General features: G+C 33.9%; 1 protein-coding gene across 1 annotated transcript; it reads right to left on the reverse strand.

Annotated features, from left to right (window-relative positions):
- Positions 1-18,521: 18,521 nt before the first annotated feature.
- LOC130897380 (uncharacterized) lies at positions 18,522-39,677 on the reverse strand. The gene is made up of 6 exons (XM_057806208.1): positions 39,672-39,677; positions 32,586-33,317; positions 27,234-27,574; positions 22,768-22,923; positions 21,562-21,678; positions 18,522-20,116 (listed from the first exon to the last, which is right to left on the reverse strand). The coding sequence occupies exons 2-5, from the start codon at positions 33,310-33,312 to the stop codon at positions 21,616-21,618; spliced, it is 1,287 nt and encodes a 428-aa protein (XP_057662191.1). The 5' UTR covers positions 33,313-33,317; positions 39,672-39,677; the 3' UTR covers positions 18,522-20,116; positions 21,562-21,615.
- Between the last annotated feature and the right edge of the window lie 32,412 nt (positions 39,678-72,089).

Here is a 72,089-nt window from a genome sequence, read left to right on the forward strand (position 1 = left end):
AGGCATTATTAACAGCTAATTGACATTATTTTTAAGACAAACAGTTTTTCTAATGGCAGCATTTTAGTTATAACTATCATTTATCATACTCATAGATAAGTTTAGTTTGTTTCGGAAAACTATGTATTGTAGTGTTTTGTAGTTGTAGTATTTTGTAGTGAAATAAAACAAAATTGCAAAATAAGGTTTCGTGTTTTTCCATAAATCATAAATTCATAATGTTTTAAGCAGAATATCCTGTATCTGAAGCTGTAATCTTAATAAGTTGTGTAAACCACTTTTTTATCATGAATTATGACAAATCTTAATTCTTCTTTAATATCAAATAAAAAAAAATGTATAATTACTCATTATTTCAACTGTTTTTTGTTTCCCCTGTAAAGTTGGATTTTTTCAAATACGGGGTATTGCAGCTAGGCCATCGACGTACTGTTACAAGAAGCGTGCAAATATCGTATAAACGCTTCCAATAACCGTTTCAAGGACTGTCCAGATTAGTAAGTCGGAAAAAACCTTATAATTTTGATCAATTGGAGCTAAAAATCTTTGAATGGAAGAAGTGGCTCAAAGAGAGACTTGACTCCGTGATCCATGTGAACCGTCATTAAGATTTTACAAAAGATTCAAGCGAACAATTTCATCCAATTTAATACTAAAATAAATTTGCGTGAATCATAGTCTCGTAAACATGGTTAGTAGCTAGTTTAAATGGGCCAGGCATGTCCGACATAGATATATACATACACAGATAGTGACTTGACTCTTCTAAATAATCGTCCTGGACCGTATACCGTATGAGGACATAGTTTCCCATTTTCGAACCTAAACCTAACTCACCAAGACAAGCTGGATCTTTCCCTATGGGAATGTTTATTCCTCATCGAAATTGGAAAAGTTTTTGACAGAAAGTAATTCCAAACTCCACTCTATAATCCCGATTTTGCATTTTGTAACTTTTTCTAATTATCAAAGATGAAGTTACACCTTGAAGAAAGTCATCATAATGAGAAACCGGGTAGTAAAAGATGTATAACCGTAGTTCTAGGCGGGATAAAATCAGACGATTAACAAGAATGCTTAAAATCATGAAAGTACGATAGAATCTTCGTTTCGAGTTTGCGAGATCTGAAGAGGACCTACAACATAATCTGGAATAATAAGTAGGAAATTTAACACAAATTAAACAAACAGAAGTACATAATATTCAAATAAAGGGAAAACAAATTGAACAAGAGCAAAAATATAAATATTTATGTGCAATAATAGAAAGTAATGAAACAGTAGAACAGAAACAAAAAAATATAAAATTAGAAATTTTGCAAAAAGTAGTACAGCTGTGAGACAAAGACATTAAACCAAAATCAAGTAAACTCCTAAAAATGATAAGGAAATGAGATTCTTCAGAAAAACAGAAGATAAAACAGAAAAAAGTAGAATAGAAATATAAAGAAATACTAAAGATAAAACCGGTTAGAGATGAGATATAAGAAGCACAATTAAGTTGGTGAACATGCCGTAAGCACAGAAACAAAATACAAAAAAACCTTCGAATCCATGTCATCAATATTCTTCGCTTATTCTGTGGTGGTTGCTGAAGCCAAAACAAAACTTCTTTCAATTTATTTGTCCTCGCTTCTTGACTCTATAATTCTGATCCTGATCAAAGAAAATAATTTTCTTTCCGTTTTCATTGTGGGCACTGGATCGCTGCAGATCGTGTGTTCGCTAAAATTGGAATGAATTACATAGACGAGAAAGCTTAACACAGATTACTACCAGATAATTTTCATAGAATTCGGGATTAATTTGTGAATATTACTCTTTAAGAATCAGGGGGAGAAGTATATTTATTTCGGGCTTCACTTTTTTTCAATCAATCAAGTTCTTAAAATTGTGTATGGTAATATACACAGGTCCACTTCACGCAAAGCTCTTGTAATGGGGCCTCGCGAAAGGAGGGCATCCTTTCTCGTGCAAAAAATAGATGAGTGGTCAGAATAAGTCTGTGTATATAAGCCTGTCTTGTTTAGGTCAAGCCGTCAACGATCAGATGCCACAGGGTTGGGGACAAAGATCGGCAAATTTCAAGATATGCCACCAGACTCACTTTTCCACTGCCCAGTGTACTCTCTATCCTTTTCACTAGATGGTGTAGTGCCAGATCGGTAGGTTTGCCAGTCTGGTGGGCAAAATTTTGGTCATGTATTGGCCTTTTGGATAACATGTTTCCTTCTAAATACCGATCCAACAATTTCTCCATTGTTTTAAGTAACATCTGAAGATTTTTACCAAATGAGGAGAAAATATTTTCAAAGCCTGTTAATCTAGGCATGCATATATGCCATCCCTGTAGAGGCCTTAACAGTCCAAATCATATACTCATAATTTATTATTCTTATGGTCGTGTCATATTCCATATGAATCTAAGCTTAAAAACTAATTAAGTGATTGTTATTTTAGCTGGAACCCGGGAATTGTGTTTGAAGCATTACCTCTAGGTATTTTTTTTGTTTTTTTCTTTAGTCGCTATCCCGAAGGGATATTGAGCTTAATTTTCTGTTAGGGTTATCGGCTAGAGCCTTGCAGAGGTACGACATCAGGGACATCCTTGTGATACCGATCTCCTCTAGCTCTGTCTTAGAGTACCGTGGAATGCCTTCCAATCAGTATCGAATGCAAGGTCTTACGCAAAAGTGTGTGTTCCTTCCTAGAGTGATTTCACCAGGCCTCTGAGCATTATTTATGCCTTTTTTATAAATTTTGAGTACTTTCCCGTATGATCTGCTTATTGTTGCCATTACTACATTTCTCATGAATTGGGTTAAGGTACAGGACTTGTCCTTGTCGATTTTGCCAGTATTGGTGCACATGCAAAGTAATTTTACTTGGCTTTTGTATCAGTTCAGCCGAATGCTTTTTTATTTCTAAATCATCGCTTGAGCATTTTACTTTCTTTGCAGATATTTTAAAGAGTGAGGCTGAAACAACTATGTTATTTATGAATTTGGACTCTTAAAATTTTTATCGGTCTTTTTGCAGTAGTTCTTCAAAGTATTTATCCAATTTTGACACGACTCGACGTCCTTTATGTGTAGGTAACCGCTGTTCGAGCTTTGTAGATTCCTTTTCAGAATAGCTTCGTTCTTCATCTTCTTACATATTCACCTTGTTCACCAGCTATTTCCATTTTTATCTATTCTTAGCCATTTTTTCCAATTTATTTCTCGCTCCCAATTTTTCCAAACCATTTCGACTTGATCCAATCATCTCGACCTCGATCTTCCCTTTCTTATTCCTTCGTTTTGAAGTAGTGATCTTAGTAATTCCCTATTTTCTGTACTTTCTCTCCACTCACTTTGAAATGCACTTTCTATCACCGTTTGGAGCAATGACGTAATCTATGATTTTAAGAGATCGCTTTCAATATAGCCACGGGTGTTATGTAGAATAGATTTGTGGGCTTTCAGTGAAATGCTATCAAGGGTTGATGGATTCAATGTACTCATTGTGTTCTCGTCACCTCCCCAAGTTATAAAACAAATTTCAAAAGTTTTTAGTTCATCTCATTTTATTGCTATTTAATACAAGTTAATGAATTCTTCTTCGATAATATATTTGTTAGTTCTTATTTTACTAGAAAGTAATTTAAATTAATGCAATATCTCCGTTAATATTCTAATAAATGCCTCCAGTCTTTGAAACTATTCATCATTGATATTAAAAATCTTACAGTGAAAATACTTTAATAGATATTGAGTATACAGAGAGAATCTATAATTTGAAATGAAATCAAAAGTCTCCATTTAAAAATGCAAGAATATGTACGGATCACCTAGGTATTTTAGGTCGCGTTTTTTTCGATACAATGCGGTCCATATGTTAGGAATAAATTCAACTTTAGCATTATTATGTACTATAAGAAAAAAACCTGAAACGCACTGTTAATTTGCTGTACAATTATGAAATATCAAATTTCTATTGCTCACTAATTACAAGGTATTGAAGAGTATTCTTTATCTACATACTCCTATTTTAAGGACTATAGAAAAATAGAGATTTCCGACCGCTTCACTGACATACCGGAGCGAGTTTTAAAGAAGTATTGTAACATCTATTCGCAAGATAAAAGTAGTGAATTCAACTATTTTATTTATTCTCAGTAGACTTGGTGAGAAATGAAAGTGTCGCCAAAGAACACGTGCTTTTGGTATAGGTAAAAAAAGTGATTATTTTAAATGAGCCTTTATTTCGACCGAATAAAATATTTAGATTGTGTGAACTGCCACTATCGATAGGGACAGTTCACAGTATTGAATTTAGTGTATGTTACAATTATTCCAAGTTCTTTTCTGGATCTTAGTTTAGTTTGCGATTTTTGTATGTAATTTTATTCTGTTTTTATCCTTATCAACTATTTATATTCATTGCCGAAGATGCCTTTTTGGCGACAATTTAGGGTAGACGATGCAGTGTCGAATAATTAAAAAGGGTAGGTAATCCAGTTTTTACTGTCTAATGTCATTTGAGTGCTTAAGACGAAAGCTTGGAGGTCAGAAAATGCTACCATTAGTCCATTAGTATTTCACATATAATCACCATTAATCGCTGGGGCAATTTTATAGATCATACACTAAAAATCAAAAATCAAAAAAAATTGATGAAAATCAACCAAAGATGTTATTCGACAAATAGTCTATGATTCATCTTCTTCGCCACAATTTTTCATGACCTTTCGAGCGTTAGATTATTGGGGTTTCAGTTTTGATTCTCCGTTTATCCATTTTTCTATTTTTTTCGATCCTTTGAAATTCCATTAATTTTTTTTAGTATTTCTCTTTCCTTCCTCCTTCCCGAGCTACTCGTTGTAGCCAAGTTTTCCTGAGTCTTCTTTTCTTTCTCTCCTTATGTCTTTTCGTATCTTAGTTAGTTCCTGTCTGAGTTTTTCTATAATCAACTTATTTTTTGTCTTGTTCATTCTTGTTTTTCCTGTTGTTTTCCATAGTTGTTTGATCTATGCAGCTATTATGCTATTGCGTGTCTTTTTGTTCATTAAACTAACCTAATCTAACCCCACGTAACTCAAGTTTCACTTTCATATATTAACGTAGATCCTGTTATTGAGTTGTTCACTTCCTTTTATATATTTTCAGCTGTTTTTTACGAATATTGTATTAATTAGTGTGTAGTATGATTGAGTGGCCTTTCTTGTACTGTTCCCTATCTATATGTCTATTTTCCCATCTTCTAAAAAAAGACTCCTAGGTATTTAACTGTAATAAGTCTATCTTATCTATGGATTATCATCATACAATTTTTTTTTGGTCCACCACCTGCCTTATATATTTTTTGAGATTCTCCCAATCTCAGGTCTATTGTTTCCATCCATGTGTTTACTTTTTCTTCCTTCTTCTGTCTATATTCTTCGGCTCTAAGTTTCGTTATCCTCTTTCAAGTCAATAAATACTTTTGTTTTTGGCCTTTTTCTTTTCTGGGAGTTATAGTAGATAAATTGATGAGATCTATTGTCAACATTCCTGCTGTGAATCCTGCCTGTCCTGTCCCCTATCAACCGTTTGCTATCCCCTTTTTTGAAAAGTAATGTCATGTATCCTTATTGCCATTTTCTCGGTATGTTTTCTCCGTTTATTACACTCTAGAACAAATGTCGTAGTATTCATAGTAGTTTTTCGATTCCGTATCTGGTACGATTAATTCTGGTCTGGTCGCTTTCCCATTTTTAAGTCTTGAGACTACTTTACGGACTCAATTTTTCATTCTATATTTTAGTTGATCCTCCCGTGTTTGTAAGTTCAAACGGTGTATGGTTACCATATGAGAAGATATCATTTTATTAGTTCATTGACTTCGGAATCCAAAGAGTTGACAGAATTCTAGAGAAACTAGAAAATAAAATTAAGAGAAAAACTCAAGAGCGAAGGAAAAATCTTGAACGAGTTAAGTAGAGTGAAGAACCGGTTGTGAGAAGAGTATCAAATTATTTTTATCAGAAAACCCGGCGTAAATGGTCAAAAAATGCTCCAATGCCAGGTCGCACTCGTGTGATAAATCTAGCTTCTCATTTACCTGGATTGAAAGGAGAATCTGAACCAATAGTAGCTTGGAAATGTTTCATCGATGATCAAATATTGGAGAAGCTATTAAATGAGACAAATACCCATACTACAGATATGGCCGACAGTTACAATCTTGCAATTTGTTCCTGCCAGCTTACTAGTTATCTTGATAAAGTGGAGCTAAGTGTATTTTTGGATTTTTATATTTAGCTGGCGCCTTCAAATCCCATAATGAAGACCTTCAATCGTTATTCGCAACAGATGGAACTGGTCGTGATATTTTTACACTGTCAATGTCTTTGAAGTGTTTTCATGTTTTTCTCACGGCTTTGCGATTCGATGATAGATCCACAAGAGAAAAGAGAATTAATAATGGGGGCCCTTTGCCACATATTTCTAAAGTTTATGGATTATTCATTGATACTCGTATTTTTTCAACAGTGTCATCCGGAACGTACGTGAAAAGATAAATCATACTCACGCAGAGTGAAAAAATTTTGGAACCAGTTTTAGATTACCAAATAATTCCAAAAATGTAGTATCTACGTAGTAGTTGGATTTATGTGAGAAAATATTTTTTCCAAGAATCTATATCAGTTCAATTTGAGAGATCTTAATGAGAAATTTAAAAATCATCGGCATTTTCTAGATAATTTTTGCTGAGCAAGTAAAAATAACGTTGATATCGCCCACTTCACGTTATACTCAGATATCTTTTTTGGGCTTTGTAGGATTTAGCGGCAATTCAATTGGATAGATCAGAAAACAATTCTGTTTGGTGCCGTTGAATTAATACATTATATGAATTGTGTTCATTCTTCTCGGACAGTTTTCTTTGCCTGACATAGATTTCCTTTCACTTCTGTGTTTAGCATATATAATATTGCTGGCCTTCCGAATCGAGTTAGAGAGATCAAAATTACCAGATAGGAACGTAGAAAATCATCTTTGACATTTACGAATGTCTAATGAAAGAAACTGACAAACATGCAATACCCAATATACCCTACTGGTATTTGAATGGCCAATAGCAAAAAAATCAAATATTTAATTATTTAGAACTAAACAAATCAGTACAACCACGGCATGACTTCGAAGTACGCAATCAGATGAAAAGTGTACATAGAAACGAAATTAGTTTCTAAAATGCTGTTATTTTTAATAATAACCGCACGCCTATGACTCGTCGATTTCATTTGCTACCAGAACCGCAAAGGTCTATGTTGAAATGATGAATCACTCTGTGGTATTTAACTATAAATGTGTGCAAATTAAACAAAAAAATAGCCAAAGTCAAATAAGTTGTCTGTTTTCTATCGAGAATAAATAGCTTAGCTCCAGTTTACTTGCCAAATAATATATTTTTTCTAATTAACCATCTGTTATGTTCATTTAAATTTTCAAATAATGTAATTATGTGTGTATTGGTTCATATTTCCTTTTATACGTTCGAGTTATTTTCTAGATTCAAAATAAAACAATGCAATTCAAAATTTTATTGAGATATAATATAATACTACAATATATCTTGCCAAGCAAACATATTTTCATTCATAATTGAATCTTCTTTTGCCATCAAATCTAAAACCGTACGCTGCAGAATTTTTCGCATCTACCAGTGCTGGATTGCGATGTTTATAAAAGGAACCATGAGAATGAGCAGCTCTAGAAGATCCCGTCTCTTCATTTCTTAGGTAAAATGCTTCGAATGTACCATTAGGCAATAGAACAGTCTTCAAATTAGTATCAGTGGGATCGTAGGTAACCGTCATGAATATAAATGAGCAGAAAATCATTAATTTCAAATTTACATACATGATCATTAATCGCTTTGTATGAACTTTTTAACAAAAATAAAACAACCAACAGATTGTATATACGACAGAAGTAGAATTACTTTCTCTTTATATTGTTGGTATCGATACAAATGCCTTGTTATTAGTACAAGAGCTAACCATACTATTACGTCTGGTAAGGTAACGATAAGCGAGCCGAAGAAAAAATTGTGGTTAGAAATACTCACGATAATACTTTTCGATACCAATTTAAAATGTAATTAGCATTTTCAAATATAATTTTTAGGGCCGCCCTCGAACGAAAAGATGTCCACCGAAATTGTGAGAATCGAAAAATTGGAGTATCGAGCCAACATCAAGTACCTGTATTTAAAAGGGTTAAGAGGTAAGTAGATTTACGAAGATATGCTGCAAACTTCAAAAGAGGTAAATTTCCCATTGAAGATGATGACCGATCGGGAAGGCCGGTTTCTGTGTTATTCCCCGAAAATATCGATGCAGTTCATGGTATGATTTTATCAGACCGTCGATTTGGACTAAAACGGAAAATTTTCTGCAAAATGGATCACCAAATGTTTGAATGTTATACAAAAGCGTGCAAGGGCAGAAGCATTGCGTTCGATCTGTGCTCGATTTGACAAAGATGTAGACTTCTTAAACCGAATTGTTACTATGAATGAGACTTGGGTACATTTCTACGACCCAGAAACAAAGCAACAATCGATGGAATGGCGACAATCTGGTTCTCCAAGACCTGAGAAGTTTCGTGTCCAAAAATCTTCTGGAGAAGTAAGATACTAGAAAACAACGTGAACACCGTGGGAAAAAATCAGTTGTATCATAAATACTAAAAAACTAGGATACTCCTATACTTAGAAATGACATTCAAGGACCACGTAGACTAATCTAGAGGACAAGACAATGAAAGTGAGAAGGCAACTATCAGGATACATCAAAAGAAAATCCAAGCTGGAACTTAAGGCTGAGCTCCATCTCATCTCATGTTGCTGTACGCGTATATAGCATGGAAATACTCTGCTGTAAGTCATAGGAAGAAGCTTGAAGTCCAGCCTCTTGGCACATCTACTGAGAGTTGGACGAAAAGAATATAGGAGAAATGAAACCGTCAGAAGATTTCGAAAACCTTAGGGAGCTGATTGACTACAACAGGCGTCCAAGGGCGACTTATTAGATATCCTACCCATCTAACGATTGCATTTTTAGCAAGTGAATCTTTTCTTTACGTTGAGAATTTATTTCTTATAGAGGCTGCGAAAAATACACACCAAACAGGGAAAAAATGGAGTAATATGCACGGTACTAATCTGAAGAGAAGAAGGAGATAGACTAGACTAGACATTTTGAGAAATCTATTGAAGTAGTGCATAGTTATTTGAAAAATGTAATTTTTAGGTTTATACTGTTTTTTGTTATTGATAACGACGGATACCTATCTCTACGAGAAATCTTGGACGCACATATGTTGGATATCAGTGATAAAATTTTTCTTATTTGTAGGAAGCTATACAAGGAGAAATAACAAAATGTGTAGGTTGTTTCTATAACAAATAAGTTAGTCATGTTGGCATAGAAGTATATTCTTATTAATTATAAATTGCTAGCGAGTTCTACTCTCGATTATCTCTCTTTGCTGAAGAAAAATCTTTGAAGATGTTTTTGAAAATTGGAAACATTGAGTATCGAGCTGTCATTTATTATTTGTTCATGTCTAGGCGTTTGAAAATGAAGTCTTATGACAAATTTCTATTGATGAAATCTACTAATTAATGTACATATAAATATTAGTTAAATATTTATGCATAAAAGGATTTTATTCATAAAAAATTATTACTTTTAATGTTAAGATATCTAATATGGATAAGATATTAGAACAAAACTTTATATAGTATTGAGACTTCTACCAAACCAGGCTTGGGTGGTTATGGTATCAAAATTGAAGCTTAAAAAAACAAAGAAATTAGTCAGTTTCAATTGAATTTTTTAAATAATATTCAGCAACTTATGAGTCACTGAAAAACAATTTTTTTCTTTTTTTGTAAATTTATGCTGAGGTTTGAGCTCAAATAACAGAAAAACCATCAATTTTTCATAAAAAATTGTAATTAACATTTTTAAAGTACTTTTTGAGACCCTTAAAATGAGCTTCCTTAAAACCGTCTAGCATAAAAATTAAGAGAGTTATGACGAAAATAAGTTAAGCAACTCGAATTTGAAAAAAAAATGTCGGTAAATTTGACACCATGTGCGGCAAAATTAAAATTAATCGTAGCCAGTGTAAAATTATCTTTGTTTAAGCCCTAAAAACACTTTCCAAAAGTTTGAATGATTTGGAACACGTATATTTTGAAAAAAGTTGTTTAATGTAAACAACAAAAAAGTATCGATTTAAAAAAAAATATTTTTTCAAAATAACTCAAAAACTATTGAATCAACGAAAAAACTTTTTGGAACTAAAATTTAGCTTTTATTTCACTGAACATTTTGCTTTTTTATCTCACGTAGCTTGAAATATAAACGTTTAAAGTATTAATTTCAATGCTAAGGAAGAGTGTCAGCCGGAAAAGTGACAAGAAGCATTTTTTGGATAGACATTGGATTGTGTTCATCGACTATATTCAAAAATGTAAACCAGTAACAGAAGATTAAGGGTGTGGGGACAAAAATCCGCACATTTTTAGACAGCTTAGTAAGTAAAGTAGGCGTTGACTGAGAATATTATTAATCGTTTCTCGTAATTTTGCAGTTATTAGACGTCCCAAATATAAACATCTTCGTTGGAAGTTCAGTTTCAAGTATTGAAAATCTAAAAGAACAATGTTTTATGAAAAAAATCAAGATTTTAAGAAATTGTTTATGTTTAATCACTTTGGTTGAAGGCGACCCAAATATTCTAAGAAGGAACAAATAGAACAAAAATAAAAAGTTAGAGATCTTAGTGACAATGAATCACGCTATAGTCGACGACGAGTGATATTGTAATGTTTTTCTTCTTTTTTATACGATTTTTATTCGTGGGGTGACTTAATAAACACTGTCACTTCCGTTCTTAATTTATTCAAATACTTTACTCTTCACTAGCTTATAATATAATTCTTTTATCACTACCTCTTAACTAACTCAAATAATTTATTTAAATGCTTCGATTACTTTCCATTTCGGTCTGTTCACTACGACAATTTATTGTAAAATAATCGGCACCTCACAAACATATCCCAAAAGAATTCTAAAAACTTCTAGAAAATAGAGATACAGAACAAATAAATAAATAGACCTTCCTAGAAATTATTCAAATGAAATAATGTAAATAAACCATCAGCAACAATAAAAAGTTGTATAAAAACAAACATCTTCGGAATTTTAGAATTCCAGTAAATCTCAGCTCCAAAATGGGGACGCGTTTGTAACAATATTTTACTTTTGACAGGAGTGAAACGACGAATAATAAGACTTATCAAGGTCAAAAAGGCGAGGAAGTAAATTTATAAGTGTATTTCAAAAGACACAAAACGTTCAACTCGAAAGTATTGGTATCGTTTTTAGCATAAATTTGTTCTTTTGGAAATTCTGTAACCCTCAAAATATATGGGGGCTTATGCAGAATTGAAATGAGACGAACTGATCATTTTTGGCGAAATTTGCGACAGAACTTATATTTTGAAGGCTGAAAAGCAACCACACACGAGGAACCAGAAAAAAGAATTTTGAGCAAACTCATGGTGTAAATAAATAGATTAAAACAAACAGTTTGTATGGATTTTTGTCCCCACATCCTCATTTCGAATTATGTCTGGATAAGGTGAAAGGAAGAAAGTATTTTTCCATCAGGACTACTTCTCACGTTTCGATAACCGCCATGGATTAATTAAATAAATTGAACTCAGAATTTGTTGAAGTTTAGATTGTAAGAGAGATTTTTATCAAACGAAGACGTTATAGCATTAGAGAACGCATGTTTTGAGGAAAAGGATGGTAACTCATAAGTGGAAAGATTAAAAAGGTTAGAGCATCGCTGGAAGAAACTATGTTGAAAAATTGAAATTATTATGAAGAGAAATATCTAGGTTCTTAGTTAGGTGGTAAAATTTTCAGACAGCCATCGTAGTTTTAGTAGTTTCGGCTGCTATGAAGAATTATTCAGTAAGGACATGTCTTTTAACTTGTTCACATATAACGATATTTATGAAATCCAGTTCAATAATATAAGGTGATTATGTCAAATAAAACCATTTGTTATGCGAATTTCCAAACATCATCGACTTAATTAGCTTGTACAGCTTTTGAAAGTTTACAATCCTATAATTACTTTTCATAATTATCGCTGCTGCGTCCTAGTTATTTGTTATTCTAAAATGTTTCTCATTTAACGTTTTTTAGAATTAAGTGATACTGAATACATTTAAAAATATTAACGGTGATAATTGACCGTTATTAATTATCTTGAATTTAAGGCACCTGTAATTGTTTTTATTAAATATTGAAAGAAACACGCAAACAATGGTCCTGTTCTATCCATTCTAGTTAGGTATTAATTAGAAATGAAATAACTATCTTGTGGCCAAGAATATCAATAATCTAAGAAGTAACAAGAGAAATCGGAATTAATAAAAAGGGAAGTGAATTTGGCAATAAATGCAATAACCAAAAAATGGTCAAGCAAACATAATTGAGAATAAATGAGTTTGTGTTTGTTTGAATTTCTATCAGAGATTAGAAATTATTTCTTTGAAAATGAATGAAAAGTTTATGAATTATAAGAATTTCTCGGTAGTAAAATTGAAAATATCATCTGCTCCGAAAACATTTCTGGATTGAAATAATATGTCAAGTGTTTACGACAGGATAATTTTTCAGTCGTCATCAAACCGCTCATATGCATAATGGATATGTGTTTGTTAGAGGTTTTGTAGCCCGATAGGGAGCAAATATCCATTTCACGTAATAGAAACTATGAATAGAGATTATTGAATACAATAATAGGGATTTGTCTACAAATATCACATAATCTATGGATTACGAAGAGAATATTGTTGAATAATAACATTTCTCACACCACAAAATATTAAAAGTAGTGCTCATAATGGGCTGTCCACTCGATGCTCCTGTAGGAGGGGAAATACACCCGGCGTCGTTGTCGGGTAATGTTGGACTCTCACCGACCGTAACCCCCCTGAGCTCCCGTACTTTGCAATGGTACCAGCTCTGGAATTGCTTTGTTCCAAATGTAGACTTTAGTTATATCCAGTTTCTATTCTTTTTCTCTTTGGTTTCTACAGGTATTATAACACGTATCGATTCATTGGTGTACTTCCAGGACTCTTCTGATTCTAATAAGCATTCCACCACTTTGGCAATATTGAAACTTCCACACAATTTCCACTTTTTTGGGTATACAAGTTCCTACTTCTTCATATGGAGAAGTGGGAGGGTTCATGCTCGGCGTCTGTTTTCTCAATGCAGTAGGTGCATATGGGAGTGTTTGATATAAAGGTACCTGCGAAAGCATCCATGACCTGTGAGTGCTTGTGTTAAGAAGTAGTCAGACTGGCCATTTTCCACTCGATGCTGAGTATCCTGAATATTCATTTCACATCAAGCTCATAAAGATTAAATAAATAAATTGGCTGCTATGGGCAAGCAAACTTGAAAGTAATTATCAAGAATAAATGTATCATACTAGTGGAAAAATTTCAAAGTAGATAACAAGTAATACTTAGTGTTAGCATTATTAAGAAGACTACTATAGTAGTACGACTTGACGGGTACAGATAACTCCTCTGTAAAACTATAGTGGTATTATAATCTATTTGTATGTCTTATAACCTGAGCACGGCTAAGCCGATTTGGCTGAAAATTAGTGAGGAGGTTCTTTAGAACCAGGAAACCAGGATAAAGACATAGGTTACTTTTTATACCAGTCAAAATTTTACTCTAGCAGTTCATCTAAACGTATTGTCTATGGTGAGTATGATTGAAAATTTGACAATTAGAAGTTTTGAATTTGACCGGTTGTTATCGTGCTGATATTATCATTAACATTGCTGCGACCAAGACAATCGAATCTTTCCCATTTAAGTCGTAATACAACTTCTTCTCTTCTTCTACTGCCTTGCACCTACGTGCGTTGGTGATTATCTTATAGTCAGACATCTATTTATAGCGGCACGATACAACTTACCGATGTTATTTATGTCAGTCCAGTGTTTTATATTGAGTAGCCATGACATTGGTTTTCGGCCTACGCCTCTCTTTCCTTCGATCTTTACTTGTATGATCAATTGGAGTATTGTATATCTTTCTCCTCTAAGAACGTAACCCAAGTATCCAACCTTTCGCACCTTGATCAAGTTGAACAACTCTCTCTCAGTCCCCGCTCTTCTTAGTACATCCGCGTTCCTCACTGTCCATGGTATACGCAATATTCTTCAAAGGGTCCACATTTGGCTTCTAATTTATTGATAGACATATCTTTAATGTCCGTGATTCTATGCCGTACAGTAAAATTGACCACACATAACATTTGACTATTCTATACCGAAGGTCAAAGGAGAGATTACGGTTACACAACAATCGGTTTAAATTTAATGAATGCTTGTCTTGCGTGTTCAATACGCCATTTAATTTCCTGCTGAAGGTCCCATTTCTTATTTATAGTTATCCCTAGATATTTAAATGTCTTCACTTGCTCGATAGGCGTGTTATTTATATGCAGTTGGGCACTTAAAATTGCATTTCTACTTATTGTCATGCACTCGGTTTTTTTTCAACATAGAGGCTGAACGCTTAGGAGACAAAATACACCCCTGTCGTACTCCTCTTAAAACTTTGAAGTCTTCTGGGTTGATTGTCTGATTTAGCCTAGCCCGTGCTTTCTGGTTTCGGTAGAGGTTTTGAATAATTCTTATATCCCTGTTGTCGATGTTGGCGCTCTGCAGCGTTTTTATCTTAGTGTCATGCTTGACGGTATCAAACGCCTTCTCGTAGTCGATGAATGTAATGTAAACGTCTTTTCGTTGCTCAATGCAGTTTTTAACGAGGGTATTTAGGCAGAAAACTACTTCGCGTGTACCCATACCGCTTTTGAAACCAAACTGAGTCACTCCTTGTGTAAAGGATACGGAGGAATAGCTTGAGTATATGACACATTAAACTAATCAGTCGATGATCATTGCATTTTCCCGCTTTTGTTGTCTTAGTAATCATGTAAGAGTTGAGTAGAGCCAATCGTTTGGAATGTGACCTATCGTTGAAAAGGTTTACCAACATGTCAATGTTATCGTCTTCAAACAGCTTTATAGCCTCGGTGAGAATGTCATCTGGTTCAGTAGCTTTACCCAGCTTTGCTACTTTTATGACCTTACTTCGGATAATGGGAGGGCCGGATAAGTTTTCAGTGGGTAGGCTTATGCCAGGATGTTTTGGTCTGTCATCACTGAATAGAGATGAAGCGCAATCCCTCTATATCTTAGCCAGTTCCTCCTTCATTTGTAAGAATTCTACTTCTTCGGAACGCTCTTTTATCCAGTTTTCCTTTGCTATCTTAATTTTTGTTCTTATCATTTGTTGGGTTTCTTTGCATTTCTGTTGGTTTTGTTGGGTTTTGTATAGTCTACGTTGTTCCATTAAATCAAGAATTCCGTCCGTCATCCACTCGTTTTTATTGGTTCTTTTTATCTTATTTGCGACTTCAGCGTAATGCAACTAGAATTCAAAATATTGCGAATGAAAGAACTGAAGAAGAACAAGACATTGTAATCAAGCGGTCATTAGAGATCTAAACTCCAATATAAAATCCAAACTCGTTTGGGATTGCCTAAAAAATTAAACGAGCTAGACAAGAAAAATAAAGTTATCCTACAATAGATTCAGGGACACACCAGAGCGAAGGAGATTGAAATAGCTGAGAAGCTCGATAAAGCAATGACTGATAAACCCTTCATGGGATCCGAACCCTTCTGTGGTATCAGCCATAGAACAATGGAAAAAGTACTGGAAAAGCAGGTAGATAGAAGCAAAACCGATTATTGGTACAACCTACAGGGGCAAATACTCTTCTGGGAAACTATAACCAGAGTAGATCTGCTGAATGTATCAACCTAAGTAAGAACAATCTATGAATACTAACAGGAGTTCTATCAGGGCACAGTCACCTCAAAAAACACCTGAAGACGCTAGTCCTAGCAGATAATGCGCTGGGCAGATTTTGTTGCACAGAGGACGAAACCTGTATCTACATTCTCTCGAAGTGTGAAACACTAAGGAACTCCAGAGCACTACACTTGGGTGCGAATGAAATAGATGACGAAGAAATCCATCCCACATTGTAGACTTTATGAAAGGAGTGGGATTAATGATTAGCTGTGAACACTGGGTTCTCCAGTATCGCAGAAAGTAAGGAGGAAACAATAGATCCTTTGGGCCGCAGTGTATACGAGACCCCAAATTCATACATACATACCACTCATCCAGTTGGTGGTTCGCTTCTTGTCTTATCACTTGGCCAATGTAAATACATTGTAGTGTGTGTCTTCTATTGCAATCATGCATTTATTTTTCCCATTTCCTCCAATTCGTTTTTAGAATGTGCAAATAGTTAAGCGAACCCATAATAAAGTCTTTTTAGAATGTAATGATTATTTGTGGGATTTCAAATCAGTGTCTTATAGAGAGAAAAACCGGCGGGATGCTCGAAGACTATAATAAGTATTTTGCTCCAACCGCAAAACTGATATGATTGAGTTGGTTCACAATGTTATATGTACGTTATTAGTGTTTCAATTCGTTGTATGGATCTACATTTTGAATAACAAATGGATATATTGAATATGTTTGAGTGCCATAGACTTGATCAAGGAAGCTAGAAATATGAAAAAAATAACCGGAAACCGGATACATATTGGCCATGTAACCAAAAATAATAATTGGCACGTAGTGTGTGACTGTTATAAAGCCCACTTAGTACTAGCATTGAATATGATTCAGAGCAAACTGCGTATGTATCTTGTTTAGGACCATAAATTTCAATGACAAATGACAATTCGGTGTATTTCGAAAGAGTGTTGTTTTGAATATACAAACAAGACCTTAATGCATGCCAGCGATGTGTATTTGAAGCAGTGGAATAGTCTCCAGTTGATTTATTTATTGGATGCAATTAGTTAAATTAAATGTGCATGTGAATAATTTGAATCCTTCATTTCCTTTCTATAGCCTATTTTTATGAATGAGAGAGTGTTAAAATAATAAAGCATTCGAAATCCATGGGCCTATCGTGCTGTTGCAACTCACCACCTTGTAATTCTTTTTTAACAACTCTGTAAATAATTTTCACTTAAATTATTGTCTTTTAATCATTAGAAACCATTAAATAATAATTTTTTTCATTGAATATTATTCTTGGAATCAAAATAAAATGAAATTTCTAAACTTGATTGGCAAATAGATACTTATCGAGAAAAATCTTATGACACGACTTTGTAATTTTTAATACATAGGGCTTTTAGCCTCTCCAAGCCTTTTTTTTGTTCTGTACATTTTATGGTGATAAAACACCAATAAAATATCGAAAACTTATATTAGCTCAGGTACATTTATGGAAATTTTTTGGAAATATTTTGTTTATTCTGTAATAATATTTAATACGACCGTACTGAGCTTTCCATTAGAAATTAGGTTGTATTACTCACTAGTACATAGAAATGGACTATAACAAAGGTTGTCAATGTCAAGCAAAACATTTCAATCCAAGTATCCAATAAAAGCTCTATGATGGAATGATATCTTTCCACTATCAAACTACTTTTCACGTTTAACGTATTTTTTGGTACTTTTAATAAAAGGGCGTGCGCCAACTGGTGATTTTAATACCCGTCAAAAAATTTTAACTGTAGAATGTTTCAATTCTTGATCGTGATTGTCATGAAAATTAGACAACCCGTGAGGGAAGATTATGCACCTCGGGATTTCAATTATGAAATGAAAAATAAAAATGAAATATATATCAACAGTGTGTTTCACCTAACCTAACCTAACCTTACCTTGCCACTTTTCTGTAATCTCTGTTTTTTAAATTTAAAATCATTAATTACAAGCAGTTTGTGTCCACGCTTACTTTGCATAAAATCTACTACTGTTGAAATACAGTTTGAATTACATAAAAATTCTATGTTATGATTTTTGAATCTTTACAATGTGGATTAGGTACTAAATTCCTGGTACCTTTTCATTTACCTGTAATATTCCCGTCCCGAGTTGACGCATCCTTATCTCAACAGATTAAGAGCCGTCACGAGTTGTAGTGCACCCAAATAAAAATATATAGTTACTATATAATTATACAAGTTTTTTTTTCAATTTTAGTCTTACTATACCTATATGAAAGCGTATTTTAGTATTACTGTCATATCTCATAAGCCATATTGTTTTGTTTTGTTGAAGCAAATATATGGCGGTTAGCTCTCGAACTATTAATTATGAAAGAAACAGCAACCGGACACTTATTTACAAAATACCTTGGAAAAGCCACGCCTCAATTCTACTTTTAAATAGAAGATGAACAGAGCAGTAGACAATTTAATCTCCATTAGTTCTTGATTAGATGTTCCAGTAATGTGAAAGGTAATAAAACGACAGCTTAAATTCATATTTTTTAATCACACGGGGCTATTCGAAAAAATGGTATTATAATAATACGCATACATGATATTCACACACATGAAAGTGAACAGAATAATTAATAACTAGAAAGTGAAATAGACAATATAATGGTTAGTTATTACTAGAGATAATGACAAATACATAAAAAAGATAAGGGATAAACTTCAAACCGCTCTAACACTATATATAGGTATGAGCCCTATACCTCGACCGAAGTTACCAAAACTAAAATATGAGGTTTATTCCAGCAGACTCTCTGTATAGTTCTTCCATAATCAATTGCAGATTATAAAAACTTACATGAAAACCCTTGCCGACAATTTTGTGGTTGTTTGATCTACCATATGTATATAATATGTATATCTCATGGGAAAAAGTATTTTTTAAAAAGCAATCATTATAAATTGGACGGCATTATACGCCGTCATTTAGGCAGATGCACATAATTGTAGTCCTACTTGGACCTCGTTAACATGTTACAACTGAATATTAAATTTTAAAATGGGAATAGACGAATAAAATGTACCTGCCTGTTAGGGAGTTTTGTTGAAACAGGATACCAGACGTGAACTGAGCCCTTTTTGTACCCCATTCGTCTATTAGAACTTCGGTAGACTTTTATCTGACGCAAATAATCTTGTTGCCATCAAACTATCCTTGACGATTCGTTTATTCAGTTTTATTGTTTAAAATCACATGAAGACAAAACTTGACTCAATGTTTCTAAACTGGTATAATTGTATTTTAGATAATTCGCTGTCTTTTCCTGTATAACTTCTAGGGTGGTCACCCTGTTCTCCTTATATAAACTAAAATTGTCCTACGTATAAAATCTTGAGTAGCTTTGTCAACTGATTTCAGTTATTCTTTACATGTTTTTCGGTTATTTTTTTTACTCTAGTTAATTCAGCAATTTATATTATGATTGCATTATCAGATTGCTGAATATTATCCTTTTTTAAACATTCGAATATATTTAAAATAACTTGCTGTGTTCTCACTACAATGTGAAATTTCATTATCTTCATTCGCCCATGGTCTAAAGATCGTCATATTTTTATTTATTTAAAGAGAACTATGAATCAAATAAATTTCACCAAGGCACGCAACTGCTTATCGAGGACTGTTATGTTCACGATTCGATGTTTTCATTGGTAAACAGTGGTATGTGTGCCTTGAGTATTTATGAAATGTTGATTGTTCGTCGCATTACTGTCTTCTGCAATTGGTATTGGAAGAACTAAAGCTCTGTAACTATTTCATGGGCGATATGAAAATTATGTTCCAACAGTATCAAGTTCAAGCTAGGCTAAAAAGTTTTACGTTCCAGCAATCAACTGATTTTATTCAGTATTAAGATCAATTTTACGCTCGCGCCCGCGTTATCGTTTAACATAAATTCAACAGATTACGAAACGGTATAAAAATAAAAATGATGATTTTCTTCTTTTTTCTACCTGTGTTAAAGATGGTGTTCCAGGAGCAATTATTGGGTCCAGGTTCATAATAGATTATAGACATTCGTGGTGCACTATAGTTCGAAAAATGATTAGGGCATACTGCTGGAACAAACTAACAGAACAGAATCATTTGAGCGAGTTGACAATTCCAACACTGGTATTTGAAGAAAATACAAAATATACAATTAATTTACGAAAAAAACATAAACTAATATACTGCACAAAAACCTCAAAGGAACTCAGGCAATAACACAAGGAATCGTCATGTATAGACATGTATAATAATTGATAGATATCGAAGAGCACAATAGAGTATAGCATCGGAATAAAAAAAACATAAAGAAGTGATATCACAAAAGACTGACAATGTTATTGTTAAGCTTTTATAAAAGTAATCAATTATTCAAAATGTTTGAAGAACTGTTATCCTCGTCCCAGTTCGATTGTTTGGGGACGTGTACAGATTAGAGAAGCTCTATTATCGATCCAGATGTTGTTTTATAATTACAATGATACTGTGATATTTATGCATGATTCTAGTTTTTGGATCGGCGAGACACATCAAAATGATGAGGGTTCAGCGAAAAGTTGCGCCAAATAGAAAATTTTCTGACAACGAAAAAAAGTAAAAAAAAAGACAGGAAGCTAGACACTGCATACCGATACTTTGGACCATCATTTACGATCGTATAAGTTTAGCAACTAAAGTCAAACGTGGCAGCTTAACTGACGAAAAGCATTCGGGATGACCAAAAGTTGCGATAATCAGGGATATCATCGAAAAATTCACCAAATGGTATTGAACAGCCATCGGATTAAGATTACAGAAATATCGGTATATCAGTAGAACGTATTTACCATATTCTGACTGGGGAATTATACATGCCCGTTAGGTGTCGCGATTCTCCCTTTGGATCAGAAGCGCTGGAATAAACAATTTTCAGGCATTATTTACGCGGTTTAAGCAATATGATGTTTTGCGACAATTAATAACTCTATATGAAATATGTATACATCGCTATAGTATTGAAACGAAAAAACAGTCAAGACTGCAGAAGGTGAAGACAAAGACGATTTCATTGACTACTTTCAATATTTCTTGAAAAGGTCTAGGGAGAAACTGCAGAAAAGCGACCGCGTTTGAGGAAAAAGAAAGTGCTTTTCCATCAGGACAACGCACCTTTTCACACAGTTTGGTGATCGTCACCGCTAAAATTCTAATAGATTGACCACCTCTCACATTCACCACATCTGCCTCCCAGCCAGAAAAAGGTAACGGAAAAGGGGAAACGAGAAGCATCTAGGAAATAATATATTGATATTATATTGTTGGAAAGGTGTATAAAGAGAATAAAAGTGTTAAGGAATCAAAGAGATACATAATTGTAAAGGGAATTTAGTACTTAAAAATCCACGCGAGATGGAAGGGCTGAATTGAGATGTAATACAATGAAGAAGCTTTCCACTTCAATTGAGTTTAAATAAAAGACGTTTAAGAAGAATGAATAATTATTATGATCTAACAAAACATAATAAATTATTTGAATTTTAACTCACCTTTGTGAATATAGTAGTGAAATATAAAGTGCTAGTTTTAATGTGACCAATATGTTATTCCTTGGGTATTTCAAATTGTAGTGCCACCAATACGTATGTGAGCAGGTTAGCCGATATCTGAAATTCATAATAAAGTACGTCATTATCATTATTAAACAGTTTTATCTCTGTGGATTGTGACTAATGCAAATGCATTGATATTCCACTCATATAATGGGATAATTCTTTATATTTTATCTTTCACTTTTACTTCAAGTGTTCTCCCTATATGGTTTTTATATCCATTTAAACCTAATTTTTGATTTATTTTGACCTAATTAAGCCAAATCCGCTGTTTAATCGCGGTGCAATGGAAATCGTACTCGTGCCATTTAGTGTCTCTTGTTTCTTCATTTATAACTTTTTCTTTCACTTTGTGCATCGCATTTTCAACCACTCTATATTGTTACTTATCATTTAGATTGTTTTTACTTCATTTCATGTTTTCTCTATATAAATTTTTGTGATTTTAAGAATTCTATATTTCTACCTTCCGGCTTATCTTCTATTTCCTTACTAAGTTTGGTTCTTACTGTTGCATCTTTTGTAGTGTCTGATATTTTTAACAAATCTTCGAAAATTTCTTGTAATAATATAATATTATATAATAAATTTTTTATTTTCTTGACATAACTTTCATAAGTCAGTTGCATTAAAATGCCTTATAACTTGGAAATAAGAAGAAGCCTTTACAATTTGGTAGAGAAAATCCTTAAGTCTGACATAGTTCGCATTGTTCATAACCAAAATCTCTAACGCAGAAGCATTTACCTTACAACAGCCATATATGAAGAAGGAGTACCAAAAAGTAGAAAACCAGGAATTTTTACCTTTACCTTTACATTGCCGAATCGAAAATTGAAAGAAATGGTAGTTTTTATTCGGACAATACAGAAAACGTACATATAATGAAATAAAAAATAAAAAAATTAGAAAATAGAGATTGAAAATTCTATCAGATACTTAGTAGGAAAGTATCTCATTTTGGTAAAAATAGCACTTGATATCATTTTGCATAACGTTGTCTTCCGATTATTTAATATACATTTGTCCTTACTAATTGCATATTATATTTATACTTTATACATAAAATTAATAATATCAGATAATGCTGGTAAATTCATGACGGTTTTCAATTATGGATTTATCATTTATACATGTACAAACCGGTCCTGCAACTCCAAGATCAATTGTGAATATCCCGTTGGCTGTGAAGGGACGATGATTCTTTATTTTTTCTATAAAAAATCTGACTTGTTGATGTTCATCTGGATCGGTTATTCTTGTTGAGTATTCTAAAAGAAAGTCGATCAAACCGAATATCTGGAAATTGAGGAGAAACAATTATTGTTGAAAAATATGAAAATGATAATAAATAATAAATTTCATAAATCCAAAAACATACCAAATATAGATATTAATCATTCTAGAGCTTCATATAGGATAAAATATTCTGAAAAAATTCAGAAATAACTCAAAGTATACATTAAGTAATGAAGTGTTATATGATTATATATTTGAGGTATTCCGTTTTTTGAATATTAGTGTCTCTCTTAGTGAGCTTTTTAAATTTAAAGAAGTAGGATAATTAGCATAAGTAAACGAATGTTCCAAGGCTAGTTTTTTAGTGAAGCCTGTTTTTAGGTATATATAATTTTGCCTAATTCAATTGGGTGAAGAGTAAAACAAAGCAATGAAAATATATGTAAGTTCGTCAATATTTTGTATTTAGGATCTCTTAGCTTCTTTATATGTTTATGCTAGAGATTGAAAAAACTCAAGTCTGTCAATTTTGAAGACTGTAAATTGAAAAATAACGAACGTGGATAACAGGTAACATATCTGCATAAGGATTACGATATTTGGACAAATGTTCACTTTTTATACAATAGACAAATACCGTTAGACATCATCAAAATAATCGAAGACAAGGACAACAAAATAAAGAATAGACGGACAACTTACAGAGGAAATAAACATAGGCACGGGTATAACACAGGAAGGAAAGGTTATAAGATGGGAAATAGAGAAATAAAAATTCTCTGCTATGCAGATGATGCTATCTTCATAGCAGAAAGTGAAGACGGCCTACAAAGATTGGTCCACAAGTTTAACATAATAGCAAAGAAGCTGAACATGGTAATTTCATCCCAAAAAACCCAAAACACTGGTCATTAGCAAATAACCGATTAGATGTAAGATAGAAATAGACGGTACCAGCGTTGAACAGATTATGGAAACTAACTACTTAGGCATCACACTATCAAGCTATGGAGATGCAGAATCAGAAGTAAAAAAACAAATACAGAAAGCCAATAGAGCAACAGGATGCCTCAATAATACAATATGGAGAAACAAACAAATAAGAACGGAAACTAAGACTAGAATTTATAAAGTTGTTATAAGACCAATAATGACATACACAGCAGAAATGCTGCCGGACACGTCCAAAACACAAAGTGAATTTATTTTGAGAATATGAACCATTGAGAGTAAAATGGGGGTAAGAAGTTTATATGGAGCTTCGTTATAGTCAGTAGTAGCGATTTTAAACTAATATTCATTGTTATTTGAAAGATTAAATGGGCAATTATATTTCTCATGAACTAAAACAGTATTCACGATTTGCCAAAATTTATTATATATGTTTTTCTTAATTATGAATATATAAACTGAGCCAGTAACATCAACCTTTAAGTACAATGTACTAGCTCTGATAGGTTTCAAATATTAGCACTAAAAATGCAAAAATATCTTTCATAAATTGGTTAGAAGACCTTCGTAAAATGTTCCAAACACATAATAAAGTTAAGATTTGGGCACAGTTACAATAATAAAATTTTTACATTTTAACCCAGACAATCACGGGGCCTAATTTATTGTAGTTTCAGAAATATTCTTATTCAGATAGCCAATTGTTCTGTTATTTATGAACTTTTTCATAATGTCAAAATTGTTTAATATATGTTCCGGGACCTGATGTAAAAAATTCGGGACATTATGAATTTTTAATAGATGATTATTGACGTCCATTTAGTGTCTTTTACGGAATATATAATCCTATTCTCTTATCTTTAATGGTTAACAATCTGAAACGTTTACAAAGTCAACATGTTCAATCTTAAGATAGCGAAAATGAATTTTTCAATCGATTTTCTTACAAAAAGTACACTTTGTTCAACTCGATAAAATTTATGGTTTAGGAGATATGTGTATTTTTAAATCGTTATAAATGCCAAGGAAACTGTTTGCCATAAAGAAACATTCTGAAAAAAGTTAACATAAAGTGTAATTATTTATTGGAAATACAGAAAGTATTGAAACAAAATCAAACATATCTAATTGATCTACATACTGTCGAACATCGTGTTACTTACATAAGGAAAAAAATTAAATGTAGAGAAATTTTGTTGGTTAGCCTACAAATTATCAAGTAAAGACAAAAAATATAAAAATATAATAAATGTTCGGAGAGGGCACTACACACTTTTGGAGTCTACGGAGGATATTTCTTTAAACTTGGAAGAGCATTCAAAGATTCTCCCTTGTATGTTTACTGATGATTCACATACCCACCCCCACATACCTAGCCTTTGAGATATGCCCAAAAAATGAGTCCTTTGTGTTTAGTTCAGGGGAACGTGGAGTTATGCTAATGGACCTATTCGACCACTTCAACTATTAAGAAAAATGTTATTGATGATTTTTTACACCATTTACGAAGCGGGAAGAGGCTCCATCGTGCATGAATCATATGTCTCTGCGAATATTTAGAGGAATATTACATAACATGGGTGGGAAATCATTTGGGAGAAATTTTAAGTATCGTTTACCATTCAGGCTATTATAAAAAAATATAGACCTACTAAATTATTATCCACTATTCCTGCCCACATATCAACACTATTCCTACCCAAATATCAACAAAAAAGTTCCTGTAAGTATTTTTAATAAATAATTGAAATTTATGATTATTTTTTTCAGAATGTCACACATTTTATTAAGTTATTATTTATTAAGTTATATAAAGAGTACCTTTTCATTTAAAAATCGATTAAAAAATAATTTTTTGCTATCTTTGGATTGTACTCTGTAAAACTTACGGATTGTTAACCATTGGGCATGCGCCGCCCCTGGCCTTCAGATAGCTGTATAAAATCATTTATTCCCTGAAACACTCTACATGGACATTCCTAATCATCGATTGAAAATTCATAATGTTCAAATGTATAATTAAGAAAATAAACGTGAATATAAGTTCAACTTGGAAACGAGGGATCGGATGAGAATTTTTTTCTTATGTTACAGCATTATTTTCACGTCACCTACTCACTTCCGAATTTTTTGCATCAATTCCCGGAACACTTTGTATACACTGGTAAATTTGAAGAAACGCAGATAAATTGATAAATCTATCCCTTAAAATAGTTCATTTATATGTATGTCCATTAAAAAGCTATATAATATAACCTAACCTAACCTAACCATATCCAGTTTGGGCTAGCGAGTTTTCTCAAACCATCAGATTAAAGCATTTGTCGTTTTATTCTTTTCCTTTTCCTTCATACACTAGCAATTTCACTCAATTAGAAAACAAAACTATTGCCATATTTGCGAACGACACAGTTATCCTGAGAGCAGGCCTGACAAAAACGGCACTCATCCTAGAGACATCAATCAATAAAATTATTTATTGGACCAAAAAATGGAGACTGAGCTCGAACTAGAAAAAATCGGTACAAGTCAAGTTCACAAATAAAAAGCAATAGGTATCAGTGAAAATAAGCGATGAATATGTAACATATGCTAATATAAGAAAATATCTGGAACTAACATTGGAAACCTCCCATTAAAAAGAAATGAGAAGAACTAAGTCTTAGATACTAAGAGAATGTATTGATTGCCGGGAAGAAAATCCACTCTGTCAATTTATAGTAAAAAACTACTATATAAACAGATTATGAAATCGAGTTCCAGCTATAAGGATGAGCCAGCGATAGTAACACCCAAATAATCTAGATATTTCAGTATATTGGTAAGGAGAATCGTTGACGCATGCTAGTACTTTCGAACTAACAATCTTCATCGGGACCTGGAGGTAGACATTGTGATTCGGGTAACCACTAAATTTGCCAAGAGTCACGAAGAGCGGCGCGCAAAACCTGGGAACATCGAGGCAATACAGCTTCTAATCAACACCGCAGCTCCTCAACAACACCAACCTAGAGAGAAGAACTTAGTATCGAAGCAGCACAACGTGTGGAATCTCAAATTTTAGTGTTAATTGTAATAATTGTAGTACAATTCAAGGAGCTTCTACTGAAGTTACATATTTGCCTAATCACCAAATACTTGTGGCAATTATTTCAAAATTAGTGATTTCGGAATATTTTGATTTTTGGGTTATTGTAAGCAATTGGTTTCTTGTTGTGGTTTTTACAGAAAATGGGTGATTTAATAACGGCTGATGTCACTGGGACAATTGTAATGATCGAAAGTATATATTGTATAGTTGCGTGGCCAGCATTCAAAAATTGCCTATAAAATTACCCTACAATAATATCGTGCGATTCAACTATAGGAAATTTTCCGACATAGTACATATTTTACAGAATTTTTTTTCTTCAACTTACTGTATTCTTCATATACTGGGCGTTTTTTAAAAATAAATATAAACCACAAGTATGTGATATTGCGAACACACAATTTAAAAAATGTATCGTCGGTGCTCGAGCGTCTTTGAAACTGTAAACCATATAAGCTATAACGGCATACCAATGGATAATAAGCACTCCTAATTCAACTATTGTGTGTAAGATAAAATAAGGATCCATACATTTATTCCAATCATAAATGCACAGGCTGATTTCTTCATGATAAATTCTTAAATATTCGACAATTTCAGCTGGTCTGCGGTCCATCACTTGAGGAATTCCTGGATGATTTTCAGTACAAAGCTCGTAATGCACAACACCTACGAATTAAAACGTTTTTATTACGATGTGGACAACATAAACAACAAGATTTGTTCTCATTGCAATCAAACACTGTCAAGATTTCGCGCAAACCGTATCTTCAGAATTAATAATCTCTTGCATTTAACTATTTTCTCTGTTTCTCCACTCTGTTGATAATTCACAATATTTAGTTATGAGAAACATTTTTGAGATATTGATAAATAATTTCAATTGAATAAATGAATATAAAAGTCCGTTTCTATTGAAGGACATTTTAAAAGACATAATTAAGTCGAAAAACCAATCTTGTTTTGAACAAATATTGTCCCAATTCAATAGAAACGTTTATAAACTATTTTAGAATTAGATTGTCTCTCTCAAAGGGATGGCGTAACTTGTATAATATTACATAGTTCCAAAATTCCGAACCTGCGTTGGAAAGCTACTGTGATTGTACGTCTTTTCAGTATATGTCATTCATTTGAAGCGTTAACAACAATAATTTGTTTTCACTCAAATATTTCGAATTTTGTTCTTGAAAAGTGTTTCGTTACTTTAATATGAAAAAAAATACTGCCAAAAGTTATCGTATTTTGGTGGAAGTTTATAGTGAACATGCTCTAGCTGAGCGAACGTGCAAAAAGTGGTTTGCATGATTTAAAAGTAGTAATTTTGGCTTGGAAGACGATGAACATCCTGGGCAGCAAAAAAAGTTTAAAGATTAAAAACTGGAAGCATTACTGGATAAAGATTGTTGCCAAACACAAGAAAAGCTCGCAGAATCTTTGGGTGTCATTCAAGCAGCCATTTCAAAACGTTTAAAAGCAGCTGGATATATTGTAAAGCAATAAAATTGGGTTCCATATGAACTCAAGCCAAGAGACGTCGAAAGGCGGTTTTGCATGTCCGAAATGCTGCTGGAACGCCACAGATTTTTGCATCGGATTGTTATGGTGATGAAAAATGGATCCATTACGACAACCCCAAGCGCAAAAAATCATATGTGAAATCCGGTCAACCAGCCAATTCAACGTCAAAGCCGAATATCCATGGCGCGAAGGTAATGCTCTCTATTTGGTGGGATGAGAAGGGTGTGCTGTATTATGAGCTGTTAAATCCGGGTGAAACTATCAATGGAAAACGCTACCGAACACAATTAATCCGTTTGAAGAGAGCAGTAGCCGAAAAACGCTCAAAATATGCTACCAGACACAAGCAATATTTTTCAATCATGACTACCCTCGGCCCTACGTTGCTATTCCAGTTAAGAACTATTTGGAAAACAGTGGATGAAAAGTTTTACCTCACCTGCCTTATAGCCCCTTCTGACTATTATTTGTTCCGGTCGATGCAAAGCGCCCTCACTGGAAAATGGTTTACATCTGAGCAAGATATCAAAAACTGGAAACTGGCTTGATTTATTCTTGGCTGCCAAGCCGGCGCAATTCTTTTGAGAGGGATCCAGAAATTACCAGAAAGATGGAAAAAGGTTATAGCTTCAGATGGGCAATACTATTGAACATGTTTTTCCTAAATAAACTTTAAAATTTTGAAAAAAAAACCGCAAGAATAAAGTTATAGACCACAATGCATGCGCGATAACTTCGGTTTGGAAATTATTTGTAGATCATTCTCTCTGGGAGCAGAGTACTGTTAATAGCAAAATGGATTACTCCAGGAAGCAATTTTTCTTGTTATAAGAAACAAAAGTGTAGTCTATCACCATTAAAAAAAATATATAGAGATATGATAACATGTATAAAAATTCATCACGCTCTCAAATCGATTCTCCCATTCCAAGACATAAAAGATCCGAAGAGTGGGAACAAACTATCTGGTTTATCCATTTTTGCGAGGGAAATGTCTACTTTATTTGACAAGATGTTAGTTGAGCTTTTTCTGGTATCAACTTTAAACTTTATTGTGTAGTATGAGGTGCTGTTGGTCTTTAATTTCAAAATAGTGTGGGCATTGCGCGTTGGCCTATGGTCTTAAGTAGAATCCTGTTTAGTACTTGCTCACATATCCAGGGCTCATTATAAGTTTGTTTCCTTCGACTAACTGTCTTTCTTAGGTTGTATGTTTACTTTCGTTGATGCTATGATCCCATTTTTTCGCCAAACTAGTTTGTCTTTGTTTTAAGTAAGTTATGTTAAGATTGTTAACTATTTTCATATTTTCCCTTCTGGTTATTCTGTTTTTGTTTTTACTAATAATAATAATAACTATTTTCTCTTGCTATCAAACTTTTTGGTTGTTATGTAAATTTCTATAAGTCTTATCTTCGTACTTCTCGCTTGCGTTTGTATATATTTATGTGTGCAGTGTTTTAGGTGTTTGTCAATTTCATTATTCTGTCAATTCAGTGCGAGAAGCCTTTGGTCTTTATTTTATATCATTGTATGTTTTATGTATCATTTGTATGTCGATGTCGAGCGGTGTTACCCTTGGTTTGTAGTCTTTGGTAAAAGCGAAGAGGATTGGTGTTTCTATTGTAGCTGTTTTTCCAATCGTGTGTATTTCGCCCTCTACACCTTGTTGCAGAATCGGTTTCAATACTTCTTCATAAATTTGCCAACAATTTGTGGCCTAAGTCTGTAGTTTATTGTCTGTTGGATTTGTTCGAGCGCAATTGTCTCGTATCTATTGTCAGTCCAGTATTCCAACATTTCCAACTTGTTTCACATTTTAATTCTTGGTGTGTTTCTTCGTTTGTATGGCATGACAACGGTTGCAGTTTTTTTGTTATTTGTCAGAGTATTAAGCCTCGCAGGCTGCCCGTATTCATATCTATTTGTTCTCCTTTTATCATCATTAATAAAAACAAAGAAATAGGTTTGTGTACAAGATGGATCGACAATAGAAACCCAAAGGCCATACACAGTACTCGACATAAGAGAAGATGAAAATTACGAAATTTACTTATCAATAAAGAGGAAAAAACATATCGAATAGACATTATTGAACCGAACGATATAAATGTCACAAAAAAATAACATGACCCCAGTAGTAATAGACTTTTCCGAAAATTCTTCAATCTATATACGTAACACCAAACAAAACGAAAACAATGATTATATGGCCTATTACTTTCGATACATCGGATACTGAAAGAGACTTGCTTCCCCAAGGAGCTGATAGGAAAAGAAAAATAATAATTTGTAATATACGTTGCGAAACCCAAATACATAATATCAAAATGCCCATAATTAGCTAGGAATGAGTTTGTGGAGTGACATGATATTCACTGGAAATTATGCAAAAATATATAAAAAGTATATTCACAGACAGGACCATGAGTGTTGAACCACAAATTGTAGAAAAGAACGAAATAAACCGACAATGTGTCTATACCAATGGATGAACAAGTCAATTGTGAAGAAGCTGTGAAAATCCTAAAATACAGAAGCGTCAGTAAAGAAATCGGCAGAATGTGAAATGTCAAAGTTAAAATAGTGACAATTATTATAGGTACCTGGGAACCATGAGCAAAAACTTCAGCAAAACAGAGAATAAACTTTCTTTGTCATTAATTTAGTCTGAAATTCCGAACGGTATATGTTTCAAGGAAATCTTTGGGATGAAGGTACAAGCAGCAACAAATAACAATAAATATGCCTTTAGTAGAGCTTCGCAATACAAGTAATGCCCGATTGCACAGTAAATCACCTCACTACTTTAACGTTTCATTTCAAAATGGAACTTTTCCCAATTGCCTTAAGATGGCTAGAATTATACCTCTACATAAAGAGATAAAAATCAAGCATCGAATTATCGTCCGATTGCACTCCTTCCCACTTTATCTAAGATCATGATACTAAATTCTCCGTCCTAAATAATGTATACTCTAGCCTAAAAAGCTATACTCCACTGCAACAACTTTTAGCGATTTTGCTAAGGCTTTCGATCGTGTTAATCAATTTTAATTAACAAATTGCAGTACACCGGAGGAACACCTCGCATGGCTTGAGTCATACCTTACCAACAGAAGTCAGCTATTAAGGGTAGATACAACGATGTCTTCTTGCAAGCCAATAGAATATGGAGTGCCCTAAGGTTCATACTAGGTCCTATTTTGCTTCTTCTGTTTATAAACAACATCGCCTATCTAGACATAAGTAGTAAATTATTTCTTTTTGCAGACGATACTAGATTCTCTTGGAGCAACCCTGATCTTACGGCACTTCATAGGACCATATCTAGTGACTTAATCACCCTTAAATCTTGGTGCTATTCTAATTTTCTGTGTCTCAACGTTTCTAAAACTAACGTTTTTTCATATAAAAATAAATTACTTCTTTTTTTATTAAATAACACTTTCATTGACGTCGTTGAATCCGTAAAATTCTCAGGGCTTATTGTTTCCTTGAAATGGCAGTTACATATTGCCGCCTTATCTAAAAAATTAAGTTCCTCCTATTTTGCGCTGAGATCAGTTTCCAAAGAACCACCTCCTTAACAGTTTATTATGCCCTTATTGAGTCGCATCTTCGATATACCCTTCTCTTCTGGGGTACGTGTGGTGCAACTAAATTTGAGGGAATCTTCAAACTACAAAAAAGAGCGGTTAAGCACGTTTCTCCTATTTCAGAAAGATCGTTGCACGTCTATCCCCTTAAGAACGCGGAGCACGGCTTTTATCTACCTACTCCACGTTCGGAATTAGTTAAGGGCTCAATATTTTACAATACAAAAAAATGCACAATCACTTGCCAATCGAATTAAAATCGATATCATCTTTTCCCGCATTCCGCAATAATTTGGAGTCATATTCACCGGAAAGTGCCTTTACTTTGTAAACAACTTCTATTCTAATAATAATATGTAAGTAATTCCGTTTTAATTTTGCTATGTGCTTATATACTAATTATTACCCATAATTTTGTTACTCATTGTGGTTTTCTCCAGCAAATTGAAATTTTATTGACTCACGCTATGTAAGAAACAGAGTATGCTTCCAAATGGCCTACTATACATAATCGCAACCCTCCATTGGCAATGCTTAGGAATAATAATAGTTAAACTTACCCATAAAATCAGCTGAATTACTGCTTGTATCAATATCTTTCATTGGATGTACGGGAACGTATTTCAGACAACCAATAGTAAACTTTTCGAAGCATACCAATATAGCAATAATCATTCCAAATATTGTAAATAACAAACAATAAAAAACAAATGGTAAATTGGAGAGTAACCTGTAAATTACGTTACTAGCATTTAGGTTATCGTCGAATTTTCCATAATAAATGAACCAAATATAAGTTGCAATTTGAAAAAGTATAACGAGTAATAGTGAAATCAATTTCACATACTGTAAGAGGTGAACTCTTTTCATAGCAGATTGGCAAAATAGCTTCGGTATTATAGTTGCAATTAGTTTATTCAATGCTTCGATGTACGAGGGGTATTTAACAAAAAGAATTGCAGTTACGATGATGATGTAATGACCGTAAATTGCATTTGTTAAATTGTTCAATAGCAACAAAAGCGAGCTAGTATTAACAATATCTTTATAATTGATATTAGTAAAAACCAAATATATCTGAAGACCAAATATGAATGCGGTATAAATTAACCAATACGGTGACTTTTCATAAACGCAAATATGTTTCTCGTGCTTCCATCTGATAGGAAAGTAGCCGAAAAGCTTCAGAAATGTAAAAACTGGAGAGAGTGTCTTGCAAATACACATCTTTCCTTCGTTTATATGTTCCTTATAGTCGAAAGAAACACCTAGTTTCTTAAATACCATTTTATCTGGAAACAGAATAAATTCAGTGTCTGAATAGGTATATTATTCTAACGATTTCACGTATAATAAGACTTTTTAGAAACTATAACCCAGGTTCACGTAGATCATTGCTGATACTACACCAGAACCAGATTTGGATCACAGTTTCCGAATGTCGCGTTCAATTTTCGGTGGAAATATCAAATTTGAAACATTATGTACAAGAACTTATAATTTTTATTACTTTTTTGTGTGTTAATTTTTCCATGATATGTTGTATAATAGATTCTAGATGTTTAATACCTGTTATCGAGTACGATCTACCCCTATAAACGGATTTTACACAGAAGTACAATACTAATTTGCTATTTTTATGCTGAAATGCCAAAGAGTATCTATACGGCAAACCTTATAAGTAATAATAAATAACTTTCAAAGTTGACAAATGAAACAACCAGTCAGCTGATCGCATTTACCTACTAGGCTACCAGAGTAGAAAGGATCATAACATATGACAATGACTCGATTAACTTGATCGGTTTCCGAACAACAATGAACGTGATTCGGCTAATTTCCGAACATGGGTTAACCCGAACCTACCATAGGCGTGGATACCTCTTTCTATGAATTTATTATTTTTATAAATACTTTTGAAAATATGTACATCTTATGCGAGAAAGTACTCGTTAAAAGGCAATCATTATAAATTGGTTAGGTTAGGTACGCCGTTATTTAGACAGACGCACTTAATTGTAGTCCTACTTGGAACTTAAAAAAAATCATTGTTATACCTCGTTAACATGTTACAACTGAATATTAAATTATAAAACGTAAATAGACGAGTAAAATGTACCTGCCTGTAAGGGAGTTTGGTTTGAACAGGGTACCAGACGTGAACTGAACTCTTTTTGTACCCCATTCGTCTATTAGAACTTCGGTAGACTTCTATCTGACGCAAATAATCTTGTCGCTATCGAACTATCCTTGACGATTCGGTTACTGCCATCCGTTTATTTAATTTTTTGTGTTTAAAACCACATGATGACAAAACTTAATGCAGTGTTTCTAAGTTGGTATAATTGTATTCTGGAAACCTTTTGCTGTATAACTTCTAGTGTCGCAACCCTGTTCTCCTTATATAAACTATAAATTGTCCTGTGTATAAAATCTAGAGTAGCTTGTCAACTGATTTCAGTTTTTCTTTTCATATTTTTTTGGTTCTGTGAATGATCTACAACAATCCGTTTTGTGACTACTCGATAAATAAAAAATTTATTTACTCTAGTTAACTCAGCAATTCGTGTAATGATTGCAATATCAAATTGCTGAATATTTTCCTTTTTGAAACATGAGAATATGTTCAAAATTACTTGCTGTGTTTGTATATGTAAATCTCTATTGTTAACTTAAACTGTGCAATTTCATTGTCTTCATTCGCCCATGGTCTAAAGAATGCCATATTTCTATTTATTTATAAATTAAATAAATCTCACCAAGCCATGCCACTGTTTATCGCAGAGTGTCTAGCAGAAATATTTCATAGCAATTGTGTACATACGCTTTCCGACAGTTTCGAACAATAGAAATGTATTATGTTCACGATTCGATGTTTCCATTGGTAAACAGTGGAGATGTTGGGGCCACGTAGACTAACGGTTTGTTAGATGTTCACCCAATTTTATAATTATTATCTTTTATATCTGAATTTGATATGAGTGCCGTGCGTATTTATTGATTGTTCCTCGCAACTGTCTTCTGCAATTGATATTGGAAGAACTATACCGAAAAGTTCTAATGTACAGAGGCGAAGGATGACTTTGAATAGTTATTAGCTGTAGTTGAAAAATTAAGATTAGAATTATCGTGAAGAATATCAAGAGGAGAATATACTCAATGAGTATAATGCAATTGACAAAAAAGTTTTTAACAGTCTACTGTAACACTTTACTCTTTCCAATCAATTATAACTTACCTTTCGACCTATTACGTTTTTATGAAAATATCTTAATATTCCTTATAGTTCACTTATTTTGGTCATTTTTGATTTATTTATTGTAACGTTCAAGTTATTGAAGAAATTTGTTTCCGACCTTCCACTCAATTCGAAGAATTCAATTCAAGTGAATTTGTGGTGATACTATTCTTCATATTCGCTGATCTACAGCTGCCAGCTTGGAGCTAAGTTATTATCAAGGAACCAATCAGTACAACATCACCACGTTAAAATCATCTTCAACTTGGAACTTAGTTGAGGGCTTCAGCCATCTTGGCCTTCCATAGATAAGTCCCGGTTCTTATTTCTAATATGTAGAGCTTTGGGTTGTTTTTAATTTTATAACTGGTGTTATTCGTTTAATTTCTTGAATGCGCAGTTGTTGTGAATTTTATTACTTTTTAATAAACTTATTATTTGCTGAAACCTTTTTTATTGTACTGAGTAATAGATATTGATTTGGGGAATGGTGTTTGGGTATAGATTATCAATTTTGATTAATTCATTCCATAAGGTGTGTCCAACTCTTCCACCTTTTTCTTAGTTACTTTAACTTCGTTCGTTAAAAAGCTGGTGGCATCCAATTTAATATCAATTTTTCACCTTACCTAAGTACCTTCTATTTATATACTTTAATTGAGGCCAAATACAATTTCCCGAGAAAGAGTCTCTAGCCGGAGAAGTATAGTTACACAATAAAACCTCCTCCAACCAAATTCACATTTCGCGATAACAAAAAAGTTAATTCAAATTCTTTCGAATCACTTCTAATTCAACCCAACCCATTTTTCCTCGGATTACCGAAGAAATAGATAAATACGTGGATAATTTCCACTCACTCATTATTGATTCTAAGACATCACCGTTCCTCTCCCAACAGTAGACAGCAATTACGTCTCTCTGATTTGCAAAATCTCAGAAAAGACGGTTATACAAACATGTTCAAATAAGGGGCACCGTATAAGCTTTTAAAAAGCAGAGGAAGTAGATTGCCATCAACGACAACTAGAACTATATGACTGAACTAGTCATGCGTTTTGGCAACAATTTAAGCATGTAAAGTTGCACCCTGAATTGCAGGGTCGAATATACTTCACAGATAACGCCGCCGTCTTTAAACATAGCCTGTAAGTCGTATTTGCTCCAACTGACCATTCTAGAGACTTTGCCGTTAAAACAGACCTTCTAAACAGAAATATAACTAATCCTAAATCGCTTTATGTAGCTCATCAGCGTTCTAGGTGAAATCTTCGAAAGTTTGATCATTGGCAGAATCTGGGTCTTCGGAACCGAGTATTATAATCCCAAATTAACAAAGCAGATTCAGGCCCGTATATTAGAGCCAAAACGCCATCACCAATATTTATACTATCGTAAATCAAGTGATTAATGGAAAACATTCCGTTGTCGCTATTTTTAGCTATCCTTCTGCAATATTCAATAATGAAATTCATATGATTACATCTTTCTGACCTTTCAATGAATGTCAAATTCGGTTACTGCTATTAATTACTACACACTCGAATAAAAAATAGGCTCATGCAAAAAGAGCAAATTAATGAATATTGATTGATATTAATGAAACCATTGAGAGCCGTGTATCTCCCTGCAAAGGTAAGGTGATCTACAAAGTATGTGGCCACATCTGGGCAAGTCCTTCACCATGATCTACAAACTTATGAACGATCTTAGTAACAACACTTTGCTTTGACTTCTCATTCTATCTTTGTATGTAAAGACTCAAAAGTAAATAGTATCTTCGTAAAATAATTTGAAATAGAGTACTTTCAAAATAAACTTCGCTTCAATCCAATTATGAGAGAAATCCTAAAAATTAAACTGAAATATTTATCTCGATAAAAAAACTTTTTACAAAACATAGATGCAACAGTAATTTCTGAAAACATGGAATTCAAACGAATATTGATCCTAGGCTGTGATATTCAGTCCATTCAATCTTGAACATGATGAATTCAAGTTAATTCAAGATTGTTGGAATTATGACATATACAACTGTTAAATACGCCGTTTTCGAGAAAATAGCGCGTTATTCTTTCACGTGGGATGTAGAGATGGGCTCCGTACTTGATTATTTCTATAGACGGCCATGAAATTCGTAGATTAGCATTATTTTCTAGTTTTATCGTCTATAGCACAATTTTGTTTTAGAATGTTCTGAAAATTTCAATAACATTACTAAATTCTTTCAAATTAGCTTCTAATAGTTATCATAAGCTACAAAACTAGAATGGAAATCATAAAGTATAAATAAAAGTAAAATAAAAAACGATTTTCCACTTATTTTTTTTCCTGGCCATAAAAACTTATACCTTTTCCTCGTTCTTGCTGTGCACACAGTTTTTTCAGATTGATTTAAGAAATGGATGTTATTTACTAAAACTTTATTTCGAATATTGCGTGTTTTGTACGTCAGATGATTTCTTACATTTCAGCAAAAAAATTATTTCATAACTTTCGATTTGATTAAAATCTGCACACTGCTAGACAACGTTTAATATCTGTCTTCATATACATTGTTAAATGTAACGGGGATGCAAGTAAAACATACTTAGATAAATAATTAACGAATAAATAAATAATAAAATGGTTTATTAAAGAATAATATGAATAAAGGCAATAATTTTCACCCCCATCAATACTAATTATATCCGTGCGACGCCGGGCGAGGTAAAGTACCAACGTACATGTACATTTAACAAACGCTGCATGGTAGGTTTCTGCCCTCCAAATAACAATATCTACAATTTTCCTGGACACCTACATAGGTGTCCAATTTGCCATATTAATACTCGCGTGCTTTTGTTTTTGTTCAGTCATGACAACCCGGCGTTCGATGCAAACACGTGTCCCTTGATGAAACACCCAAACCATTCAAATCAAATATAAAACAAAAAAGAGTTACCAACAACACCAGTAGTATTACTATTTATGCAATCTAGAATAATTGTATATGTGGATTCAAGATACATGTGGAGTTGCTAGTGTCCCATCGGACGCCTCCTTAGGTGACGAATAGGGAAGCGCCTCCCAGATATGGGTGGTACCGGAAAAATGAAATATTCGGGGCGGACCAAATACTAGCATGTTGCAGAGCAGAAGCTGCAACATTACTGATATGAGCTCATTACAGAATATCTTCTCTAAGGACTTATAATCAGAAAGTTGCAGCCGACCATCAGATACTGAAAAAAACCAGCTGTAACACTACGATGGAGAAGGCAACGGGAAACCACTTCATAATTTTTCCCAAGTATAGTTAGCATGACGCAAACTAAAACCGACGAAAATCTTACTGATCATGAACTTCGGAAACGAAGATCCGACAGGAGAGAAAAAGATGCAATACCTCGGTTGTTATCACACGAAAATCCTACAAATTAAGTCATAAAACAACAGTCCTAAAGATTTCCGAGAGTATAATTAGATTGAATATGTGGAATATGAATAGTCTCTATGCAGCAGGAAAACTCACTAATTTAATCTAAGAGATTGAACATTTAAAAATTAATGCACGGGAACGTGCAAAAAAGATGGAGGTACATTGTACTACTCTGGAAGTATAGAAAGCGACAGACATCATAGGAATGGAGTTGGTATATTTATAACGTCGGAGTTTACCAAATATGTTTTTTATTTATTAATTATCAGCGACAGAATGGCACTACTCCAGTTAAATAATAAACCATTTAATATGAATATTATTCAAGTATATGCCTCTACTGCTGAAAAGAAATATGACAATGAAATAGAACCATTCTATAGTCAATTAAAAAAAACACATAAAAACCTAAAGAAAAATAAAGTCACATACATCGTAGGTGACTTTAACGCAAAAATTGGACAAGGTCAAAGATGTGACTAGGTAGGTGAATACGGATTAGGAGAATGCAACGAGCGGGGCGATAGATTATAGCAATTCTGTCAAGAGCATTCATGATAATCGCAAATACATGGTTCAAACTACACTAAAGACGATTGTATTCGCGGAAAGGGCCAGAAGATAACACACTTCACATAATTAGAAACCAGATTGACTATATCCTAGTAAACAAGAGATTAAAAAATGGTGTCAGGAAAGTAACAATGTATTGTCGCGCAGACATTGCATCGGATCACAATCCTCTGATAGTCGATTCTTCTGTGATAGATAGAACTTCTTCTGTGTTATGAGTTTGGAACAAACATACTTTGGTTGAGTAAGTAGTGATGATGGAAATTATTTAAATCGCCAAGAAATATAATCGAGTCTTCATTATTTAAAACAATGAAAACGCATGAAGAATTGCCTCAGAAGATTTGGCACCAGTAAAGCTTCTATCCAAAACAAATTTTTTGGTTGGTTTCTATTAAAACTAACTTCACTCACCTAGTATTGTTTTGATGAAAGCTTTAAAACAATAGAGCTAGAGAGTAGCTTATCAAAATGAATTTTATATTATTATTATAAGATACATATCAAAAATAAATAGAGCTCTTGTCCATAATCATTATTGTGTAAACATCATATACATATCAGATTCAATGTCTACTGTGGATTCCATTCTAATAAAACAATTTCCAACCAAAATAAATTGTAATAAACGATAGATAACTCAAACGACAATAATAAATTTTGTTTTGATGGTAGTTTCTATGGTAACTGTAAAATTGGTATCCATTTATTTTTATTATATTCATAGGATGTGATGATTTAAGTTCATAACACTCCCCAGCTTATTCAGATATTGATGAAAATAAGAAGCTTATGACATATGGTAAACACTTTTGTCAGCCAATAGGTCTCCTATATTTACAAGGTCCCGACAGCTAGCTCACTAGTTAGCTTAAGACCAGCAGTGAACGTGTTAGTGTCTACGGTATTGTCTAATTCTGAAGAGTAGGTAGATTGAGGCATTGGAATCAAACATGATGATTCGTTGCGTGGAGTAGGCAGATTGAGACCACGGAATCGGATCATTTCTTATCACTGAACCGCCACCCCTCTCTTGATAATGCAAATTCAACTCGCAACTTTCAAAATAGGTATTATCAAAAAACTAAAGAGCAAAACCTTAACATCGCCACTGAATTAAAAATACCTCAACGTACCGTGGGCAACAACATGAAAAAATATGCATCCACCAGTAGCTTTGGCGATAGAAAACGTTTGGGCGGCCTCGAAAACCTACTGAAGATAAAAGTACTGTATTAATCGACGATTCACGGGTCTACAGGTAGCAGCACAGATCAATGAATCTATGGATCTGCCTTTGAGTACTTCTATAGCTAAAAGGAGATAGAGAGGAGCTGGCATTATAGACGGATGACAGCGGAGAAACCAATTTAAGATGTCGAAATGAAATTAAGGAAGTTGCAGTGGACGAAAGAACTAACTATAAGTCAAAGTTTGAGGGTTTTGGGTCTAAGAAAAGAATGTGTGCGTTTGAGGATGTTTTGGAGGAAGATAAACTGGAGACCTAGTAGTTATAGTCAGCGTCAGAAAATTCATCTTCCAGCATAAAAACGATGCCAAGGATTCTTCGAAGTTGCGAATGTATTGATGAAGAAGAACGTACTGAAAATAATGATTTGGACGTCACAGTTGCCCGATTGATTGTTGTGGGACAGATTGGACAGATAAGTCGGAACCAAATAGACGACGATTATTTGTTGAAATTGTTACAGAGAATGACAAAATTGCTCACCGACATAATAAAAGCAAAAGAGAGTTACATGGATAAATAAAAAATTCAAACAAGTAACAATTACAGACCAAAATTTTATTATTACTATATCCTTATCTATATATGTTCTTTAAAATATAAATATCTAAATCTATTATATTGTTTTTATTTGTTATGTATTACGCAAACTATAGAATGGGCAAAAACTTTTTACCGGTAGTGTATATTTACATCTATATAATATTCGACAAATTTTTCCATAATCTACTACTTATTTTTATATTTCCTCTTCAACTTCCTAACGCTGTTCCCCAATAACATTAACAAAAATGTATAAAATTAAACTATTAATTTAATGGGCTAAGAGAAGTCATTTTCAATTATTGAAATCTATTCCGAATCTACCACTATCTATGTTCAAAAGTAAATGATTTAATTATGGATGTTTTTCTATAAAATAGTTCCCATTTTCTTGTCACTTATATCAGAAGATATACTGAAACTTCTGATATAAAATTTTTGTGCAGGATGCGTTGATTGTTTTTGCTGTGACTTATAATCATGTTATTTTTATATAATTTGGCTTTGGATTTTTTCTATCCAGCTTCTAGTAATAGGCATACAATAATTTTCAAGTTTTCTCAAGGTCACATTTGTCATCTTTCTTTCCCATATTGATACTGGTTTCAGTTATTCTAAAATATATTTTTTTTTCATTTTGTATTCATGTGGTTGCAACATACAAAAAAATTTTCTTCTTATAAATTAACTCAGAAGAAGAAATTTCCCTCAATAATTTTTTTAATCTTATAAAGTGACGACGTTCTTAATAATAATAATAATAATAATAAAAAAGATGAAAGACAAAGACAGCAAAGAGAAAGGAACCCGAACTCCTAATCCCGAGAGGGGAAGGGAGACGTAGGGTAAAAGGAAACTACTGATAACCCGTCACTCATGAAGTATGTTCCAGGAACGATGCCATAAGTGACAAAAGGGGCCGTAGACGACTAGAAGGACACTCCAACCGTCCGAGCCCCTCTGCAAAGCAGGACTCCGCAGAGGTGGTGAATGTTTCCCAGCAAATCGCTGAGGAAGTGTGACAAGTCGTTATTAAAAAAAAATAATAATAATAACAATAATAATAATAATAATAATAATAAAATAATAATAATAATAAAAGTAATACAGGCAACTTAGTCCAGGCAATCAACACCTATGCCATACCTGTTTTAACGGACTCTTTTCGAATCCTGAAGTGGACGAAAACAGAGCTAGAGGGTATTCAGAGGTTGACGCGAACAATGATGACGAAAAACAACAACCACCACCCGAAGTCATCCACTATTAGAACAACATTACCCCAAAAGGAGGGTGGAAGAGGCTTGATCGACCTTATCAACCTGCACTCTCGACAGGTAATGAAACTACGTAAATTCTTTCATATTTAATCGGAAGTCTCAATTCTCACAGGATTATATCCAAAGCGGATAAGAATTATTCACCTCTCAACCTGGCGTCGCCAGAATCTGACTTAAATTAGTATTGGACACCGAGAAGCTGGAACACTGGTCACGAAAGGCACTTCAAGGTAGACATCATCATGACCTCAACCAACCGCATGTTGACAAGGAGGCTTCAAACAGATGGCTTACTAGCGGCAATCTCTTTCCAGAGACCGAAGTCTTCATGTTGGCTATCCAGGATCAAGTTATTAACACCAATAACTACAAGAAAAATATTATTAAGGATCCGAACCCTTAATCTGACAAATGCAGAAAGTGCCAACAAACATCAGAGACCATCCAACATATAACATCTGCTTGTAATGTGTTAGTTAATACGGACTATCTACACCGGCATAACCAAGTGTGCAACGTAATCCACCAGAAACTGGCCAACAAGTTCGGTCTTCTCAATACGTATACACCGTATTACAAGTACCAGCCACAGAAGGTGCTCGAAAATGACAATTTTAGACTCTACTATGATAGATCCATTATCACCGATAGACAGGTGACGAATAACAGACCTGACATCGTGGTGGTTAATAGAAGAGTCAATTCAGTCCTTCTTGCTGATGTAGCTATATCGAACACTCATAACGTTCTCAACAAACACCAGGAGAAACTGGCTAAATACGCGGATTTCGCAATTGATATTAAACAGATGTGGCACAGCGAAATTTTGGAAATAATCCCAGTTATTATGTCAGCAACTGGCGTCATGCCTAAGACCCTGCACGATAGCTTCGCCAAACTAGGATTACCAAAAAACACTTTCGCCGACATCATTCATGGCTTGTGGAGGTCTTGCAGATTTACAGAGTTCACCCAACTATTGTAAACTTCCTCTCAACAACGATGCAGAAATGGCGAACGAACCTACATCTTCAAATCGGTCCAGATTCCCTCAGTACTGACGAAATACCCATGCGTAGGGGAATACACCAGGGCGACTCCCTGAGTCCGTTGTGGTTCTGCCTAGCAATGATTCCCCTATCTACCCTGCTCAATGGTACAAAGTACGGATTCAATATTAAAGCAAACAGAGACACCAACTGTACCATCTCCCATCTTCTTTATACGGACGATATCAAGTTATACGCAGCAAATAAGCGTCAAATCAATCATCTTCTCGATATAACACATCGATTTTCTACCGATATACGTATGAAGTTTGGACTGTCTAAGTGCAAGACTCTACATATCGTGTAAGGCATTATCATGAACGGAGATGTGCAAGTTCCCAACTGAGATATCGTACAGGCAATGGAAAACAGAGAAACCTACAAATATCTAGGATTTCAACAGGCTAAGCTGCTGCACCACAAGTAGGCAAAAGCTAGAATCCAGGATCAATACACCAAAAGATTGAAGTCACTTATGCAATCCGAATTAAATGCAGGCAACTTAGTCCAGGCAATCAACACCTATGCCATACCTGTTTTAACGTACTCTTTTGGAATCCTGAAGTAGACAGGTGAACAGAGCTAGAGGGTATTCAGGGGTTGAAACGAACAATGATGACGAAGAACAACAACCGCCACCCGAAGTCATCCACTATTAGAACAACATTACCCCGAAAGGAGAGTGGAAGAGGCTTAATTGACCTTGATTGAAGTTGGTTACATCACTGTACAGGAGATTCCTGATTACGTTATTTTTTAGTTCATTTGTAATGGCAAATAAAACACTAAACTTTCTTCTTACTCACCTTTACTACATCATTAAACTATAAACCAATAAGTAGTGGACTGTATTTACTATTTAACTAAATTGTACTTTGAAATTAAAACATTTATCCACTCTTGCTAATTGACATAAACCAAAATACATAATATATAAATATATTATAAGATAGTAGCGCAATAATAATCACACGCACACTACCAAGGCCAAAAAGCAAGTGTTACATTTCTTTTTCTATTTATCTTACGGCCCAGCGTTAGCCGACTAGACAGCAAAAAAAAGTCTAAAAATAGAAACCACAATACAGCTTGTTGCCACGGTAACAAAATTCAGTATATGCGGCGAACAGATTAATAACAAGAAAGAAATATACATATATACGAGGTGCGTTCACAACAATCACTTTTAAACAATAGTGTACAGTGTCCTCTTATGACAAGGTTTTAAAAAAGTTTTGCGGAATTACCTTCCGAAGTTACACTTTAAACTTTTAACCTGTTCATATTAAGAGTTCTATTCTCTTTTTGCTGCTGGTTGTAGTACCTTAGTCCTCGAAATGCAACCGACCTTTGGCCCATTGTAGTTCTTGGTGTTGTAGATCTTAGATAGTCTGCTGATCTGACACTGTGATGGTGCATATCCCTAACCACATTAAAGGAGATTGTGGAGTATACCTCTCTCCTTTGACATTTGTGGATGAAGTTGGCTGCTTGCTCTATATATAGAGATTTCCCATTTAAAATTCCGTTTGGGAGGTATAATCCTGATATAGGGTGAAGATGAGGCAAACTAAAGACTAGTTTGATAGATTTGTTTTTAAGAACATTCAATGGATGGAGATGTGTGGCATCAGCATTTCCCCACACTAGTGTCAGGTATGAGAGGTGGGAATGAATAAATGAGTAGTATAATGTTAGTGTTTGGAAGACAAAATAATGGAGGCTCTCCCAAGCATTCCAACTGCCGTTGCTATCTTCTTGCAGATACTGTCTATATGTGCTTCCCATGAAAGTTTGTAGTCTATAAGAGGGCCCAGATACTTAACCTGCTTAGTTCCTAGCTAGTGGGATTAATCCAAAACTAAACTCAAAATTATCCCAGGTTGATGTATTTGGATTTGCTATAATGGTGTTTTGCGATTTCTGTATATTTAATGTCAGTTTAAGGTAGACAACTGAGACTAGTTGCAGATCACTCTAGATACACCTTTTTGTTTCTTCAGCTGTTTGTGAGAAGTATGTTAGTAACGTATCATCTGCATACAAGCTTATCCTCCCATGTAGCGGTAGAAGTGCCAAGGAATTTAGATATAAAACAGGAACAGAGTGGGTCCTATTATTGAGCCCTGAGGTATTTGACACATGCACATCTTTGTTGGGCTATTTTGATTATTGTAGCTTACAAAGCGGTACCTGTGTTTAAGTAGCTCCAAACCAATTCCATGCAAGACCTCTAGCCCCCTGTCGATTCAGGATATCCAGGAGCATATTCCAGTCCACAGTGTCGAACGCTTTCATAAGATCAAGTGATATAAGCACACTCTTAAACTGCTGTCTAGCTTTTCTTGTATTCTGGTAAGCAGGTCAATAGTTGCGGGTGTAGTACTGCTTTTTGGATGAAAACCATACTGTGAGCTATAAAGATAGCCAATTCTACTGAGGTATTTTATGAGACGATTGTTTGCACAGGTTTCAAGAACTTTACCTATGGATGATAACAGCGAAATGGGTCTAAAATTACTGGGGTCATGTAAAGGTCATGTAAAGTTGGTAATTATGTATGAATTGACACTAAAACAAGACAAACTGTATACTAAACATTTAATAACAAACTTAACAATAAATTAAGTACATTCACAATGTTTACTTGATTTTGCTTAAAGTTTTTCGTTTCTTTATTTCTTTAGGATAATGTGGGGCGTGCTTTTTTAATATATTATGTTCATCATCGTATGGAGAATGATTGTGTATTCCAATTTCTTCCTCATGTAAAGGCGGATAAACAGGATCATCTTTGTGAACTTCTATCGGAACAAGCTTTTCTTTCTCATGATAGTGGTAGTGATGTTCAGGTACTTTGATAATCTTTGTACGGTAGATAGTTCTAATTTTTTGTGGTACGTGAATCCGGTGATGTACACTAAAAAAACAGGAAAATAATTTTATAGAATACGAATACTACTCATTTCAACTAGGATGAGTGCTGATGAAAAGTTCCAGAAAGTGGGCAAACCTGTTTAAGTGGGAATTTGACTATGCTAGAGCTTAGTAAAGAACTCACTTCTCTTACGGGTCCGTGTAAAGATAATTTGTAAATGAGACGAAGGAGTGCCAAAATTTTGATCAAACAACTTTTTTGACTGTAATACATTTCCCACGACACAAAAAATGTCATAAAAATTAAATGTTTTGGAAAAATGTGGACGAACAGATAGAGGAGACGAACGCTTTCCAGAAAAGCTTCCGGTCATGGGTATAACGATGAAATAATAAATAAATTCATTTTTGGAAATTGGTGTCATGAAAATATTATAAAAGAGTAACAGAAAATGTGCATTTTCACTTGGAAAAATTATACATTCTGCATCAAGTAGTCATACATTTTCGGGCAACAATGTAAATTGTTTGTCAACATGTTAGCTAAAATCTTGCTGGACTATTGCGGCTAGTTAATGTAGACAGGTAATACCACAATTGCGGAAATATCAACAGATTCTGATTTTTGGCATGCTGTTAAACATGGTACAACTTTGTGCTGTATACGTGAAGCTAGTAAAATGGACAAATTTTTCAGAAAGTTCAGAGTATGAGGTGGCTCTAGCTGCCAAAAATTTTCATCTTCTGTTTCACATGCTTCTAGGTATAATTGTCTAGAGTTCCGTATTTTCTTACACTTCGAGAAAATATGGATGAAGGCTCTGTTATCTACACAGTAAAATCTACAGGTTGCATTCTCTGCTAAGCCTAGCATCTTTACTCATTCGAAGATTGTTTCTACTTAGCTTGATACATTCAATAGATGTTCTGTAACTGATTCAAGGAAATAATTGAGGTCTTATGAATATTTTATCCGCCTCTAATTCAGCTAGTCTGTCTACTAATCCATTCCTCTACACTCAAGTTTATCCGAGAATCCATTGGGACGTAATTTTATCCTTCTTACAAAACTCACTCAACTTGTTCAGACATTACCAGACCAGCAAGGCCCCTATGGCTCCAATGATTGCTAGGTTATCGGACAAGATGATGATCTCCTATTTTCACTAGCTCCTTTGTAAGTTGAAGTAGTCACAATTCTCAATAGCATTTCCATATTCCTACATGAAAAATACTCAATGTATTGCACCAGCTCCCTCAGTGTTTGGTTCTGGGTCCGTACACCCTGTTCCAGTTAGTCATGTCTGCTGTTTTGGAGCCATTCGTATGCCTTTTAATGGCACTTCTATTTATTTCAACAACTTATCTTTTTTCCGGTTTCGGTTTATCCCCGCTCTGAACGTTCTAAGTGAAGTTTTCTTTGCGACCCTTTCCAATAATATATGACATTTGAATATTTATAATTACTTCTAGTGGAGCTGTTGGACATGCTCTCATTGATCCACGGTTGTACGTATACAGGGAAGTCTTTGTACCATCGAGAGATTGATTCTCGTGGTGCTTAAATCAGTTGTTACTTATCTCATTTTCTCTGTTCTATGGGTATTTAGAATCTGAGGCAAGTTTCAAATATTTTCCTCCTATTTTCCACTAAATGGCTTGATTGATGAGCTAGAGACTAGGATTTTTTCCTTCTGAAAGTAATTAGTCTTGTTTGGGTAGTTATGAGTTCCACCTATTGACACCACAGTCTTGTATAATTGAGTGCTCTTTGAATTATGTTACAGATTGAAATCTCAACACTCCACTTCACTTTCTCATAACTCTACTCAATCTTTTTTAAAGTATGTAGTATTCGCTAGTATTCAAGTCTTGAGACTCAAAAATTGATTATTTCTCACCAAAAGCTATAAATTATGTTTTTAATCATCTTCCTTACCAAACATTGGCTAAAATATTGTAAACGTGTAAAGCAATTCGAGGTTCAAAATGAAGAGCTCTTCTTTTTTTATACTCTGTCGTCTCTGCACCAGTGTAGGGAGTCTGCCGTTCCATAGCCTGGCCCCTCGTACTGTGTGTCAGTTGCGACACGTATTACTTTGCACTTTCGTGATATTTTAGAGTATCTTGGAACCTATTCAATTTTTGTTTACCTTAAAACAGTAGCATTATCTTATATAGAAAAATATGTATTGACTTATTTAGTAAAAAGTACCATTTTAGTGTTATCAGACAAAAATTGAAAAAATTTCGCAAATCAGTGTTTTTTCGGATACCATGCACTTAGAACTACACTATTGTTACTATCCGACTATAATATTATGGACTATAATATGATAATATCAGCGGCAAAGACAAAATCAATGGTTACTTCCAAGACACCGATCAGATGTAAGCTTGAGATGGATAACAAAATAATACACCAGGAAATGAAATTTAAATATCTGGGAATCGGAATATCTGGACACGGGGACGTGGAGTCGGAAGTAAGAAACCAAGCTATAAGAGCCTCAAGAGCAGCAGCATACCTAAATGACACAATTTGGCAAAATAAATACATTCGAACTGAAGCAAAAGCCCGCAATCAGACCTATATTATCCTATGCAGCAGAGACCCGACCTGAGACCTCTAAAACGAAACGGATATTGGAGACTACAGAAATGAAGATAGTTCGAAGAATAGCGGGAAGAACACTAACGGATAGAGAAAGGAGTCAAAAAATAAGATGAACATGCGGGATAGATAACATCAATGATTGGGTACTGGATAGAAAGATAAAATGGAATGAGCACATGACCGCACCGCATGACGGAAGAACGAATTGTGAAAATATCAAGGGACAAATCACCAGCAGGACAAAGAAGCCTTGGAAGACCTAGGAAACGATGGAGTGACAGCCTCCCAGCTGACTGAGCAGAGGCAATGATGTGAAGAAAAACAGGCAATGATGCCTATACACAGCAGGAAGAAGAAGAAGATAATATTACTGTAATGTACTGATTGTTTTTTTGCAATTTAGTTTGTTGGCAACAGTGAGTATGCGCACGTAAAGTTTTGGTCGCTAGTTGACTATAGAAAAGAGAACTTTTTGTGTTCTACAGTTTGCAAAAACAGTAGTTAGTGTATATATGTATTTCGTATTGAGTTTTGTTGATATCCTCTATGTAATAATGACATACCCCATTCCTAGATATGGTTTCATCAGTTTGAAATACCAGCTGCATTTATGGAGGCGCCAGGAATGGCCAATAGTTAGTGAAGAGAGGGCATCAAAGTCTTGCCAATCTAGGTAACTAAATATTATTTCATAGATAGATAAATCACCATTCCGCCTTATGACATTTGGAGCTGAGAAAAGCCTCGCACAATGGTACAAGTGACATGTGAATACTCTACATTGTATGTTTTCATACCATATCCAGGCGAAAACTTTCTTTCGGGTATTTCTTCTGCGATGGACTAACCGATACTTCTCATCTTAATATTTTATAGGTATAACTCTTCCCGAAATTTAAAGATGAACCAGTAAGATTTTTTCAAAAATATTGTGCACCGTCTTACTGCCACGACGAAATAGTCGATTGAATCTTTTTTTAAAACACTCACGGTTACCATATCTGATGTTGTGTTATTTTTATTTCAGAAGGAATATTAATTAAAACAGCTATTTCTTTTCTATATTTGATTAAATTGTAAGTAGGTAAGACAAAAAGTCATCCGAAATTCCTAATAATAACGGAAACACCGGTCTGCCGTACAACGGACGGAGTAACGCTAGACGAAAAATTAAAATTTCTATTTCTTTTATCAATTAACATCCAAATACGATCACTGCATTCCGCGGTTACTACTACTAAACAATAACAAATAGACCCCTTTTGCCAGACATCATTGAACGCAGCGTTGTCCTGGTGGCATTTACGAAAATTACGTATTCTTCAATTTTCGGACAATCCTCTTTCCGATCTAGCGTTCGCGCGCTCAAATCAACATAATCAATCATTTTCTAATCCTAGTTTTTGTGTTTATTTAATGTGTGTTTGTTTTGTCTATTTAATAATAAATGGCTAAAGCCTGATATTTTATTGGTGAAGGGTGACAAACTTCCAAATCTACCTATTTCATGTTAAGTTTCTTATATGTTAAGTTTCTTATACCATCAATCAATTCCTGGTCACATCTTGGTGATCATATGTTAAGTTTCTTATACATATATGATCACCAAGATGTGACCAGGAATTGATTGATGGTTCCTGCTTGTACGAAGTCTCTACGCAAGAACAGAAAATAGAATTGATTCATGTAGAACATCAACTTAAAGAACGAATATTATAGATAATAACAGTGTTAATTGACCTTATAAGAATAGAAAATACACATTGTCTCTTACTTACTGATGGTGAGTGTTGCCAGGTATTGGTGCTGAATTAATAACTTGGACAAACAGAAATATCATCAAGAATTTAACCTGAAAATAATATAAGTGTGTAATGGTAGTATGAAAATAGGTAACATACAATAAAAAACTTAATTCAGTTTTTCCATCAATGATAAGTGATTATCATCTAATGAAATAGCTTTTCTGTAAATGAAAATTTAGGATTAGGAAACAGAAAAACGTGGCTAGGAACAAAATCCAGTGAAATCGGTTGGTGGTCAACCAATTTGAAGTGCAATACTTAAATTTTAGCCATGGCGATCATCAAAGTGTGAGAGGGTGCGTTGACCTTATGGAAAAAAAGATGCGGTTGCTTTTTGCATTTTCTCCCTTCATTTTATCGTACGATGATGCATAATATTTTCCTGTTATTATCTCACTTTTTTTTTACGATAGTCTCTGAACACAATCCCACAACTATCACAAAAACCGGTCATTATCACATCTCTAGCCGATGAAACTATCTTTGCTTTTTTCGGAGCCGGTTTGTCCTTCGTAATTCACTGTTCAACTTTTTCTGGCGCATACGCAATCCCTCAACAACTTACGAATGTGCAAATTGTTCGAAAGCAACTTATAACATCGATTAAATATCTTCAAGCTACAACTAACGCAAACACAACAATCGATAGAGTCTTTGCAAAATTCAAAGCTGAGAAAATTACAACTTTTATTTATTTATCATATTTTTTATTTCATAAACCAATTATTATGAAAATTGTCAAGAAATAATGAAGACAAAATTATTGAATATATGAAATTTTTAATATTTTTCTTGTTTGATTTTTCATGAAAACTTCCTTTTATAAATTGGAATTTTTGTTAATATTTACTGATTGCTAATGTTAAAAAATGCCCTATAGTCTCTCGCGCTGAGAATGCGACGACTATATTACTTGTTTTTGTTTTAGGAGTGTAGTGGCGCACTCAGGTTCATCTATAATCATAAATCGACGTAAAAATTCCTCACATTTTGCTAGAGTCCCTTCAATGAGGCCTGAAAAATATTCATTCGAATACGATTTTGGATGAAAGTTATCAAACGCGGCACGCAACACAGCGAAAGCTTATTTACACATGTATATATGGTGAATACTTCTAAATGTTCTTGATTTTAGATCTCTTCCAATTCAAACTAACTAACTAACCTAACCTAAGCATTTTTATAATTATTTTGAATCTTTACCAAAAATGCACTTATTCTTGGAGAAAATAATTTTTTCTATCAACTTTTGTTCAATATTTTATATAAAATTGAACATTTGCTCAGTTTGGAAAATCTAAAATGTTCCTCATGTATTTTCGTTTTGTCTTAATGATAATAATTATTGAAAAGTTTGCCCACCTCTAGGACTCACTTCGGCAGACCACATTTTCTTGTGCGCTCGTCGGACGACTTTCGTATTCAATACAGGTAGTGTGCGCTAGATGCACGAAATGTTTTCACACGCCTAATCAGATCTTAGGCACACTCGAGGTATAAAAATAAGGGATTCGGATTACATTATTAATGCTCAAAAAAGTAAAGGCAAAAGTAAATCACTTCAGTATATATATTTATATATATATATATATATATATATATATATATATATATATATATATATAAAAATATTTATATATATATTTCAATTAATATTATAGTTATTTCTTTTCACTGAAATATTTTTTGTTGTTTTTCATAAATTTGAAAATCTTGAATTTCATAAAATTTAAACATATATGGTGTTTCCCATTTAAAAACAACACGTGTCAAAATTTGTGCATTAAGATACTGATTTGTTTTCACCAACATTTAAAATTAATAAACAACCCTGTACGTACTTGTTATACTTTTCTCTGTAATATTTGTTTTTGTCCTTCATCTGTTGATTTATATTATTCATATAGACATAGATAGACTTGTAGCTATAACAATTACAGTGGATTTCTTGATTAAGGTTTGGCAGATATATTGGTCCTTCTTCATTCACATCAACTCAAGAGAAAAAATTTCGTCCTTCAGTAAAAAGCCGCGATAAGGAGATGAGGATGATGATTTAAGGAAAGAAATGGATCCTGATTATAAAGGTGACGATGTATTTTGAGATTCGCAAGATTACATTGTGACGAACCGAGGGTGCCCCTTTTTGTTGGGATGAAGTGCTATTAGTGACGTTAAAAATCGTGAACTTTTTGCAGCCAAATTTGTATAGATTGAAAACAAAAAATTTTATTCGCGTGTGAATTAATTATAGTTTAATTTTTAAATTTATTTTATTCATCTAAAATCAGATATTTCTGGATAAAATTGGTAATTTTATTAAGATAGTTTTTGCGTCAAGCCACTTAGTATGTAAGATGCAAGAGAGACCAAATAAATTAGACAAGAATAACTCAAAAAATCAAATATGTATGGTCATTACAAAATAGAACTAGAAAGCTAAATTTGTAAAAATATCGTACTTGGTAGCTGAACCACCAAGAGCTCACTTTGGTTCTCTCAAACTTCATCACAATAAGTATCATCAACATTCCAATCATCTAGACAAATAAAAGAATAATGTTGCGGACAAAGATATTGGCTCCAACAAGTATATTTGGTGAGCCTTGTCAATTCGTTTACTTCCGATTAGACCAGAAACGCTTTCTTATTGTTGTTTCCATAGATGTTGAGTTGTTTCCTGGAGCCACGACTGCTCTACCAGAAGGAGCTGAGCTGAAGAAATGGGAAAGGTGGAGTTAAAATGCTCGCTACTGTCTCTATCCTGTCTTTAAAATCTCAGCCCATATATCTCTCACATACGAAGCGTGTATTGGAATGTGAATGTTCTGTTAAGCTAACGGTGAATTTTGCTGCTAAATGAACTATACCTCCAAGTCAGGTTTTAATCGTATTAATATAGTCTTTCGAGATGTAGATCTCAGAAGTTTACGCTATCTTACTATTTTCCATATTTTTTGCGTCTCTGTTGGAATGTAGACCGCGTCGTGTTGATTTAGAAATCGACAAAAGTTATTGTTGATTGTAAAAAAATAAGAAGAAATGCTTACCAATATTATACAGCTCATCTACAATATTCTCAAATGGGAACATAACTATATTCGCATTAGAAATTGAGAATTACTCTTGATAAACGTAAAGCACTCTAAATTAGGTGCATAACATAATATTTCAGCTAATTTTTTGAGTGAAGAATATCTATTTTTAAGAAAAAATTATTAGTGAACTGTTTTGTATACATCGGAGTAGAATAACTAAATCCAAGAAGCAAATGAAAGTTTCCAAATGAATTATTTTTAACGGCCGGGAAAGTGAAGGTAAAAGAATTATACGAACACTTGGAATTATCTATAGAATTATAAAGCGAAGAAGAAAACATATTGAATACGTATGACAATGGCATGCACTGACAGTTACGACGCATTTATCAAAACTTTAGGAAATATGAATGAACTTTCACAACAATAATTACAAAACGATGGAAACTGGAATAGAAATTATACAATGTATATCTAAAGATTGTCTCAAAGTTCATTGTTCCAAAACGATACACACATGTACATTGTGATTGCCTGCAATGCATGATGGGTGCTCGTCTACCGTTTTGAATAAAACTATGTCGCAAATTAGGGATTGCTCAATTTAACATTTTGGAAACCGTGACAACTGTTTTTCATGCATTCTTAAGCCGTCCAACATAGTTCTTATATTCACAGACTTTTTTTAACGAAATAAGGAAAGAGAAGATAACTATATCCAATAGTCCCTTTGGACTTGATTAACATCATATTCATCTCTCATACTTCGCATACTCTTCACGTTTCGTAGTTAGGTAAGTTCCTCTCACCCACACTCCCTCCGGCGCTCAGTATTCTTCCTGATTGCACCTATTAGTGACTTACAACGGGCACGTGAGTCCCACGTCCCCTCATTGTTTCGCACGCACATTGTAACAAGCGATACAGTCACCAAGTAATCTTATTTCTTTTTCTAATCGACTTTTTACCAATTACATGTGAAATAGATTGCTTGTACTATTATTTTGTTGAACAAAATTTAGGTGAAATGTTTTAATGCAATCTTTTCTAAGGTTTTTTATTTTCCTTATTGATTGAAATTTATTTTTAGATTTATTTGAAAGAAGCAGCTAAGTGCCGTGTTTAGCTTCAGCAACAGCCGCAGGAGCTTAGCCATTCACAGAAAAAGCGGTTATAAATGACCTTCTAGACCTCGCAATCCACGAGCAAAAACGTAGTACCTGTAGCTGTGGCTAATGAAATTACAGACCCCATTTCTAATAAAATGATCAATGAGATCGTTACTACTAATACAGAGTTTGACATCAAAAAGTCTAAGTACCTACCGGAGAATATACTAACTCGCATACTTCCGCTAACGAAGTAAAGGCTTTACTGGGTCGCTATATAAAGCAACCATTTGGTTACCAGAACAATAATTGACTACAAAACTAGTGCAAGTACTTTCAAAGCGTGCCTGAGTACAGAAAGATTTGATTTTTATTGAAATGCTTTCGTGATTCACTATAAAACAGCAAGAACACAGCGAAGAGCCTCTGACAAGTTGGCTCCATTTAGACAAATCTGGGAAGCATACATTGACGAACAGCTCGTTGGGTTCATAGGACGCTGTCTATTTAGGATGTATATACCCAACAAGCCTAATAAATACAGCATGAAGCTCATCATGATGACAGACTCGAAAACAAAGTATGTGTGCAATACCATTCCATACTTGGACAACGGAACCAATCTCGCAACAGAACCACTTACGAGCTATTTAGATTACTGAACTGAAATGTAAAAGCGGATAATTGGTTCATATCCATTCCTCTTGCTTCTAAAATGCTGCAGCTATATATGCACAAATCAACAGTTGTTGGTATTTTGCGAAGCAATAAACGGAATATACCCCAAGAGCTGCAAAATTCTAGAGCACGGAAAGTAGGCACTATGTCCGTGGTCCCTACCCAAGTCTAACAAGGTTGTATACCTTTTATCTACCATCCATGATCAACCTTCCATCAATGATAGTACCAAGAAGCCAGAAATTATTCAATTCTATAATTCTACAAAAGGCGCTCTGGATTTCGTGATCAAATGTGCTCAGTCATGAATGGTGGTCGCAAAATAAATAGATAGTTGCTATGCTTGTTTTATAATACTTTGAACATTAATGTCATTAACTCGTATGCTGTTTATGTATCCAACATGATCAGAGAACGTAAGAAAACGCCGAAGAGGAAAAATTTTGCTTTGCAAATGGCAGATAAACCTTGGTTACTCTAGTGCTACAATACGGTGATTTTGAAGCGTGATTTGAACAAAATATTCTTAACATCGAACAACCACAGGAAAGCTGTGTTCAAGAGGTTCCTAAATCAAGAAAATTTTAAGGATTTTGGCCGGCAAAAAAGGGGAACACACAGTTACTATTTTTAGTAATTGTAAGAATTAGTATTGTTTCTTTTTCATTGTTTTGTTTAATTTTCTAAGGAAAGCACTTTAAGTTTTTGTTAAAGGTTAGTGACAATTTAAGGTTAGTTATCTAGGAATACATTATATTTATCATATATAAATATAAAATATTCACTGTTGATATTATTTGTACAACTAAATATATGAACAAAGAAAAAATTAACTTGAGCTCAAAATTTTATAAGACAAATTGAAAATCAGAAAAAGCTGAAAATCGATTTATACTATAAAGATTAAAGACAAGCAGTGTTTTAAATACTTCGCAGTCGCCTAATAACTTAAGTAACATCTCAGTCCAGCGCAACGCATAATATTTTGGGTGGATGCGGATTGTAAAGATTTGTTTGTGATTTGCCGAACTGTCTAGTTCTTTAAAACTGTATAACAATATACTATAATAGAGTGAGTATCGGTTTTTGCGATTGGTTTCAAGTTAATAAATACCAAGAGGTTTTGTGAAAATTAATACGAACAGAAGATATAATTAAAAACAACAGGTAGGCTGTTACCAAATACTTCTGTACAAAATAGTATTGTTAGGGGTGAACAGAGTAAGCAATATAATGATTTTTTCAATTAATACTCACATCATTTTTAGCATGAATATCGTAAGTAAATTTTCTTGCGTAGCTTTTCCTCTACTTAAAATAGTTTTTTATGATAATATTTATAAAATTTTATCTTTGTATGAATAGCTAAAAAATCTCTTGATATTTATTGAGTAAAACACATTATGCATAAAATCAATTTAGTTTAAATTATCACAACGGGCGGATGTAATTTGGGCGCTAAAGGATTAATGTACTTTTTACAACATGTAAACTAGGCTCCAAGACCGAAGGGTCATTTTAATCCTATGTGTATTTTGGGCGCTAACCGACTGAAGTACATGATTTATGAAATACAGTTATTTATTAAATCACCGACATTTATAATAAGATATATTTTTGTATTTTTAGATTTTCCTATAAGAGAAATGACCTATTATCACTTAAGGTCTGAAAAAATTTACCGTTAGAGGGGGCTAGTTTGCACATTTTTTAAATAAAAAATCTGCCCTTAATAAAGTTTCCTCACAACATTTTTGTAACATTCTACAGAATAAAGTAAATTTTATTTTTCTTTATATTTTTATTTAGTACTTAAGTACATATTACATATAAAATAAGAGATTTACATAACCTAACCTAACCTAACCTACTTAAAAATCTATCAACTTTTCCTCTATTGGGTTATTTTATGACTCGACCTACCTGCACTTCTTAGCGCCAAAAATACATGTCGGATTATCTACCCTTCTTGGTCAGATAGGTAAAGAAGGATGGTTAGCGCCCAAATTACACCCGCCGATCACAACGACTGCTCGAGAAGGTGTCAAAAAAATCTGCTTACTATTCATCTATACAATGTATTATGCGTTGCGCTAGACTGTATTAATGTAACTTTCCCAGGTAAATAAGCCGGGACTATAACGTGAGTCAACGTGGGTCATGTCAAGAGTGCTAAGAACACGTTCATGCAACAGCGTGAATAGTATAGTAGGTGGGTTATTCAACTTGTCGACCTCAAAATAATTTTTTGCATAATTACTAAAAAATGTTATATTAGTTTACATTATCATTATTCAAACTATGTCATCATAATCGGATATAAAGTATCGGAATCCTTCACAGTCAACAAACGCCTGAGTCAAGGGTGTTGTATCTCCCTATATTTTATTTCAGAAATGTATAGAGTAATAAAATCTCATTAGATATGCAAAGGGACCACAGAGTGACCCAACGAATAATCAAGCCACTTTCAAAGTTTGGCATTGATTTTATTGTAAATTTTTTTTTTATCAAGTGCAGGTAGTACCACCCAGGTTGGTGTCAATAATGTGCCAAAGGAGTGCCGATAGGATACTCGTAAAAAGGAAAGAATTTTATTTTAACAGAATAAAAATTAGGCATTATGTTGGTACACTTATTTTTTATTGAACATTATATAAAAAATACATTATACAGAAATTAAATTATAAATAATCATAATATTCTTCGTCATCTGAGGAACTGTCATCTCCTCTTGATGTTATAATTAACGGGTCGACGGTCCGATCGATCAAGTAGTCAAGATCCCACCATTTTCTCCTCTTCTTTAATGACATGCTGGACTGCTTTTCGCCAGTTCTCTGGTGTCACCTCCTTAATGGCTTGATCAAACAGTAGCTTTTATAAGTTCTACAGCATTTAGTTCGCAATGATATGGCGGTGTACGCAGCACAGTTATACCTACTATGTTTTTCTCCTATATCTTCTACGGCGTATTTCATAAAACGATGTTTGTGTTAATTTGCTATAGCTAATAGTTCTTTTTTATCAAATTATTACCAAATTCAATACTTTTGATGAAGTTGGAGTCTTTTCTATGCGTCGAGAATGATAACTTGCATTATCCATAACTAGTACTGAAGCAGCCGGAAAATATTTTATCATTTCACCAAAATAGTCTTCAAAAACATCCGAGTCCATGTCCTCGTGGTAATCTCCCGTATGACACGACAGAAAGGTTAGCAAACCTTCTTTTAAAAATCCCTCTTTGCTTCCAATATGGACGATTATGAGTATTTTCCCTTTACCTGAAAGCACCTCAAAACTCGTTGACAGACCTTCCATGAAAGCGAGCACTGGTTATATTTTTGTCTTGCCACTTTTTTGGTACAGTATAACCTTCATTAATCCACGTCTCATCAAGATAAAAGATTTTCTTTTGCTCCATTCTGTACTGCTTTATACTTCTTAAGTATTTTCGTCTCCAGCAAACAATTTCATCGCTTTCCAGTAAAAGTGCTTTACGGTTATACTTTTCTCAGGCAAAATAAAAAAGTTTTTTAGTTATCAATGGAATACTGTCATCCTGGGCAAATTCCATTAAAATCTTATCTAGAGAGGATATTTCTTTTTTAAAATGAAAGGGGTGAACTTGTCTAAGAATTATACTTTTGGTGTCTTTATCAAGGACTTTTACTGGTCTGCCTGGACTTTTCTGGGGAGGTTCCACTTGGTCTGTTATCTTTCTCCCCCGCAATAATTTAAAAACGGTGAACTTTCCAACTCCAGTCATTCGGAAACATCGGTCGACAGTTTCTTGTATAGTAAATTTCGGGTAATCGTATTTTAAGCAATCGTGTACATTTGAAATAATAAGTTTTTCATTCACTGAGAGAGGAGAATTATTGGAACATCTTTTCGTTGGTGTAAATGTCGCTATTTTATTACTAATCTTATAATACTGTGAATACTATTTACGGTTTAACAGCAAATACTGATGCGTTAAACTAAACAAATATACCAAAAATTTTGGGTAAGGCACCATTGCCCTTACGGCGCATGGTTAAGCCAATTCTGTAATAGGGTTGGAATTAGACAGAGGCACTAATAGAAGGTTAAACGGTACCTGTTAAACGCAACACGTAACTGTATAATCAACTACGTAAGTAATCCCTACACAATATTTCAAGACCTACACCTATGGTCTACACCGAAATTGAGCCGAACTGGACGGAATTCCCGTCTACAACAACTTGGAAGAAGAAATACAAAGTAATGGGGATATGAATCGACGATTATACCTAGTTATACGTCCTCCAGTTTGTAGATCATTAGGTAATGTGTAAACAACCGAGATGACTTAGAATACATGGTACGCAAACTGAAGAAAGAATAAGGAAAATGAGGACTACAGATTAACGTAGAAAAGACATAGTACAAGTGTTTAAGAGAGAATATACCGACATACAACAAGAAAACTAGAAATTTTGCGAGATGTTAAAACTATAAATATCTAGGAATTATTTTTGACAAAAAAAGGACAGATGAAATAAAGTGTAGAATAAACAGAGCAAGTACAATAACTGAATCACTTAATGGAATACTGTGGAATACTGACACAGAAAAAGAACGAAAACTGAGAATCTACAATGTTTATGAGTACGTTGCTGTATGGATCGCAAACGTAAAGAATAAAAGAGCAGCTAGAGAGGAAAATAAAAGCCATGGAAATGTACGTCTTAAGAAGAAAAAATGGAACGTCAAAGTTAGATCGGCACAATAAACGAGCAATTGAAATAATTATAGATTTATTGAGGAAAGCAGTTTATTTGGTATGAACACGTGCTGAAAAAGGGGGGGAGATAGCAATAGCCACCTCTGAATAAACCTTAATGACAATTATGTAATGATGTATCATTTTTCTATAGTTTCAATAGTAAATTATGTCAGTATGATCCATATAAATACCTTTCTAATGATATGCCTCACATGGTTTATTTATAAATGAGCATTTGGAGAACTGGTAGGTGGTATCATTCTTAGAAAAAAAAATAATAAGAGTTTCAGCATTTCCTTAACTCTTATAATTATTAAATATCAGGGTATTTATTTTTCTGTGGACCCTACTGTATATCTGGCTGATTAGATTCTGAACTAGAACTGATAGAAAAATCTGGTGGTATTTTTGAAAAAAGTATATTTAACAGTGTAAGCTTTTAGGCTTTCACAAAACAAAATCAAACTTGTTACATGTATAACTTTTTCAGTTTAAAAAATTGCATAATTTATTATTTTATTTATGTTGTTTTTATTTGATTCGAAACGTTGAATGCCTTATATACAAACATATATTAAATACCTGCTGACATAATAGTGAAATGTATACTTACGTCAACCAGTTTCATGTTGAATTTCCACTGTGAATACAAGAAGTTGAAAAGATAATGACACTGAATTTACGTATATACCATCTGGATATTTATATACATCAAATGATGAAAGTGGGGTGATCACAACAGTTAAATTTTATCAGGTATATTATGATCTGAGTTAATAGACGATAAAAAGTTAAATTTTTAACACGCGAATAATATAACTTTTATTATAATTATATTAGAAAGTCCTAAATCACATTATGCTATGAAATTTTGGTGATTGATGTACGTTTACCTTTTGAAGCAAAATATTTGAAATGTTAACCAAAAATTGCACTTGCCAGTAATATCAGTGGCGTGGTGTATTATAGATGTTACAGTAAAAATGATAAATCGGTGATAATATAAAATTACCACTGAATTTGGTAAATATGATAAATTTTTCATATTTATCAATTTTACCGGTTAGTTTATAAAATCCCCAACTCGTAATGGGGAATGTGATAAATATCTGTAAACGTAATACAGATCTTAAACAGCATCATAAAATATAATTGAAGTACATTTCATGCCAGAAGCTACACCTTTTATATGTATAACATCATTTTCAACCCGATTTAATAAGTCGGTGACTGAGTTCTTCTGATGACCCAGTATTGCGGGGTATAACGCTTTAGCCGTGACCAGGGTTATGGGCGAAGACATTCTTCGGTACAGCGGATTCGACAGACATTCTTCGGTACAGCGGATTCGACGGAACTGGCAACCCTGCTTTTAGGGTTAGGTGTAAAAGCAACTGTGAGATGACAGGTAGTCCTCCTTAAATGGAGTAGGGTTGCGAAGAATCTCCTGGACAGCCACTATGCATTTTGAAAAGGATTCGTTCAATAATGTGGGTACGTGGAACGTTAGAAGCATGTTTGTAGCTGGTAAGCTACACGATACAATCGCAGAAATCAAAAGACTTCATATATCCATTATTGGAATAAGTGAAATGCGTTGGCCACAGTCAGGACAGTACAAGGTCGACGACCATGTTGTATACTATGCGAGGAGGATGGCCCACACTATCGTAATGGAGTAGCATTTATAGTTACCAGAGGAATTCAAAAATCTGTAATTAATTTTGTCGTTTTTTCGGACAGGATAGCAATGCTCGAGAGTCAGGCTAGGCCGTTTAATAATGTTTCGTCCAGGTATATGATCCAACGTATCATAGTAAAGGGGATGCCATAAAAAACTTCTATAATGACTTAAACCATCTTCTAAGGAAACATCACAGTTTCTTGCTTGCTAAACGACAGATCCTATTAAAACGTAATTATAATCAAGGAGCATCGCCCGAAATTAGATTTAACCAAGATTAAGGATCCAGGTATATAACAAGAAATAATTGCACTGGAGAGTGAAGCTAAGAAATTGAACACACCTAATCAAGAGATAGAAATTGACAATACTTACAAAATATTCAAAGAAATTTTCAGCAATATAAGCAGGATAAGACAAGAAAAGAAAAAGGCATGGATGACTGACGAGTTTTAAGATGGATGCACGACGAAAAAATAAAAATGTTAACTAACCCAAATATAAACAAATAAATGCAGAGATAAGACGGAAAATAAGACAAGCTGAATCTGAGTGGTTTTCGAGAGAGTGTGAAGAGATTGAGGAATTGGATAAAAGGCACGACATATTTTATCTTCATAAGAAAATCAAAGGAACCATAGGCTCACGGAAGTATAGTAGGTATAGCAATCTTGTAGATAAGAACTGACAGATCATCTTAGATATAGAGTAAAAGATAGCTAGGTGGAAAGAATATATGGGGGATTTATTTGATGATGATAGAGAAGAGGTTCACAGAATAAAAGAACCACTGGTTGGCCCAGATATACCAATAGATGAAGTCAGGAAAGCCATTGCAAATGCAACAAATAGAAAAGCTTCGGGGTCTGATGGAATTCCTACAGAATTGTTAAAAACTTTTGAAACCAATTCCCTCAGATTACTAACTTAGCTGCTTAATGCTATCTATCACAAAGGCGTAATTCCAACGGATTGGTTGAAATCGACTTTCATGACACTGCCTAAAAAATCAAACGCTAAAGAATGTAAAGATCATCGTACGATAAGTTTGATGAGTCATGTATTGAAAATATTCCTGCGAATTATATACCAAATGATATATCCTAAAATAGAGGAACACATTAGCGGTACTCAACCAATAAATATCCTACAGGCAACAGGAATTGATAGAAAAGATATTAATTTCATTTTTTACTAGAATCGAAAAGCAAATTTACGACTCAAACATAAATTCAGTCACCACTACTTTTTTCAATTTATATTCAGAACATATATTGCAAGAGTCCTTTGGTGAAGATGTTGAAGAAGGTATAAAAATAAATTAGGTGACCGTAAACAACTTCCGGTATGCTGATGAGACTGTCCTCGTAGCTAACTCAATGGAATGTTTACAAACGTTATTAGATCAAATGGTTGAGAAATATCAGGAGTATGGAATAAAACTAAATACCAAAAAGACTAAGTACATGACCATCAGCGAAAATCCAGTAAACGATGGTGACCTTATTGTTGACAACGAACGGAAAAGATTAACTATTTGGAAACAACTATTAATGACAAATGGGATCACTCAACAGAAATAAAATGTCGCATTGAGAAAGCTAGAGCAGCATTCATTAGACTGAAAAACATCTTGTGTAGTCACGATTTAAGTTTACAGCTTCGGGTCAGGGTATTAAGATGTTACGTGTTTTCTATTCTTTTGTATGGTGTGGAAGTATGGGCACTGACAGAAGCAACAAGGAAGCTCGAAGTTCTTGAAATGTGGACATATAGGCGTATGCTTCGAATCAGCTGGCAGGATAGAGTGCGTAATGACGACGTTATGGTGCAAATGAGAAAGGAGATAGAGATTGTAAGGTCTGTTAAGACCAGAAATTTATCTTACTTCGCACATGTAATACGCAAGAAGAACATCATAGATGAAAAATTTACGTCAGTGGTTCAGTCAAATAACTAGTTCACTCTTCCGAGCTGCAGTGAACAAAATTATCATAGCCAACATGATAGCCAAGGTCCGATAACAGACTCGGCCCTATAAGAAGAATGGATGATCAGATTTAACATCATATTCAAATCAACTTATTGAACCAGTAGAATAATGTACAGTTTTTTTTGAGTAGTTATTACCTAACCTAACCTAACCACTGTTTGTTTTCTTTTATCCATAATACTAAGCACAGTAGAAACTCGATTATCCGGCCCTCAGTTATACGGATTCGCGATTATCCTAACTATCAACTGCGACCAATTAAGTAATATTGAGTCAAGCTACAAAATGTTTAACATATGTACTTAAAGTCGAATTTATGCAAGCACGAACGAGTCGGAACTGGCATTAACCCGCCCGCGCCCCCACGGGATCGCTACCCCACGCGTTTAGTTATTGTTTTAGTTAGTTAGCAATTATCGCATTTAAATATATGAAAATGTCAAAGCGTAAGAGAGTGGTGTTATCGCTTAAAGACCAAAAAAACATTATTGATTCATTAAAAAAATGAGAAACCGGTCGTAAGTTAGCTGATGAGTATGGTGAAGGTACATCCACGATAAGTGATATGAAGAAGAATGCCGATTCAATTTTTATTAAACACCTGCAAATTAGATAGTGAAGACGGGAGTAAACATCGGAAAATGAAGAAACCCAAAAACGAACTTTTAGGAGACGCTTTGTATTGTTGGTTTTTACAAAAACGATCAACTTGGCAAACGATATCTGGCCATTCACTCTATGAAAAAGCATTACGGTTAAATAAAAAATTCGGTGGTAATGAATCGTTTCTCGCAAGTAACCGATGGTTATACAGATTTAAATCTCGTTATGGAATTCGTAAATTGGAAATACAGGCGAAAAAATGTTAGTTAATGTAGTCTCAGCAAACTCTTGTAAAGGTGATTTTAAGAAGAAATTGGATGAAAATAACTATGACTTGGATTTTGTTTATAATGCTGATGAAACCGGATTAAACTGGAAATCATTACCTACAAAATCTTTAGTTTCTAGGCGAGAGAATTTAGCTTCAGGATATAAAACTAGCAAAGAGCGAGTAACAATATTAGTCTGCGCTGATGCTACCGGGACCCATAAAAGACCTTTGCTCCTCATCGGAAAAGCAAAAAACCCAGATGTCTTAAATATCAGAATGCCCTTGATTTATAAAAATGGAAAAAGCGCATGGATTAACTCCGAAATATTCATTGACTGGTATAACACTTTTATCCCTGAAGTAAAGAAAAAAAAACGAAATTGGTAAGCAAAGTAATGTACTACTTTTACTGGATAATGCATCAAACCATCCTTTAGTTGAATTGTCAGAGAGAGAAAATGGAAAGTTTGGAGTGAAATTTTTGCCTCCTAATGTGACATCTTTGCTAGAACCTATGGATCAAAGTATTATTGAAACATTGAAACGACTTTATAGAAAACAACTTTTACGCAGATTGTTATCTGTTAATGAAGATTATGTAAGTCGTTCTATCATTTTTTAAGGGAATTAATTTAAAGGAGTGTTGTTACATGGTTGTAAATGCATGGGATTTGATTGAAAGAAAAACTTTAATCAAGGCTTGTAACAAAGTACTTAATCGGTAGAATGAAAATTCAATAACCAATACAAATATGCCAGGATTGTGATGATGAGAGTGAATCTCTTGTGACAGTGATGATCAAGGCTTTCAGATTATGTCGGATGACGGAATCGCAGAAAACATATTGCAGAAAAATGAACAGTAGGAAATGCAAGAAGATGAAACAGAAGAAAATCTAGACGTGGAAAATGATGTAGGACCATTTCATGATAAAGCACTTCAGGCTCTGGAAACAGCTCTCAAATGGTTTGAAAAACAAACAGAGAGTGATACTGTGAGTTAACTACAGCTGAAACGAATTCGTGATATAGCAGCAATGAAGAGAAATAGTAGCTTATGTCCAATGCCAATTACCAAATAATTTAAACCAAATTAAACTTATTATTAAATTAGTATTATTTTGGATTAATAATATTATTACTTATTATTAAATATTACTATTATTAACCTTATTTTATTTCACAAAACCTGCTTTTCTTCATACTTTCGATTAGCTGTACTTTAGATTATCCGAATCTCTAATGACAAAAATTAGTTCGGTTAATCGAATATCCACTGTAATTTGGAATTAAAAGTCATATCAGCCATTATTCAATGTTTTATTTTTTACGAGAGGGTAGCGAAAAAACGTCTACATCCAACGAAATAAGAACTACTTCTGAAATCACGTGGTTGTCACGTGCCAAGCAGTTGCGCAAACTGAACGAATTTTCGTTAGGGACTTTTATCACATTCCCCAATACGAGTTAAGGATTTTTTAAACTAACCAGTAAATTTGATAAATATAAAATAATTTATCATATTTACCAAATTCAGTAGTGATTATGTATAATCACCGGTAATTTAATATAATTACCGAATTTATTACTTCTACCGTAACATATATACGGTTGGGCTAAATGGGCGGAGCACCGAATTGGTGACTTATTATGACTTAGGAGAAATTGTTTTTGTTTTTTGTATAGTTTGTATACTATCTAATCTATCTATTTTGAATGCCTTATCCCGAATTTATAATTGCTGAGTTGAGTTGAGTCATAATAACTTGATTTTCAAAAAGCGCGTCAGACAGTGTAATCGTGAGTGTTGGTGTAGTGGTGGTGTAAACAGTGTATTCAGTATGCTATTACTGACTTTAATGATGCCAGGCTTCGTAGGTCTTTGACTTCCGGATTACGGTTTAATAACATCAAATTCAATGTTAAGATTCAATATGCATTTGTTGAAAAGTTAATAATAAAAAATACAACATTTATTTGCAATAGTTGTTCATTGGCTGCTCACATAATCCTGACCTGTCAATAAAATAACCTGAAACATTTCAGTCATTATATTTTTTGATTGAAGGCTATATTTGATATAAATCCTGATCAAATATAGCCTTCAAATAGTCCCAAAGAAAAAAACAGTGCAGATAAATCCACTGACCTTGCCAGCCAATCAATAAAACCCGTCGGTCAATTCATCTTTATGGAAATATTATGTTTAGATATTGTTTAGCCCTAGCAGCATCATGAGGTGGAGCACCATTGTGCTGAAACTAAATTTCTTCAGATGACTGTAAATGATTAATACGATGGGGAATCGAACGAATTTTGTAAATTTCTATCACCATCTAATTACCTCTTATTAAAAAGGTATTATTCCTCTAACTATTCCACTACAAGCTTTCAGCTCTTTTGCTTAATATGTATGACCTTCTCCAATCCAATGCGGAATATTATCCAACCAATTCTAGCAATTATGTCTATTTATAAATGTATCAAGTGAAATGTTGCTTTATCAGAAAACACAATATTTTTCATAAATGTATTATTTACATCAATTTCATTTATATATGATTCGTAAAACCTAAATCGTGCAACAGGGTTTAATAGATTCTTCGTGTAATTGCACTTTATAAGAGTGAAATTAATTTTTCACCCGACTGCCAGGAAGGGTTATGTTTTTAACGCGTATCTTGTATGTATGTAATATTCTTTATTACCTTGTATCTCCAGAACCGCTAAACGGATTTTCACATTTGAGGTATCGTTAGATTTGTTTCATTAGCCCAAGTGTTCTTAGATAGGAGACATTTAAAAAAAACCAAAATGGCGGATTTTGGACGCCATGTTGTGAGGTGAAAAAATTTTTTTTACTACCAAGCATATTGAGTTGCAGTTTTAATATTAAATGGAACGATAAATAATAGATGAAATATCTATGGTGCCATAGTTAAGTCTCCGAAATGTACATTTGCGGCTTCAACAATATAAAGAAAATGAAGCTATAATCGGCGGAGTTAATGTTTTACTTTTTGGAGATCTTATGCAGTTGCCTCTAGTGTCTAAGGTTTCTGGGGGATCTTATTGCTTCCGTCAGCCAGAAAGGTTATCTGCTGAAATTAATCTTTATCAGAGAAGCTGTCAGAATTTTCCCAACAACCAGATTGGTTGATGCATATAACGCGACTATGACAGAAAAGTTAGAAAAGCCCACAAAAGTATACACCGTTTGTGCTGGAGACATCTCATTGGATCCTAAAACAAATGGTCAAAAACCACGAGAGGAATACTTACCTGAAGGTCCCAATAAAACAGGTGGTACACCAAACCAACTCAAATTAGGTGTAGGCTCTCGAGCCATGCTAAGAGAGAACATCAATGTTAACCATGGGCTGGTTAACGGTGCTATGGATGTTATCCGACGAATATATTGGCCAGCACTACGCAGAGAGCAGTTGGAGCCGGGAGAACTGTCACAAGCAGTATTTGTGGAGTTCGATGACCCAAATATAACAGGGAACCGACCTGGTATTGGAGTCCGGATAGAGCCTTGTACTACAGAATTTGATGTTTCACGTGGTAAAGGCAAGATCGAGCGACGAATGCTTCCCTTAATTTTATGCTGGGCAGTGATGGTGCATAAATTACAGGGCACAACTTTAGACCGAGCATTTGTAGATTTAAATAGAAACTTATTTGCAAAAGGTCAAGCTTACGTTGCTTTAAGCAGAGTGAAGACTCTATCCGGATTTGCTATTAGTTCTCTTGACCCTAACAAATTGCTTAATCAAACACATGACATAAACTCATTCAAGGAATTAATCCGGTTACGTAATCTTAACTAAAAAGACATAAATAAAATAATAATTAAAAAAAAGAAAAAAACCGCCTGCATGGATAACTACAATTAAAAATCAACTGAAAAGACTGAAACAAGATGAAAATTCAATGATAAGGTATTTTAAAAAAATAATGATTAGGTACTTAAAACCAGAAACATAAATTGAAACAGTACCAAAACAATGTACCTGCATATTGTACACTTAGAAATATCAGCAGGGTAGTTTTTTTCACTTTTTTGCAACATTATAAACAGAATGGCAGTCGGAGGCATGAAATTGAATGCTATGATAAATTATTATCTCTTTGTGCATTGGTGGTTGCTCTTTATCGTCCACAACCGGTACTGTTTTTCACAATGCCAGTTTTAATAAATTCACATATAAAATTTTGTCGTTAATTTTGTTTGCCAACCACACAGCAGTTTAATGGTTATTTTTAATGAAAATTTGCACAAATGTAACTGTCAATCATCAAATTTTTATTATAATTATAATTTCAATAAATAGTAACACAATCGAAACTCTTTTTAAGAATTTCTTATTTTCTATTTCTATTATGACTATGGACAAAATAAACTTTCAGTCATTTGTTATTGATGCTCCTCGACATTTGTCTTTCGAATACCTATGTATTCATCTTCTGGAACTGAAATTATTATCGAGTATAATATAAAAATATGTATAAAACTATAAAAATAATATAAATTACTCTCATTGATTTGTTAAGAATTGCGCCGTTTAAAATGTTATTGATTCTTCAAAAAAATTGAATTTATTTATACCAAAAAGCAATATTCGAATAAGGTAACACATAAATTCTCCTCGATGTATCTATCGGCCGTTAAACCTCGCCCCATCGAATGAACACAGGATCGATTAGTACACTACTATAGAAATAGCACTCCAGATCATATATTAACCACCTCCATAAGCACACCGCTATTCAAAGCAGCAATCTGCAAATTGCCCTCTTGGTCTTCGGTACACTTTCTTTCTTCAGTTGCTACCATGGAGGCATCTGGTCTCATCTGAGATGAGAGCAGATCGGCATTGTCTTAACGTCCAATTGAGATTATCCTGTGTTTTAGGAATCAGGTTATTTTCCTGCAGTCTTCGTCTTACTGTCCACTGACCAATAGTCACTCCTCGCACCTCACGGAGCTGTCATTGCACTTATACGGCATTAAGGTGACGATTTTTTAATGTTGTTGACGCAATAAAGCGGTCATCACGAGCAGTTGTAAATCGCCTTTTGCCTGTTTCCGGTCGTCTATGGAAGGATCCAGTCTCCTAATAATGCTGGCGTACTCTTCGAACCGCTTCGCGGGTCATATCGATTAGTCTAGCAGCGGCTAGCTGATCAAGTCCATTTTCGACTATTTCCTTCGAAAAATTTAAGCCAACCAAAAAGCTGTAATATTTTATGTTTACCTAGCAACGATCAAATTTCAGCGATAATACTGCACTAGTGCAAATTATCGATAATTTGCACTAGTGCCAAATTTTCGTCTAGGATTAATAAACATCATTTGGTTTTAATTTTATATTTTAAGAAAAGGAACAATTATTGAAAATGCTGCTTCCACCACTTCTTATTGTTACTTCGCTACTGTCATTTCGCATTTTTTGTACAATTTCCTCGTGGTGTTCACTATTTACTTGGAGGTAACTCTTTATCGAGGCCTGATTTGAGTGTCCGGTAACCTTCATAATTTGATTTTCTGAAACCCCAACCTTGGCAAGCTGAGTAACTGCCGCAGCACGGTTTATTTTAAATTAAATTTTTCTCAGGAAATAGTCTGCCAAAATGCCCTCTCGTGCATGTCAAATTGTCTCATAATTTCCTCGAGTGCGCGAATGCGCACTCGAGAAAATTAAATTATCGACAATTTGACATGCACTCGGGACATTAATATTGATTATAGCAATAACTTGGGCGGCTTTTTTGGTATAAACTAGTAATAAGTAAAATAAACGATAAGCTTTCTTGATAAATCTATACTCACATTAAAGAATATTAAATTGTCTTTCAAACTTTTCAAGCAGCATATTTCTTTTTTTGATCTGTTGAATAATTTTAAAAAAATACAGTTATAGTCAAAAGTTTATAGTGGGCCGATTTCTGTGCACGCAAGTTTTTATATGGATTGGAACGAAGAAGAAGGAAGAGATAAAAGAGAAAGTAGCTAAATAATCGATTTTGTACAGTGAAACTCTAGAATAACTATTCCAGTGATCATTATTCAAATTTGGTCAACTTATATAACGTTGATTTTGGAACATAGGTTTTGCCCAATGTAAGATCTAGAAGGGTGCCCCAACTCTTGATAAAAACAAAGCCACTCCTAGCGTAGGCTAGAGACCACATAAATTGGCTTTCACCAGTGTAGATACTGTGCTTCTTTCTAAAAAGTCCAGCTTCGAATAAACGAGTAACAGCAGACATATAATAGTATGGAGAGGATCATTACTTTCAGTGCTACTAAATCTTGCTAGAGTTGCTCTAGCCAAAGAGGAGATATTTTGGAAGTTTTCGGCAGAGTTCCTGAAATTAGGGGGGCAGTGCCTACTAACAAATTAATGGAAGAAATATAGAAGCAAAGGAGACTACCAAATAAATGGAATGATGCATGTCTTCTCTATACCTGAAAAAGTAACCAAACTTTCTGTAGAAATTACAGTCATATTATTATTGGATATCACATACAAAATAATATGCAGAGTAATTAAGAGAAGATTGGAAAATTCGAATAGCATCACCGACCAAGAATTTCTTCATTAAAGCCTACTACACAGTTACTAGACCAAATGTGTATAAAATAATGAAATACCTTGAAATACCAATTAAGATAATCAAGTTAGTAAGCGGAACTTTGGGGAAATCACTAGCAAGGTAACGCTAGATGTAGAAAGAGGATTAGGACAATTTGTCCCACTATCGATATCGTTGTAAATGTAAGCGGATGCAAGAAATTGAGAACGTTATTTGGTTCAAAATATTTTGTGAGGATACTAGTTGTTTGGTCCAAGAAGCATTGTTATAAAAATTAGCGAAGAAATTTGAGTACAAGCCGAAATATTAAATTTTAAACTGGAAGTTTTCTGTTTATGTATGGAAATTTTGAGCGCCCATTTTCTCATGTACCTTTACCTTAAGTAAGTAGACAATTGACAACTTATTCGCTGTAGTGGAACGGTGCTGTGCCTTCTAGCTAATGCCGGGGACACAAAATTGAAAATGTTAAACACACAACTCAAGTAAACGGTCAGATTGTAGTCCGTCTGTATTTCTAATGTCTGTGGCGTCATTTGAGATAGAGAAGAAACATATTCAAAGACAAGATAGCAACATGAAAAATTATTTCGCAAACAATTCATCAACCGTCAGCTGCTTCGAAACACACTGTATGAGGATTGTGGAGAAAGAAAGTGTTCGATAGACGATCGTTT

The sequence above is a fragment of the Diorhabda carinulata genome, chromosome 8 (assembly GCF_026250575.1).
Source record: "Diorhabda carinulata isolate Delta chromosome 8, icDioCari1.1, whole genome shotgun sequence".
NCBI classification, from domain to species: domain Eukaryota; kingdom Metazoa; phylum Arthropoda; class Insecta; order Coleoptera; family Chrysomelidae; genus Diorhabda; species Diorhabda carinulata.

Coding starts and splice junctions, on each gene's coding strand:
- LOC130897380 (XM_057806208.1), bottom strand. CDS start 33,312: ATGGTATTTAAGAAACTAGGTGTTTCTTTCGACTATAAGGAACATATA. Junction 27,575..32,585: donor TAATTCAGCTGATTTTATGG/GTAAGTTTAACT, acceptor TTTAATTCGTAG/GTGTTGTGCATTACGAGCTT. Junction 22,924..27,233: donor CCCAGTATATGAAGAATACA/GTAAGTTGAAGA, acceptor CTCAATTTCCAG/ATATTCGGTTTGATCGACTT.